A 60,948-nucleotide genomic window follows, 5' to 3' on the forward strand; every position below is an offset into this window, starting at 1 on the left:
ACCAGAATATCTAGAATGAAGGGGAATTATAGTAGTATGTGTTTATAAAGGATGTAAAGCCTCTGGAGTGCCCATACCCTAAGGAAGATGGTGTATAATCAATTTATAAATGGTTTTGCCATATAATAAGTACTAAACTTGACATTACACACACCATGCTCAACAGAAGTTAGATAAACTTGGATGTGGTCATTCAGGGAAGAGGGAAATAGCCTATGGAGGCTGGAGAAATGGTCCAGTGCTTGTGAGAATTTGCTGTGTGACTGAAGATCTGAGTCTGGATCCTAGAACCCTGAAAGCAATGAGTGGTCTCACAGGCACCTGTAACTCCAGCACTGCAGAGGTGAAAACAGGAGGATCACCAAAGCTTGCTGGCTGCCTGGCAAAAATGCATCAGCTCCAGGTTCCAGGAGAGACTCTGTTTGGAGAGTGATAGAGCAGGATAACCAGCATCCTCCCTTGGCCCCTGTTAGCATACACACATCTGCATGCAGAAGTGCACATATGCTATGCACACCTGAATCACACACACACACACACACACACACACACACACACACACACAACAACAACAACAACAACGATGAAAAATAAACAAATTACAGGTACACCAACAATAACAATGGATCTCACATTCACAATATTGAGTAAAAGAAGCCAGGCTTTATTTCAAACATCATAGTGCATACTATACTATATAACTCCATCTATATAAAGTTCAAAAGCAGGCAAAAGCAATTTAGGATGAGAGAAGTCAGGGTAATAATTACCTCTGAGGAGGAGGAAGTGAGTGGGATGGGGTAAGGGGTGGGGAGGCTCACAGTCACTGATAATGACCTATTTCCTGAACCATTTGTTGGTTAGGAAGGTATGCCTACTTGGCAGAAATTCCTTAGGCAATGAACTTATTATGTGTGTGTGTGTGTGTGTGTGTGTGTGTGTGTGTGTGTGTGTGTGTGTGTTATTCTTACATAAATTTCTTACTAAAAAATACAATGGAACTGGGATTTACCTCAGTGGTAGAACACTTTAAATGAAACATAATAGCATATCAACCTTAAATTCCCTCAATTCCATGGTCATAGTCTGTTGAGGTAGCAGAAAATATAATGTATTTAAATATAATATGTAATATGCATAGAATATATACATATAAAGGGATGAAAATATAATCAATACAAAACAAGAAATTTATAGAGTGAAAATATATTATAATATATGGAAATAAGCCAATGATGGAAAATATTGTTTAAAAAAAAAAGTAAAAATTGGGGAAGTTAGGTAAGAGATGTGAGAGTTCATTGTGATTTCTTCTCCTCCTCCTCCTCCTCCTCCTCCTCCTCCTCCTCCTCCTTCTTCTTCTAGTCCTGGTGATGGAACCCAGGGCCTTGTGCATACTAGACAAGTGTTCTACCACTGAGCTACATCCCCGGTATTCTTGTCATTTTTCTATAAAGTTGAGCCTATTTTGAAATAAAAGGTTAAACACATTTTTTAGTCTAACTGAACTGTTGTGGACAAATGGTGGACTTCTTTGTGTTTCCCCAGGCTCTTTCCTTAAGTGGTGATAGTAACACCTAGCATTTAAGGCTATTGTAATGATTTGAGAAAATCATAGACATATTGGGTGGTAGTCAGACAACGTGCCCTGGGTCACACGCCTTGAACTTTGATCTAGATTTTACACCCAGAAATCTGTACTCTAGAATATATGTTCTAGTGGAATGCACAAGTCAGTCAATCAAATGACACAATAAATATCATGTGATAGATGTCATTCGTGGTGCCTAATAGGACGGTGGCAATGTTGTAACAATATATCACCAACTGGGTGGCTTGAAACAACAGACTTTTATTTCTTCACAGTCCTGGAGGCTGGAAGCCTAAATTCCAGGTGCTGGCAGAGGTGTGCTTCCTCCCAGGCATCTAAGGGAGGATCAATTCTTCCTTGTCTCTTCTACCCTTGTAGTCTCAGGTAGTCCTTGGCTTGACGGCGGCAACTTAATTCTATTCTCTGCCTCCATGTCCACATGGCCACCTGTGTGCTACATACACCCTTGCACCCACACTGTATATACATCCTTGCAATTATGACTGTGTTTGTGTTTCTTCCCCTCTTCCCATAAAAGGACAGCACTCACGTTGGTATGGGGTCCTCCCTAATTCAGTATCACTTCATCGTACATTACATTTACTCTATATGTCCTTGTAAACTCACATCCACAACACTGGGAACTGGGATCCCAGTACATCTTTGTGCACAATTCAACTCATAATTCTCTACCATTGTCTTGCCAAATTCTCAGCAAACACAATATATGTTTAACTAGAAAAACTCCCTCTGCGTTTTCTGGGAGAAAAAAGAGCTGACACTTGAGAATAAAGAGAACAAATTCTTCAGTGAAGACTTCCTTCTGCGTAAAGCATGTGAAATCGGATCCTTCCCATTTGCTCTCAGAAGTGTGGTTATTTCCAAGTTTACTCAAGTCCTTCAATATCAAAGAGGTTGGAAAGGGGAGGATAGCTCAAGAGTATTTGAGAGAGGCATAATTTAGAAGGCTAGCAGAGGGGAAACAGTACAGATCAGGGAGTAAACATCCCACATACATGACAGCAGAAACCCAGAAAATATTTCGTATTTAGGTAAAAGCTTATCTTCCTCTACCCTTTGGAAAATATATGGCCTTTGACTGTTGGAGGGTCTTTTTTAATAGATTGGGGGTGAGAAATGGAATAACAAAAAAGTCTGTTTTATGAGTCCAGTGTTCATCACACAGTGTCAAGTTAATGCACCCCAATAGACAAACATGCGTAACTCAGAGTTTCAGAAATGTCATGACAGAGATTATTGGTCCCAGAGATTGAACAATAGAAAATGATCTTGTATCGCCTATGGTCAGGGAAGTGGTTTCCACAGAAGGCGATTACCAGTTCATCCAGGGCAGGCGTGAATGGGAGCAATGCTGAGACGTGGGAGTGAGGGCAGGAGATCAGAGAGGAAGCTGAGCTGTACCCACAAAGGTACAGCCTTCACCAAGTTTCCACCCTTTGGGGTCTCTTCTTAGGGGTGGTGGGAATAACGTTACAGGCAACATAAGTCTTCAACATTTTTCCTCTACATTGTAATTCTATTAACTTCCAAAATTACAAGTGAGTCAAAAACATTTGCACAGTGAGCATGGCTAAAAGATAGAATTAAATGAAGGCATAGCAAAAGGGAAACATAATCAGAACCCAGTCATGAGTGTGTGTGTGTGTGTGTGTGTGTGTGTGTGTGTGTGTGTGTGTCTGCTTGCAGATCTAGGTATCTTGCTCTATCACTCTCCACCTTAAATTTTGAGACTGCGTCCCTCACTGAATCTGGAGCTCACAGTTTCATCTAGACAGGGCTGTCCAGTATGCTACCAGGAACAACCTATCTGGGCCCCACCAGTGCTGGGGCTACAGGTTCACACCAACACCCCCACCTTTCACATAGGTGGGGATCCAAACAGATCCTCATAGCACCTGACTGAACAAGCCATCTCCTTGGCTCCAATTCTGTCATGTTCTAAGATCATGTAAACAAGTCTACTTCACGTCTAGCTGCAGTGAGTACTGGTGACCGTCACTTAGGGCCTGTGAAGTTAGCTATTTAAATTGTAAAGACTAGTGACTACAAATAATCTCTAACCGGAAGAGGAGCTAGCTCTGCAAGTCTGGGTCTATTGCCGCGTAGAGGCACTCACCAGATTTGCATATGATTTAGCAATCTAATTTCAGGTGTTATTTATTGTTTTACTTACCAGATATGTCAGTCTGATATTTTCACTTACATTGGCTCTGTTAACCTTCTGATTAGATAAAAACCTGATTCATGTTATCAACTTGTATGCAAGATATATATATATATATAAAATGCATTTGTACCTGCTGCAATAACTTGTAGACAATCATATCAAAAGACATAACACTTGCAATTTTGTGTCTGGTTGGCTAGAGATAGAAAAGGACAAAGGAAAAGGAAAAAAATACATCTCAGGAATTGTTTTTAAAGTTGGGGGGCGGGAAGCAACATTAACATCATGGTTTAAAATGAGACTACAGCAAATAAGCTTCATAAATTTATCTCAGCATATCCAAATATGCAGCTAATAGTAATAGTTTTCAGTAAGTGCATATACTAGTTAGTTTTATGTCAACTTGACACAAGCTAGAGTCATCTGAGAGCAGGGAGCCTCAATTGAGAAAATGGCTCCATAAGATTGGGCTGTAAGGCATTTTCTTAAAGAGTGATCAATGGGGGATGGCCCAGTCCATCGTGGGTGATGCCATCCCTGGGCTGGTGGTCCTAGATTCTATGAGAGAGAAGGCTGAGCAGGCCAGTAAGCAAGACCCCTCCATGGCCTCTGTATCAGCTCCCACCTCCAGGATCCTGCCCTGTTTGAGTACCTGTCCTGACTTCCTTTGGTGATGAACAGCAATATAGAAGTATAAGCAGAATAAATCCTTTCCTCCCCAAGTAGCTTTTGTTCATGGTGTTTCATCACAGCAATCGAAAGCCTAACTAAACAAGCGTCTTCCATATCCAGAGGGCCTAGTCCGGTCCCATGGGGGCTCCACAGCCACTAGTCTACAGTTCATGGGCTTCCACTAGTGTGGCTGGTCATCAGCCTGGCACCTAGCCGTGGATCTCTGCATCTGCCTCCATCAGTCACTGGACAAAGGCTCTATGATGACAGTTAGGGCATTCACCAGACCAGTCACCAGAGTAGACTAGTACAGGCACCCTCTCAACCTCTGAATATGGAAGACTGTTGTTTGGCTCAAACTGTTTGGGAGGCACCCAGGCAGGGGGATTGGGATCCGTCCCTGGTGCATGGGCAGGCTTTTGGGAGCCCAGTGCCTGTGCACAGCCTTGGTGCAGTGGGGAGGGGCTTGGACCTGCCTAGGCTCAGTGTGCCAGGCTCTGTTGACTCCCCATGGGAGACCTTGATTTGGGGGATCTGGAGATGTAGGATGGCTTGGGAGGGAGGACTGGTGGGTGAGAGGAGGGAGGAGATGGTATCTGTGGGTGTTATGTAGAGTGAGTAGAAAATTTCTTAATAAATAAAAATGAAAAAAAAAAAAAAAGATGAACTAAACCTCTGAACTGTAAGCAAGCACCAATCAAATGCTTTCTTTTGTAAGCTGCTATGGTCATAGTGTCTCTTCACAGCAATAGAACACCAAGTAAGACAAGGAGCATTGCATGATGATTATCAGAGCGTATCAAACATAACAGCTCTTCATATGTGAACCTAACATTGCAGAAGACTTGATAGAAAGATTATTGATACAAAAGCTTGACATCTGTCAATCTGTCAGCTTATTACTATTTTGTATTGGTTACTATTGTCCTTTTTCTCTGTTTTTAATCTTTTTATTTCTTTTATGGCTTTAATTAAACATTTTTTCATTTTATATTATCCTAGAAAGAAAGAAAGAAAGAAAGAAAGAAAGAAGGAAGGAAGGAAGGAAGGAAGGAAAGAAAGAAAGAAAGAAAGGCAAAAGCCTAAGACAGTATATGAGAATTATATGTTTATTTTAAAAGGCGTGGTATAGAAATTGTCAATTTGTCAATTGTCAGTTCAGAAATTGTGCAGGATGTAGATCTCACTCTTGGAATATGGTGGGCCTTTTCTTGTTTGTTTGTTTGTTTGTTTGTTTATTTCAGATAAACCAAAATTCATATTTGCTGGAAATATACTAAGGCTTTATCTTTGGGCGTGTCATAAATGGTAGCTATACAAATCATTGTGGGAATCAATTAATTCAGTTTGTGAGCTCCTGTGCAAGGCCAAGGCCTTGCCTCTGACTCTCTGATCAGTCCAGTCTTGTGGATTCATGTTGTGTCATTAGTCTCAGGAAACTAATGGGAATTTAGATAAAGCAGCACAAACCTGTCAGCACCATGACCTCAAATGACCCCAAATGACCTCCAATGACCTTAATTGCACACCCCAAAGTCCACGAGGTTGTTAGCTTCCATCATAACATGAGGCCTAAAGGAGCATCTTAAACCTAACACTAATTATAGACACTGAATGCTCTTTTGCATTTTTTAAACTAATGAAAGATAAGACTGTTCATCTTGAAACATCACTGAAAGCTTTAGTTTTAATAACCCATCCACCAAACTATTAAAAGATAGCTTCTTTTATACAATAAAAAGAAATGTTTTCTCTGTCCATCCATTATTATAAATTGGAGCTTCATCTGAACCCAGCCACTCAGGCTTCTGTTCATTCAGTATTACAGGGATTGTGGGGATGCCACCATCAAAACTGTCCTAAAGGATGCTAAAACCACTGAAGGAAGCCCTTATTCCTTTACTGTAGTTTTTATGGTCAGTAATTGAATTCCCCTCTCTTCCCCTCCCTTCCCCTCCCCCTCCTTCCCCTGCCTCCTCTTCCCCTACCTCCCCTCCCTTCCTCTCCCTAAAGACCCAATATCATCTTCCTTGGTATCTTTATGAGAAAGAAATGAGAATAAAATTCTTTCCTGAATATACGTTTTCCTTCTATCAATCATGTTTGTTTCTTAATTTCCAGAACTATATCCAACAGAACTCTATTCAGAAAGCAATAGGGTTTCTAACATTCACTTGGCTTTTTGTTACTTAGAAGTAAAATTAGAGGTAACATTATTTCTAACATCACTCTGGCTTCTTATCAAAGTCTGTCCTCAGTGAGGTGTGGGAGTTTTGTTGTGTTGGTGTTGTTTGGTGTTGCTTTTGTGTTTGTTTGTTTGTTTGGTTGGTTGGTTTGATTTGCATAGTGCCAGGGATTGAACCTGGGGCCTCATGCCTGCCAGGTAAGTACTCTGCTACTGAGCCACAGCCCATCTGGAGATAGTTTTTTAGACAACCTCTTACACATTCAGACAAAAAAGACTTTGCTAGTATATCAAGCTGTTTGCTCAGTCTCAGCCTGCACTTCTGTCTGGTATAGGAAACCAAATGCTGCTATTCCTTTTGTTTATTTCTTTCTTTGGCAATACTCCAGCAATTGCACTTATGAGGTCATTCTTGTTACATATTTTCATAGTTTGGATCCTCAAAAAGATTCTTTTTAGGCCTAAGTTCAGTAACTTTAGAAAAACAATAGGAATCCTGAACTTTTAAAATAATTTGTTAAATTTTCCACTTCCTACTCCCACAGTGATTATGGTCAACAACTCTCTGGGAGAATTATGCTTGCTCCTCGGAAGTTCAGTAAGGTTATGATGCAATGAAGTCACCCCAGGTGCAGGTTTCCCCGGTTTCCACAGAACAGGGCACCTCTCCTGACACTCCCTTCTTAATGCTGTAAAGGACACCTTGTACTCCAGGAGACCCACACAACACACTGCCCATGTCACTCATTTCCAAATACATACTTTTGGGGCTGGAGAGATGGCTCAGTGGTTAAGAGCACTGGCTGCTCTTCCAGAGGTCCTGAGTTCAATTCCCAGCACCCACATGGTGGCTCACAACCATCTGTAATGAGATCTGGTGCTCTCTTCTGGCATGCAAGGATACATGCAGCAGAACACTGTGTACATAATAAATAAATAAAATAAAATAAAGCCAGATACATACTTTCTAATCCCTTTGTGTTTAGTCAAAGCCAGGAAGCCCAAACCCTGACAGAAAAGACAAATGCAGGACCACACTGAGGGAACAGCTTTGGTGGTGAGTGTTGCCTGTTGGCCCCTGGGAACTATCCATCGATTGACCCAGATTTGGAAAGCAAGAGCTTCCACAGGAGGAGGGGCATCTGGAGATAGGTCCTATCTGAGGTGTCTCACCTGCATGATTTTCTTGTTTAAGTTTATGTCTGAGCTTAATTCCACTCTTTTTACTTCTTAAAAAAAAAAAAAAAAAAAAATTCATGATTGTAAGAGCTAGTGTTGAGGCCACGGGTCGAAGGCCCCTGCCAGGTCTCTCGCTGAAAGCGTGAAAGATGACTGAGGACAGGTTGTGTATGGAAGAACTTCACCACATGGGAGGTGGTGGCTAGAACTCAGCAACCTAGCTCTGCATGTCAAATACCACTCTTTATTTGGATGACTGGATTCTAGACTGGATAGAAACTCTAGTCCAACGGGGGTGTAGCTGAGTAAGAGCGGAAGAGCCTGGAGTTCTAGTGGAGTAGACTAACTATGGTTGACCATAAGTGGGGTAGGTGAAGATTGCTCTTTCAAAGGATGGTCAGTTTTCCCCACACAAAGCAATAATCAGTGTCTGCAATGATAGATGTCCTCATTGTCCTGGTCTGGTCATGGTGCACTGTACACAAACGGCAGAGCTACCCCCCACCCCACGGTATGCACAAGTGTCCATTAGAAATAGGAATACTGGGGCTGGAGAGATGGATCCATTGTTAAAAACAGTGGCTGCCCTTACAGAGGACCAAACTACATTCCCTTTGGAACTCAGAGTAGAGGTATATTTTAAGTAGATCCACTCTTTGAAAGGATCACTTCCTGGCTACTCTGTAGATTGCAGGATTCAAGAACAGAAAGAGAGAGTCCAGTCAGTTGAACAGGAATAAACATCCAAGAGAAAGGACAAGGACTCAGGCATGACTGGTGGTAATGCAAAGTCACTGGATTCTGTGCACATTTTGAATTTCTTTAATTTTCTTATTACTTTGTATATATTATTTTTATTTTTGATTGACAGGATTTGTTGGCATAGTAAGTGTGAGATACTAGGTTTGAGAGAAAGAAGATAAGGAGAACTTCAAGGTATTTGCCTTGAGCGTGGGGGTGAATACTGGGAAGCATTCTTGGAAGTTGGGAATAACATATTGGGATCAATAGTTCTCTCCAAATTCTCTCTCTCTCTCTCTCTCTCTCCCTCTCTCTCTCTCTCTCCCTCTCTCTCTCTCTCTCTCATACACAAACACCACACACACACACACACACACACACACACACACACACACACACCACATCAACTCTGAGCACTCTGCTCAGATCAGTACTAAATTTTAGACCCAGGTTAAGCCATCCTCTTGACTCTGTAACAGCCGTCTCTACAAATTTCTGCATGTCTCTTTGTCTCCCAAGGCTGGCACCATTAGTTGCTACAGTAAACCATGCTTAGGGCCCAAATGGCTCCTTGAAAATCCTTTTAAAAAGATGCCTCACAAAACTGGACTTCTATGTCCAATTACAGACACCATTTAGCTGGTGGAATTCCAGCACTCAGAAAACCGGGCAGAAGGATTGTGGGTTCAAAGTCTGCCCAGGCTACACAGAGAGACCTTATTTCAATTTGTTTTTTTTTTTAAAGTCATTGCCTGTAATAATACCATTGTTTTTATCAGTATTGAAAAGAAAACATAGTCACTTGACATACGAATAATGCTTCTTATGCTTATCCATGAATTACTCAGACATAATTACACACACATAAAAGGGGAAAGATAAATAAATAGTGAAGTATTCTTAAAATGTTTTTCTTTTACTAGGTTATTGCCTGCATAATTCATTACTGTAAAGCCCTCACTTACACAATTAAATAAAGTTTGGACATTACGCCCTAATTCGTATTAAGTTCATCAATATTATTTAAATAATAGGAAAAAAATTAGGATTAGAGAAATTAGAAAATAGACCAGTAGTTAAGGACAGAAAATAAGGGGCAGCTTCCCTTGCCCCACTACCAAGTTAGATTTATGCCCAACATCTATTGTGGATTAAACAAAACTCGTTAGACCAGACTCCACCCGTGTTGATTGTAAATAAACCATGCATAATTGTAAGCATGCCTGTGTGCCCCGCAACATCTATATGTTTCTAGTCTGACATCATTTCAAGCTCATACTAGCTGTGTGACAAGGAACTTCCTAATTTAGAGGCTTAAAACGACAAATGTTTATTACCTCAGTTTTTAGAAGTCCCAACTCCAAGAGACGGTTAACTATGGACCTTGTTCAAGACATTGCCTGAGGTTGTCATGAGAACTGTCCCCAGAGGCTGTGGTCACCTAAAGGACAGCTTATTAGACTGTGGCTCCTGTCCAGGTATAGGTTGTATAGTATAACCTACTGTGGAGGGGCAAGAAAGCTTCGGCAATAGTAAAGGTTTTCTGGGCATGCAACATCAAAACGTCGTTCAAGATCAAATGTGTAATGAATCCCAGGTGTTTCTGTCATTGCCCTCCTGTGTTGTATCATGTAACTTCACTCCAGCCTCATTTCTGAATATACAACATATGCACCTTGCACTGTGCATGCCAACATGCCATGTAGTGCGAAGGGATGTGACCTAGGCATGGGCCAGATCCAAGCCTATTGGGTGGTATGAGTTACGGTGCTCTTACTGTACACATACGGTTTTCTACCATCGCAGGGACATAGTGGTTTAATTATGGGAAACAAAGACTTGTAATCATTTCCTCCTGTCCTTCCTCAACATGCAAGAATCAAATTAGTCCATCTTTGGATTGTGTTGTATTAGAGTGTTCCACTTTTAAAACTGCTATTTGAGTTGCTGACTTGCATTTCACTTAAAAGTTTATTAAATTAATTTTGGCTGCAGATTAAAACAGAATTTCCAATGATTCCTCAAGTGACCTAAAATATACTTCTGACATTTTGTGCTATTTTTTTGTGTAAAATGAAATACTCAGCAATAGCAACTATAAAATCATACTGTTGACCAACTCTGAAAGACATTGAAGATGTTCTACATCCATTTTGTGTAATGTTGGGCTCTCTATTTTATATCTTTGAAAAGGATTTTCTTATTTGACTTGTAGAGTTCCACAGAGGCTTCCTAGTAAGACCTTACTCAAGGTCAGAGAATCTGAATTTGCTTTACCCAGCAGGGCTGCATAATGGGGTGATTTGGCCACAGGCATGGTTACCAGGTGTTTGGAAGGGTTTACACTTGCCTGTATGTTGCTTTGATCTTTTGCCACTCCCCTTGGCATTTATAAAAAGCCTTTTGGAATAAACCTTGAGGCGGCTGGGTATTGGACCCAGGGCCCTCCTGAAGTTATCCTGTGTCTCTGTCTCTCCATCTATGTCTGTATTTCTATCTAATACTTTCCTCATTCTTCTTTCCTCCCTCCCAAGAACCCTTCGACAGGTTGGAGCTGGACTCCAACAGACTCCCACATTTACCTTATTCTTTGCATATCCTGCAGTATCAAATATTCAGCCAAGATCTAATTTTTTGTGCAAAAACAAACAAGTGCATTCTTCTGACTGGTAAATTTTCTTTTACCTTTAACAAATTACTCATATACCAAATAATTGTTTTAATTAGTTGATTATTGGTAAATGTTTGCTATGTACAGTTACTTTCTATGCCTATATACCCAAGATTACAGAAGAATTTTTCAGGCAAAAAGAGATCACAAATGGAAAAAGTTTATGATATCCTCATCTAAGGGACTTAATAAGAAAGAGCTGTTGGCAGGAAACTGGTTCCTTGTCACTTAGACCTCCCTGTTCACACAGTGGTATCTGGTACTTCCTGAGCTATTGATCCAAGAGAGAGGGAAAGTAAGTGGGAGTACATCACTGGTTACATTGACCAACTTTATTACAATGTGAGACACAACTACACAAAGCTAGATACAACTACACAGTGACCACCACTTGGGACTATTTGGGGTTTCTGACCTCCACAAACCCAGGTTTATTGATTTCTGTGATTGTCTGAACAATAGTTTCATATCTATCAAGAGTCAGTAATGCAACATTTGTTTAAAAAAAAAAAAAAAGCCTCACCATGGTAACCTTATATAAGGAAGCCAGAAAAAAAAGGGTTTGGGCAAGCAACTGACATCCATTTCGCATAATGTTGACTCTGCCTTAATAGATATCTTTTGGAAGGGTTGTCTTATTTTGCTTTGCTTGGTTTCTGCCTGAATTCTATCCTCTTATCTTAATGCTTTCAGAAGCAATTTAAGGTAAGATACATAGTAGATGTCCTATACATGTTTGCTGAATGAATAAACCTTTTAGATCGAGTCCAGCTTCTTCATTTTAACAATAGTCTGTCGTTTCTCAGCCCTTCAGAAATGCTGGTCACAGCAGCCTTATTCCTGCTTGCTGTAAACTGGTCATCATTGGCAGTGGGAAATATACACAAGGCAGGAAAGAAAGAGCTGATTTATTAGGATGGAGCATGCACCCACCCCACAGTGTTACTGAGACAATCCAAAGGCCACCTCTACCAATCACCACTACTATTTGACCTAAAATTGAACTTGGCCCTCTTTCTAAAAGAAAAGAATATTCTAACACTTTTGAAGAAGAGAAACTTCTGAGTGCTGCTCTAGCTTTACTGATATATTGGAAACTACATGGTAAACTTTACTCTGAAATTTCAACTGAGTATTGACTGGCCTAAAGGAAATGCTCTATAAATACATTTTGGTATGGACAAAGAAGAGGAAAAATTAGGAAGACATAAGATCAAAGGTGTAAGCATGTAAATTCCCTGTCCACTGTACTACTTTCTCTATAAGATTGGACATGTCTGAGCATACACACACACACACACACACACACACACACACACCATGGCTGTTTGAATTATTTATATATACTATTTTATTAAATATTCAGAACACTTTTTTGCATTTTAATTTTCTAAAATTAGATGCAACTTAAAATTAGTGTTTTATTATACCTCTTCCCCACAGCAATAGCAACAAAATCATTTCTCAACAATAAAAAAAAATGGCTATAAAAATCAATGTTGCATACCAGAATTTAAGATGTCAACAGGTATTTCTTCATAGCAGTAAGCTCTGATCCCGTGTCTCATCACCATTAGCTCTCTGTTCCTAATTATCCAATCACAAATATTAGCACCAGGAAGAACACGGTGTCAGCCCTACCCCCCCAGAACTGTTACCTGGAGCTCCATCAGGACTCTTTCTGCATCTCAACAGCAGGCTAGGAGTAGAATGCCCCTCCTGGGGTTGTAATGAGAGCGTGAGAAAAGCACTTCAGCAGGCTGAAAGTGGAGTTGGCTCACCTTGAACTGTGAAATGCTAACCCGCTGATACCCGAAGGAACAACCTTTGCTGCACCCTAGTGGCGGTGCGTTCTGAGCTCACACCTCTCACAACTTAAGTCTTTCACTAACTAGTGTTTGAGGAGATGCTTGAGATTTTTTTTTTTGTAGAACAACTTCATGAGCTCATTCCATAAAGAATGCACAGAGAATAATCTTAAACTTCTTGAACTTCCTCTCTCTATCCTAGAAGCAGGCCTAATGGCCAGGAAGCCCACCTTTTCTCTATCCCCATTTTCTTCTCTTTCATAGCTTTGCAAGCATGAAATTTTGGTGAGGCATAACCAGCTCATAAATGAATCTGTGTCATAGGCATTTGCCAACTCATACCTACCTTCTGTTGACTGTGTGGGTCCTCTGACCCTTTCCTAGCTTGTACAGTTCTGAAAAAAGCAAGAAGAAAATATTATTTAAATATCACTCTCTCTGGGTTTCAAAGAGGTTTTTTCCTAAGGGGGAAAACATGCCAGTTGCTTGTTACTTTAGGGCCCTAGTAACATACTATGCATATCCAAACTGAGCCAGCACAAAGAGCAAATAAAGGAGATTGAATTGAAAGATTCTCACTTTGTTGTTGAGGCCAGCCTTGAACTCATGATCTTCCTTTCTCAGTCTTCTGAGTTCTGGGACTGCAGACCATGTCACCAAGTTGCATTCTTACATGCTGATTGAAAATGTAGCATTCCAGCTGTGTGTGGTAACACATGCCAGCAATTCCAGTACTTGGGGGGTAGAGGCAGGAGGATCAGGTCATCAGCAACACAGAGTTCAAAGTCAGCCAGAACTACAGTGGACTCAATTTCAGAAATCAAATAACAACAGAAAAAAAAAAAAAAATAGCCAAACTATGATGACACATGCCTTTAACCCTAGCATTTTGGAGGCTGAGGCAAGTTAACCTCTGTTTGCTCCAGGCCGTCTAGAGCTACACTGTAAAACTCTGTCTCATGGTTGTTTGGCTCGAACTGTTTGGGGGGCACCCAGGCAGGGGGATTGGGATCTGTCCCTGGTCTATGAGCAGGCTTCTGGGAATCCAGTGCCTGTGGTGTGACGCCTTGCACAGCCTTGGTGCAGTGGGAAGGAGCTTGGACCTACCTAGGCTCAGTGTGCTGGGCTCTGCTGACTCCCCATGGGAGACCTTGATTTGGGGGATCTGGGGATGTGGGGTGGCTTGGGAGAGAGGGCTGGGGGGAGTGGGATGAAGGAGGAGGGGGGAATCTGTGGGTGGTATGTGGAGTGAATAGAAAATTTCTTAATAAAGAAAAATGAAAAAAAATAAAGAAAAGTTCTCATCTGAGAGGAAAGGATTAGATTAAGTGACCTTACATGGGGAGGTAAATTGCAAATATTAAAATAGTCATTTTGTCATTATTTTTTTTTAGCTGTACTAACCCTCACCCCAATGTTGCCACTGCTGTTAATAAGAGGAAATAAATACATTAAAATCCAAAAAAAGAAAAATCTCTGTCTCAAAAAGTAAAGCAAAAAAGTCTAAGCAGATTATATTTATGTTTTAAAATTATATTTCTATGTTTCATGTCCCTCGATATTTTATAATGGAAATGTAATAATAAATTATAATGATGATATTCCCAAACTATAGTTTTGCTTGAACCATCTTTTGGCATCCAGGTTCAGTGATAAATATGTGCAGGGTATGATCTTTTGGGTCTTATAACATTCTAAATTTGAAATGCCCTCCCCTCTCCAAAGGGTTCTCCTGTTTGAAGGTGTGGTCTCAAGCTAGTATGAATATCGAGAGGTAACTGAATCATAAAAGTACTAACATCATCACAGGATGGATGGATGGTTGGTTAGTTGGTTGGTTGGTTAATTGGTTGGTTGGTTAGTTAGGTTGGTTGGTTAATTGGTTGGTTGGTTTGGTTTGATTTATTTCAGAGAGACTCCCTTCATCTCAAGAGTTACAGTTTAACAGCCTCTACATTGAAAAACAACCTGAGAATTATATGCTCTATCTTGGGACTAATCCATTATTGTAGTTTTCTTGGTGGAAACATGGAAAGCAGGAGTCTGAGCAAGGAATTCCAGATACCAATGATGAACGGTGGTGTTCAGCCCAGTGTGGGCTGTGACAGATGCTGGAGCTGAGCTGTAGTCTCTCAACTCCATCAGGTCAGATGGCTGGCACACTGGACAAGATAAGCTACAACAGTTGAGTATGGCTGGCCAGGGAAAAGCAGACATTAGAAAATACTTGAAAATCCAGGCAGTCTATGTCTGAGACCAGTAGGATAGAGAGGATGGCAAAGTAAAGGCTGATTACCAATCCCAGCTGAGGGTTTGTGTGATAAATGATGGATGGTTGAACAAGAAGTTCAGATTAGAAACTCAAACTAAAGACGTTAAAAAAAAAAAAATCTTTGCCAGTAATGTCCATTCTCCAAAGGAGCACAGCTCAACAGCTGGCATCTCAGGTACCAGAATCCTGGTAAATATGGAGATAATATGGTTTTGTTTTAAACTCTTTAAATACCTGAAGGAACCAAAGTGACAACCAAAATGAACAGGACACTCCAAAATCTTAAACATAAAACCATGGCAATTACCTTTGAGAAACTCCTGGCTCCTATGTTACTAGAACTGACGTTTCATGCTGTGTTGTATTATTCATGAAATTACTGTCAACAGAAGTTCCATTGGAACTATATAACTGTTGTTCAGTAGGGACTTTTGGAAAGTAGACGTCGATCCTATCAGCAAAGCACAAGAAACGAGCCCTGAAGCTGGCCACACAGAGTCTCCACACCCTCTCCTTGGCTTCCTATGGCTGTACTCCAGTGTCAACTGCTTTGCCCTAGAAACCTACTCCCTACAACCATGTTCCTACAGCCCACACTGTCCTTGCCCTCGCAGTTGATTGACATCTTCTCTCTTGTCTTCGCTTTCTCCCTGTCCTGCTTAGCTTCCATGATCCATCAAGTCCATAAGACTTGCCAAAATCCCTTGACTCCCTTTTTTCCTCCCACAGCCTGCTGGCAAAATCCCAGTCCTGGATGAATGGAGCCATCTGCCTTTTTTGTGTGTGCCTGGGCAAGGACTGTTGAGCTCCTAGAGTTAAATTGCACATCTCCATGGTCTATGAATTCACGGTCATCAACCTCAAATGGATCTGAATACTGTCTGGCACTCTTCCTCCCGACTGGCTTCTGCTGACACCACTCTACCAAAACGTCTCAGCCAGAGTCACCAGTGATTTGATGACATTGCTCATTATAAGTCACTCTGTGGTTTTCAAATGACCTTCCCAAAATATAAAAAATAATTGATTGTATTTTCAACACCCTGCCACTGGCTTTCACAATATCCAGCTACTTTCTCCTGGAACTTTGTCTTAAACCATCTTCTCACCCCACAGCTCCTCTTGTCAAATCATTGTAATCTGGGAGATGCTACTGTAACTGATGGGTTGAGCTGCCAAATTTACAACCCCAGGAAGATATATTGACTCTTTTTTAAACAAAGTCTCATTCTGTAGCCTACCTAGGTTGCCTTAAGTATCCCTAGTACTGGGATAGTAGGTGTGAGCCCCCAAGCCCAGACCCAGAACAGCGTTTCTGAGTATGTCCACTAACAAGTTCCACAGAGACCTATGAGACAGTGAGTCCTGAAGGAAAGTCTTTATTATCCTCCATCCCCTGCCCCTCCCCGGTGTTTCCAAGTCAGGAGAGGAACCTTCTCGAAAGAGAGAGTTGGGGCTATTGAGCCTTCTCCATGGTCCTGCGCTTACCACATCCTGTCACTCACTGGTGATGTTGGGTCTACCTTTTAAATATTTACCTGGCTCCTCACACTGTTTTTCATCCCCATTTTAATCTCCACTGGCATCATCCTCTGTATTCCTCTTTGCTGCCTTCCAAAGACAGAAAGTTTGCTGGTTGTTTGTTTGTTTGTTTTCCTTTTTGTTCTCTAGAACAAATCTGGTGAGTCAATCCCTAAACTAAAACTTTAGTGGTTTATCATGTGCTTAGTATTGTGACTAAAACCTACAGCAGCCTGTCTGAATAGACTCATGTCAATACACTAGCTAAGTGGTTTCTCTCACTCTTTAGAAACATACAAGGCTTCTTCTATAGATCTTAGTTCTAGTTTTTTTGGGCTTTGACACACACTGACTTCTCTTCCTCAATCTCTCCCTCCCACTTCTTTCTCTGTGAATATTTTTATTGTTGAGGTGCTAAAGATTAAACATAGGTCCTCAAACATACTACATTAGGCAACTGCACTATCCCTAAACTCTACCTGTGGTCTCTACTTATTTGTTTGTTTTTAATTTTTTGTCACATAGTTTTGAAAGATACTGGTTCAAAAATGTATTTCCATCACAAAGGTTCCCTACTCTGTCCATGCTATTGAGGAAAAGCCCCAGCCTCTGACTGCCTCAGCAAGCATCTAGGACCAACCCAGATGGTACACAGTCTGTCAGAGCAGAGTCGTGGTATTAGCAACCATGGGACTCAGGGCAGAGACATAGCTGCAGGCATCACCTGTGGCAGCCTGAGGACTTCTTTCCAGAGACTTCTGCTCAGATGGAGCCAGGATTCTTGACGTCACTAAAGAAAAGAGTTTCAGGGTGAGTTAGTATGCAACAGAATTGGAGGATTTTTTTTTTAATTGTTTAGAGACTTGTGGGTTTTTTTGTTTTGTTTTGTTTTGTTTTGTTTTTGTTTTTGTTTTTGTTTTGAGACAAGGTTTCTCCATGTAACAGGCCTGGCTGTCCTGGAACTCACTTTTTAGACCACATTGGCTTTAACTCACAGAGATCTGCCTGCCTCTTCATCCCAAGTGCTAGGATTAAAGACATGTGCCACCACTGCCCAGCGAGATTTATTATTAATTGTGTTATGACACAGATGGACCACTAGTACTAACTAATCTATTATGGTGTTTCCAGGCATAGGATAAGAAGCCTACTATATTTTTGTTTGATCTGTGTAAGCAGAAAAATTTCAAACAAATGAAAGAAAGGCTCCATTGGATAGATTATGGCAAAAGGAAATCTCAGCCCATGAACCAATTTCCAGACTTGAGCCAGTGTATAGACTCAGAACCCCTTGAATGAAGGGATGGCCAAATTCTCCTGAGCAAGGACCTTGACAAAATACCTAAAAGTTTTACTGTTAGCCTTTCTCCAGTCTTTCCCCCAGAGAGACCTCTGACCTTGTACAAGGGTAGCTATACACTGGAGGAGAGAAAATAATCAGACTTTCTGAGGTCTATTGGAGCCTGATTATGAGTTGACACTGCTTCAGGTAGACTCCAAGAAACAGTGTGGCCCTCCAGTTAAAGTAAGGACCTATGGAAGTCAGGTGCTAAATGGAATTTTATCGTAAGTCCAACTCACAGTAGGTCCAGTGGGTCTCCAAACTCATCCTGTGGTTACTTCCTCAGCCCTAGAATGAATAGATACACTTAGAAGTTGGCAGGATTCTCACACTGGTTCCCTGACCTGTAGATTAAGGGCTACTGTGGTTGGAAAGGCTAAAGAAAAGCCTTTAGAGTTGCCTCTGCCAGGGAAAATAACGAATCAAAAACAGCATGGTGCCAGGCAGTGTAGTGCACGCCTTTGATCCCAGCACTTGGGAGGCAGAGCCAGGCAGATCTCTGTAAATTCAAGGCCAGCCTGGTCTCCAAAGGGAGTTCCAGGAAAGGCGCAAAGCTACACAGAGAAACCCTGTCTCGGAAAAACAAAACAAAACAAAACAAAACAAAAAACAGCATGGCATCCTGGAGTAGCTGCAGAAGGCAGTACTACATCTCCCTTTCACTCTCCCCTCTGGCCAGCGCAGAAGACAGATGGATCATGGAAGATGATATGTGGTGATATTGTGTTCCCCAAAATATTGTGCACCCTAATAAATTTATCTGAGGTCAGAGAACAGACAGCCACTAGATACAGAGGCTAGAAAATGGTGGCACTCACACCTTCAATCCTAGCATTTCAGAGACAGAAATCCCTCTGGATCTCTGTGAGTTCAAGGCCACATTGCAAACAGCCAGGCCTGGTGACACGTGCCTTTAATCCCAAGAAGTGAGCCTTTAATCCCAGGGAGTGACGGCAGAAAGCAGAAAGATATATAAGGCGTGAAGACCAGAAACTAGAAGCATTTGGCTGGTTAAGCTTTTAGGCTTTGGAGCAGCACAGTTCAGGTGAGATTCATTCTGGATGAGGACTCAGAATCTTCCAGTCAGAGAAAACAGGATCAGCTGAGGAACTGGCGAGGTGAGGAAGCTGTGGCTTGTTCTGCTTCTCTGATCTTCCAGCATTCACCCCAATAACTGGCCTCAGGTTTGTTTTTATTAATAAGACATTTTAAGATTCATGCTACAATGATAGTTGACTGTTGAAAACTCAGTCAGGTAGCAACTCTGATTGCAGCTGCTGTACCAGATGTGGTGGTCATTATTTGAGCAGGTTGACACATCTGGTACATGGTATACAGCTATTAACCTAGCAAGTGCCTTTTTCTCAGTACCTGTCCCTACAGACCACCAGAGGCAATTTTCTTTCAGCTGGCTAGACCAACAGTACACCTTTACAGTTTATCTCAGGGATATATTCACTCTCTTGCCCAGTGTCATAACTTAGTTACAAGGATCTTGATCATATGTCTGTCTCCTCCACAAAATGTTACATCGGTGCACTATATTGATGACATTATGCTGATTGGACCAAGCAAGCAGGAGGTAGCAACCACTTTGGACTTATTGATAACACTTATGTAGATCAGAGGATAGCAAATAAATCCAACCAAAATTCAAGGGCCTTCTACCTCCTCAGTGAAATTCTTAGGAGTCCAGTGGTGTGGAGCATGTAGAGATATTTCTTTTAAGGTAAAAGATAAATTATTGTAGCTGGCCCCTCTCACCACCAAGAGAGAAGCACAATGTTTAGTGGGCCTGTTTGAATTCTGGAGACAGCGCATTCCTCACTTAGGTGTGTTACTCCTGCACATATACCAAGCGGCTCAGAAAGCTGCTAGCTTTAAGGGGGAGGGGCTGGAAAAGGAGAAGACTTTCAATAGGTCCAGGCTACTCTGCCACTTGGACCATATGATCCAGTAGACCAGATGGTACTTGAAATGTGTGGTGGTTTAAATAAGAATGGCCCCCATACTGCTCAAGTATTTGAATGTTTAGTCACCAGGGAGTGGAACTTTTGAAAGGATTAGGAGGTGTGGCTTTGTTGGAATAGGTGTGGCCTTGTTGGAAGAAGTGTTTCACTGGGGGTGGGCTTTGAGGTTGCGAAAGCTCATGTTAGGCCCAGTCTCTCCCTCACCTCTCTGCCTGCAGATCAGGATGTATCTCTCAACTCCTTTTCCATACACCATGTCTTCCCGCCATGATGATAATGGACTAAATTTCTGAAACTATAAGAAAGCCCCCAATTAAATGCTTTCTCATATAAGAGTTGCCTTGGTCATGGTGTCTCTTCCCATCAATAGAACAGTGACTAGAACAAGGTGTCAGTGACAGGGATGCTGTTTGAAGCCTTTGGCAGGCCACTATAGGTGAATCACAGAATCGACCTCTGGGATTTCAGAGCAAGGCTCTACCATCATCTGCAGACAACCATTCTCCCTTTGAAAGACAGCTCTTGGCTTGCTATCAGGCCTTAGTGGAAACTGAACATGATCAGGCCTAAACAGGTCCTGAAGTCACAAGTAAGTTATATGAAGAAGTCACCCAAATGTCAGGCATGGTGGCACATAGCTTTAATCACAGCACTTTGGCACAAAGGTAGGAAGATCTCTGAGGTTTGAATCCAGCCTGGTCTACAGAAAGAGTTCCATGGTAGCCAGGGCTACACAGAGAAACTTTGTTTTGGAAAACCAAAAAAGAAGAGGAAGAGGAGGAGGAGGAGGAGGAAAATGAAGAAGTAGAAGGAGGAGGAGGAGAAAGAAGTTGCCCAAATGTCTATGGTTTCTACTCCTATTACAATGCTGTCTGCTGCCAAGCATGTACCTGTAGCCTCATGGGGTGTACCCTATGATCGGTTGACTGAGGAAGAGAAGACTAGGGCCTGTTTTTCTGATGGTTCTGCATGTCATGCATACTACCTGGAAGTAGACAGTTGCAGCATTACAGCCCCCTTGTAGGACAACCCTGAAGATACCAGTGAAGGGAAATCTTCATAGTAGGCAGAAATTTGGGCAGTACACATGACCATGCATTTTGTTTGGAAGGGAAAATGGCCAAATGTGCAATCATTCAATGATTGGCTGGATGGTCAGGGACTTGGAAAGAGAAAGACATCTAGAGAAGAAGTATGTGGATAGATCTCTCCAAATGGGTGAAGGATGGGAAGATACTTGCCTCTCATGTAAATGCTCATCAAAAGGTGAATTCAGCAGAGGGAGAGTTCATTAATCAAGTGTATAGGATGACCTGTTCTGTGGACAGTCAGCCTCTTTCCCCTTCCTGTCATGGCCCAATGGACCCATGAACAAAGTGGCCTTGGTGGCAGATATGGAAGTTCTGCATGGGCTTGATAATATGAACTTCCACTCACCAAGGCTGACCTGGCTACAGCTGCTGCTAAGTGCCAGATCTGCCAACAGCAGAGACCAACACTGAGCTCTAAATATGGCATCATTACCCAGGGTGACCAGTCAGCAACCTGGTGGCAGGTTGACTACATTGCACTACTTCCTTGGCGGAAAAGGCAACACTTGGTCCTTACTGGAGTAGATACTTATTCGGGTTATGGATTTGCCTTTCCTGCATGTAATGCTTCTGTCAAAACCACCATCCATGGACTTACAGAATGCCTTCCACACAGTATTGCTACTGACCAAGGAACTCAATCCACAGCCAGAGAAGTGTGACAGTGAACCTGTAAACACGGAATCCACTGCTCTTAACATGTTCCCCACCATCACGAAGCCATTGGCCTGATAGAAAGATGGAATGGCCTTTTGAAGAAACCACTACACTGCCAATTAATTGGGTGGCAGCAGCTTAGAGAGCTGGGGCGGGAGTCCCCAGAAGGTGGTATGTGCTTTGAATCCAACATATGGTACAGTTTCCCCCACAGCCACTTCCAGGAAACAAGGGGCAGAAAATGGAATGGTTCCTTTCACTATCACCCCAAGGGACCCACTAGGAAAATGTTTGCTTCCTGACCCCACAACCTTAAGTTCTGCTGGCCTAGAAGTTCCAGAGTGAGTAGTGCTCCTGCCAAAAGACACAAACATTCCATTGAGCTGGAAGCTCAGACTTCACTTCGCCTTGGCTACTTTGGGCTTCTGATGCCCTTAACCCAACAGACTAAGAAAGGAATAGCAGGGGTGATTGATCCATATTACCAAGAGGAAGTCAGATTGCTTCTCCATGATGAAGAAAGGTTATGTCTGGAGAGCAGGAGATCTTTCAGGGTATCTCTTGGTGCTACCATGTCCTGTGATGTAAGTTAATGGGACACTACAATGGCCTAATCAGGCAGGATGACAAAGGGCACAGACCCTTCGGGAATGATCGAATGTGTCACTCCTCCAGGAAAAGAACCAAGACATGATGAAGTGCTTGCTAAGGAAGAGAAAACATGGAATGGGTCATAGAGGAAGGTGGTTAAAATAAATACCAGCTAAGGCCATGTGACCAGTTGCAGAAACAAGGATTATACTTGACGTGAGTTTTTCCATCATATTTTGTTAAGTATGTGTTTGAACAGATATTTATCATGTAATGTAACATCGATTAATAAAGTATCAGTGGTTATCATATTTAAGTTTTAAAATACCAAAAGAATGTCCCTCAAGGGACATTGTCACTTATTCTAAATATATAATGTGTTTGTAAATGTACATAGAATAGTTATATCATGTTAGACATAATTTTGACCTGGTTATTGTTTTTGTTTGTTTGTTTGTTTGTTTGATTTTGAGACATGGTTTCTCAGTGTAATCTCTCTGGCTGTCCTGGCACTCTCTTTGTATACCAGGCTACCCTGAACTCACAGAGATCCACCTGCCTCTGCTCCTGGAGTGCTAGGATTAAAGGTGTGTGCCACCATGCTTGGCTCTGGTTATTGTTTTCATTTGGAAATTAAGCATGACATAAGGATGTATGAATGTGTGTCAGGTTGACAAAGTGTGAACTTGTGATGGCTATTCTTTGATGGTCACATTGACTACCTCTAGAATTAACCATAACCCAAGCGGCTGGGTACACCTGGGAGGGCTTTTTCTCTACATTAAATCATTTGAAGTGGGAAGAGCCACTTTTAATCTGGAGCTTTTGAGATGAGAAAATCCACCTTTAATCTGGGGTCCACCTTCTGCTGGCAGCCGGTATAAGGACATGAAAGAAGGAAGCTCTTGCTCTGTGTCTGCTTGTTCTCCCTGTGCTGGTCAGTCCATTCTTTACTGGCATTAGATCATACTTCTTCAGGATTCTGGCAGGTACTGAAGACCAGCTGAGACATCCAGCCTTGTGGATTGATCAGATATTAAATTTTTGGACCTTCCATTAGTAGACAGCCATTGTTGGACTATCTGGACCACAGCCTGTAAGCCACTCTAATAAATTTGGAAATTAGGCATAACGTAAGGAGAAATATATATATTTCATTCTATCGGTTCTGTCTCTCCAGAGAACCCTCACCAATACATATGTATATGTGTGTCTGTGCACACAGGGCATTGGATCCCCTGGGGCTGGAGCTAGAGTTGTGAACCACCAAATGTAATTACCAGGAACTCAGGTCCTCTGGAAGAGCAGCAAATGCTCTTAATTGCTAAGCCATCCAGCCCAGAACTGGAGTTATTATAGGTGGTGTTTTCCTGTCCTACATCTACTCTCAAATAATCACTCAGAGGCTTAATATTAATTACAAACACTTGGCCAATAGCTTAGGCTTGTTACTAACTAGCTCTTACATTTTAAGTTAACCCATATTCCTTATTTACACTCTTCCATGTGGTGGTACCTTTATTATCACGGCACATTCATCTCTGCTCCCTCTGCATCTAGCTGGCAACTGCTCTAACACCAACCTTCTTTATCCCATCTTCAATTTGGCTTTCCTGCCTAACTTTATCCTATTCTGTCTATTGGCCAGTCAGCTTGTTTATTAAAACCAATCATAGCGACATATGTTTACACAGTGTACAGAAGGATTATTCCACAGCAAGTTATTAAGAGGAAGTCATGAAGATTTAAGCCTGGGGTTCATAGAAAGAAAAGTGGTTAAGGAAAGTGTAGTACATACCTGAGCACCAGTGTAGGCTTCCCAAGAGAGATGCCCTTGAATACCTCTGCAATAACAATAGACATCATTTTGGTAGCTTCTGCAGTTACATCTCAAATGGTTGCTAAGGAACTTAAATGTGGTTCCTCAGGTGCACTGGACAGAATTATAGCTGATCAGATAAAATCCTAGGTCACAGATGTTACACGAGGCAGTTAAGATATGTTTGAAGATTATGAATGAAGTTTATGAGAGGCCCAGAAGACAGCAGGGTTATTTTTGTTTTGTTTTGGTTTGGTTTGGTTTTTGTTTTTTTCGAGACAGGATTTCTCTGTGTAGCTTTGCTCCTTTCCTGGGTCTTGCTCAGCAGACTAGGCTGGCCTCGAACTCACAAAGATCTGCCTGCCTCTGCCTCCTGAATGCTGGGATTAAAGGCGTGTGCCACCACCTCCCGGCTGACAGCAGGGTTATATCTGGGAAAGAAGGAAGCTATTTGAAGAGCATGTACACCTACGCCTTGAGCATGGTGCATTGCTAACTTAACGTTCTTGTTTAAAATCTCTCTGTATAAAGAGAATATTATATTTTTGTGCCAAGTGCTGTTGGTTGTTCAGACGTTTTTTGACTCTCAGCTGAAGATATGTGTAGACCAGACCTGGCGGGAGGGATTCTTTTTCCTTTCTGTGTGCCCTCAGTTTTCCTTGTGTTTTTCACTTGCGTCACTAATCACTTTATAACACAGCTCTCTCCCTTCATGTTACTGAGGATTTAAAAAAAAAGTCTAAACATACCATCTAAGTTCACTAGCTTTCAGTTGACTAAAAAATGGCTAAATTTGAAGGTTACACAGCTGGGGTGATGCCTTATTAGTTTCCCACTGGCTTTGCCATAGATAATATTTCTGTCATGTAGGTTATGGCAATAGCTGTCCAGTTACATTTTAGGGGCATAAAGGCCACTTTTGATGAAAACACTGACTCTTCGGCTGGGCTTGCCGATGTCTAGTGAGTGACTGGCACAAGCTGAGAAGGTTTGACATCTCTTTACTCACATGGCTTCTATCCCCTTTGTTACCCTGACCTAGGGGGCAGAGTCTTCTACAGGCTCTGCATGTACACATGTTGACAATTTAAGAGACATTTTACCCAGAACTGTACTGTAGGGTTAGCTTGACCTAGACTTGCCTTGAGTCTGTTTTCTCACCAGCTTTCATGACCAGAAGTACCAGAACATAAAAGGAGGGAAGTGGGAAGCACATGACTTGTGAAGACCAGAGCATGCATGCATGCATGCATATATATCCTCCTCCTCATTAGTCCATCCACACTGCAGAAGCTCTGAGCCACACCACCTTGGTCTTGCCCTGGCCTGCACTGCAAGTCTCCCTTGGGATCTGCCTACTTCTTCACCTCTGATCTCCACAGCTAGAGTGATATAGCACAGATGGATTGAATGTCACTTCCGCCCCAAGTTTCCCAAAGCTTCCTTCTCATTAGACTAGAAGCCCAGTTCTTTCCAGTGGCTCATGGCGCCTTATTCCACCTGTCACTCAGCTTCCCCGCTTTGTTCTCTGTGTTGCAACCATTCTGTTCTTCCTGCTGTTCCCAAAACTCTACCAGCATACTCCCTTTGCAGGGCCTTGGCATTTGCTGGTTTCTCTCAGCCTGGAACACGCTCCCTCAAGTTTCCTGAAGCTTGCTATCCCCTCCACTCAGTATTCAGCTCTTTGCTGTGATCAGTGAAAAAGTTTCTCTGACAAGCCTGCTTAAAATTGCAATTCCTGTCTGCCCTTTCTGAAGGGAAATGGAGGCAGAGTAGACCTGGGGGAGAGGAGAAGAGCGGGGGACGGACTGGGAGGAGGAGAGGGGAGGGAACTGTAGTCCAGGATGTATTATATGAGAGAATGAAAAAAAATGCAGCTCCCTGTCCTGACCATGGTGAAGCAGGCCTGGAAACAATGGCAGCTCTCTTCTGGACCACTACTGTCTTCAATAATGGTGAGATATCTTCATCTAACATCCTGTAACATTTATTAATTCCTTTTGCTTATTAACATTTTTCTTCTCTGAGACTGCCAGTTCTTTTTTTTAATTCAAGATTCTTCAGAAAATATATTCTGATTACAGTTTCCCCTACCCCAACTCCTCCAAGACTTACCCACCCACCCAAATCCAAACCTTTCTCTCTCTCTTTAGAAGACAAACAGGCAAGGAGACACATACTCACACAGAAAACCCATAGAAACAAAATTAGAAGCCATAGCGTATAAGCAAAAGGTCTGTAAGGGAAAACAAAAACAAGAAAAACAGACAAAGTGCTATGACACCAAGAAAACCTCTAAAATTACCATTGAGTTCGTTTTGTGTTGGCCATCTGCTAGGCATGGGACTCCCTTAAGTGTGGTTTGTATACCCAGCAAGACTCCATTTGGGGAAAACTAACTTCCTTTGTGGGCAGTTATCAATTAGAGATAGCTTCTGGGTTACAGATGGGGACTTGTGTCCACCCACCCTCACTTACCTATAGTATAAGCCTGTGCAGGCCCTACACATGCTGCCATCCATCAGTTCATATGTGCTTCAGTCCTGTTATGTCTAGAAGGCCTTATTTCTTTGATGTCTTCCATCCTTACTGGCTCTTACACTCTTTCTGCCTCCTCTTCTTCCAGAGATCCCTGAACCCTGAGGATAAGATTTGATGGAGACATCTCACCTAGAACTGAATGTCCCAAGGTCTCTTGCTCTCTACACATTCTCCAGTTGTGGGTCTTTGTATTTGTTCCCATCTACTGCAGGAGGAAGCTTCTCTGATGATGGCTGAGCAAGATATTGTATGGCAAAATGTTGTTAGGAGTCATTTGCTACACTCATTTAGCAGAACAGTAGTTGATTTTCCCCTGGGTCTATGTCCTATCTACTCTCATGTTTGTGACCACCCAGGCATTGTCAGGCACGTGCTCCGTGGAGTGGGACTTAATTCCAATCCAATCGTGGTTGGTCACTCCCATAATGTTTGTGCCACTATTGGGCCAGCAGATCTTGCAGGTAGGTCATGATTGAAGATCAAGATGAACAACTCTTTGAGGACAAAATTCCCCCTTAATCATTGCATTTCACCACTGCCACAGAGTAGATCCTGGCATTAGTTACCTTTCTGTCACTGTGATAAAACAACATAGGCAAGGGAACTTAGAAAAAGAAAGAGTTTATTTGGGCTTATGGTTCCAGAGTGTAAGAGTCCACAGTGGGAGGAACAGGAGGCTAAGAGCTGACATCTTGAACTGTAAGCACAAAACAGAGAGAGTGAAGAAGAAATGGTGCTGGTTTTTTTACTCACAAAGCCCACTCCCAGTGACTTACTCCAACAAGGCCACACCTCCTAAGCCTCCCCAAACAGTGCCACCAACTGAAGACCAGGCATTCAAATGCCACAGACTGTGGGTGGCATTTCTCATGCAAATCATGAACAACTCTCAAAAGAGATTGTTTTTGTTTGGTGCTTGTTGTTGCTTATTTATTTATTTGTTTGTTTGTTTAGAGGTCTCATTATGTTGCCCAGACTGGCTTCAGGCTTCACAATCTTCCTCCCACTCTCCCTCCAAGTGCTAGGATTACAAATATGTGCCTAACACTTTGTATATATACATATATGAATCCAGAAATAAATGTACAACATCTTCAATACACATTGATAAGAAAATCACTTGTTTTAATATCATCATGAACCTATGGCTTGAATTCTACTGGTTACATCCTCATGTACTCCTAGAATATTAAATACTTGTTTGAATACATTTTCTGCTTTTGGACTGACTTCTTGCTCACACTGTTTGCAAAACCTAATGAAACACTCTTATCTTCTTCTAGGTTTATCAACTTCTAGGCCTTCAATGTCATTAACTTTCCAAATTTGTTTACCTTTGGCTGTCTCTTCCATTGCTAATTTGCATTCATAATTTCAATACCCTCTGTGCTGGCTAGATTTATGTCAACTTGATACAAACTATCATCCTCTGAAAGGAGGGAACCTCAATTGAGAAAATGCCTCCATAACATAGGGCTGCAGGGCAGCCTGTAGAGCATTTTCTAAATTAGTGGTCAATGGGAGAGGGTCCAGCCCATTGTGGGTGGCCCCACCCCTGGATTGGTGGTCCTGGGTTCTATAAGAAAGCAGGCTGAGTAAGCCATATGGAGCAAGCCAGTAAATAGCACTCCCCCATGGTCTCTGTATCGGCTCCTGCCTCCAGGTTCCTGTCTGTTTGAGTTCCTGTCTTGGCTTCCTTCAGTGATGGACTACAATGTGGAAATGTAAGCCAAAGAAACCCTTTCCTCCTCCCCAATTTGCTTTTTGGTCACAGTGTTGTGTTGCACCAACAGAAACCCCCAAACACCCTCTGATATGATTTTAAACTGTCTATCAGTTATCTGTACTTCAAAATCAACATTTAGAAACTCAAATGATTTGCACAACTATTCACACTGACTTTGCACAAAATATACATATACTGAGACTATACTTCCTTGTTTGCATAGGTATATAATAATGTACAGGTTACCTGCCTCATTATATAGTTGTATAACCAAGGGAGAAATGATAGATCTCTCATACCCCATAGATCTCTGTGTCTTCCTGTTCTTTACCTGATTTTTTTTCATAGACCATTTTCTTCTTTCCTCACTCACTCATTAATTCTTTCATTTCTGCAGTCTTGTGGATTGAGCCTAGTGCTTTGCACATGCTAAGAAGCACTCTACCACTTAGCCACCTCCCATGTACACACACACACAGAGATTCCTTCTTTTTTGTGGTTTCAAATCTTTTGTTAAGAGTAGGTATGACAGGAAGATAAAATAATGACTCTGCATTAAAGGAATGAGACATTGTTTATTCTAAACCTAACGTGAGTGATGGTGACTTGGAAACTCAGATTCAAGACACCTTGAATGACCTGCTGCTCTAAAGCAAAGAGACAAGGAAGGTCGTCTATTGATGCAGTTAAGAAAAGCCTTTTTTTGTGGACATTGTGTAGGCTGGCTGCAGAAAAGGAAGGTGGTTTTGGATGTTATCTTGTTATTCTTAGCCTTGGGGTTACTCAAGGCTACAGGTCTATGAAAGTGACAGTAAAAGGGGTAACAAGAAAGTTAGGTCAGATATAAGATCCAGAACTGGCCGTTTTTATAAAGGGTCTAAGATAACTCTAGAGATGTGTGGTGGAATTGTGTTCCCTAAAATATTGTGCACCCTAATACATTTATCTGCGGTCAGAGAACAGACAGCCACTAGATACAGAGGCTAGAAAATGGTGGCACTCACGCCTTCAATCCTAGCATTTCAGAGATCTCTGGATCTCTGTGAATTCAAGGCCACATTGGAAACAGCCAGACATGGTGACACACGCCTTTAATCCCCAGGGAGTGATAGCAGAAAGCAGAAAGATATATGAGGCTTGAAGACCAGAAACTAGAAGCATTTGGCTGGTTAAGCTTTTAGGCTTTGAGCAGCAGTTCAGCTGAGATTCATTCTGGATGAGGACACAGAGGCTTCCAGTCTGAGGAACACAGAATCAGCTGAGGAACTGGCGAGGTGAGGAAGCTGTGGCTTGTTCTGCTTCTCTGATCTTCCAGCGTTCACCAATACCTGGCTCTGAGTTTGTTTTTATTAATAAGAACTTTTAAGATTCATGCTACAGAGATGTAACATCCTATCTCTCCATAATTGTGAATGCTTGCAGGATCTTTAATGAGGACGCAACTTCTTCTGGTTTACAGTGGACTAGTTCCAGAACCTTCCAAACTGCTTTCTCCATCTTACTCAATTTCATATTATTGCCAACTTTCTGTTTCCAAACAGTTGGAGTGAGTCCAACCTGAATCAGCTTCCAGAGTCCTCAGTGGCCATCAGAAAAGCCTACATATGGGAATGGGACAGAGACTTACTTGTAGTAGTAAAATGCACAAGGAACAAATACCATGAAGGAAAATCAAACTGTAGTACATTCAAGATTGGAAAAACATATACACAAGACTTTTCAGATGTGTTAATGTGACTTTAGGGTCCTCAAGCTCCCTTGGGGAGGGGTATGAAATAAAAAGATATGCAAGTGTAATCGTTATAGAATTTACCTATTCATTGTCAGTCAGTCTGCAATAGCAGCACCAGTGGTTGATTAGCGCTTCATGAATGATGGATCTCTCGCTTCCAATATGCTAGCTTGCTTTTGACTGGCATTGTCAAGGACGTAATCAGAAGCTCTGAAACATATCCAGACAGTCAACCATGTCAAGAGAAGGAATGGAGGAGGCATACTTGTATGTTACCACATCTGCCAGTCACAATATTTGTTCATTCAGTATTGTAGGAAAGGCAGTGAAGATCTCCCAAAGAAGAGACTTTGTCCAGGGTGATGGAACTAAGAAGAAAACTCACTTTTTTTCTTCCTGCTACTAACATGTGAAACAACAAGCAAGTCTGTATTCTAAAACTATGAGAGAATTAAATTAATCAGAATTAATTTCCATGGCTTTAAATTAAAGGAATGTGTCTCACTGTTATCAGGGGCCTGAGTTAATTCAATTTAATACCTTGTTTTCTTTTCTTCACTACTCCAGGGTATGCATCTGTACTTTCTTCCCGTCTTGAGTACCTGGGCAGGCAATCAGGTCATAGTTTTCTGTCTTTGTGTCAAGCAGAAGGGGTTCAATAACTATTTACCAAATATATATATATATATATATATATATATATATATATATATATATATATATATAATTTACGAGAAAAATGTCTAATATCCAAGCATTGTTTATTTCCTTTCATTGTATACTGTATTCTTTGCTTTCTAGTTTCTACAGAAATCTTTTTTGTTGGTTTTTTTGTTTGTTTGTTTTTGTTTTTTGAGACAGGGTTTCTCTGTGTTTTGGTGCCTGTCCTGGATCTCCTCTGTAGACCAGGCTGGCCTTGAACTCACAGAGATCTGGCTCTGCCTCCCTAGAGTGCGTTCACCACCACAGCCCGGCTCCTGTAGAAATCTAATGTGATTGGCCAGGGTAGTTCCCTGTACCGCTAACCATGAACCTCATCTCTGTATATTTAAAGTTGTAAACACATTCTGAAGACACTATGATGAATGATCCTAATATATCTTTCTTAGAAATGTGAAAGGTGTTTAGAGGTAAGAAGGAAAAGTGAAACTCTTGATTCTGGTCAATAGGTATTGAGGGAGTAAAAAGAGATCGAACTATTAGAGAGGGAAAGGCGAGAAGCAGAAACAGCATCCAGGCAACAGAAAAATAGATCTTGCACAGATTGGGAGCCTAGACTGGAAATAGAAAGGTAGGTTTTTAATAGAATTGTAGCATTTTGGGTTCTTCTATAGAATTGTGAGTTCTTTTGTTGAATTGTATTAAAGAAGATTAAAAATGAAAACATAATTAAAAACAAAAATTAATAATATTAAAAACACTAATGTTAAAAATAGAGCTGTGTTCACAGCAAGGTGTGTTTATTTTGTGCCAAAGGTGTCACTTTTATTAAAAAGCTTTAGGTGTTCAACTTTGCTATTCCGTTTTTAGTAAAGAAGTCTTGTTGCAATCTTTAATTATTATCACTCTTCTCACCTGGGCTTGAAGGAAAAAGAACATTTTACCTATTTGCAAGACGGTGATCTTGATGTAAATTCTAGGCCGTTTTATAATATGGTATGAAAACCTCAAGTGATGGTCAATTTCACTTCGTTTGGGCTCTCAAATGGACTGTGGAGTCAATGACTTCATCTGTAGGTCTCAGGCTTGCTTCCCAAACCTGTTTTAAAAAGGGGGGGTCAATCATGGTAGAAAGCTGCACAAATTCTTTCTGACTTCGCCCTCCACTGGGGACAGTTTATTTCCCTGGTTATCCCCACCCCCCCCCCCCCCCACCCCGCCAATCGCCCGAATCGGTGCTTGGCCTCGACCGCCCCGCCTCCCGGGACCTCGGCTGCACCCCCAAAAAACCCGCGAACCCCGGGCGTCCACGCCCAGATCTGGTTTCTGAATCCGGAAGCCCGCGGGTGCAAATTCCCACCCCGCTCCGCAGCAGCTGCTGCCCCGCCCAGCCGCGCCTCCCGCTCTAGGCTGCAGCTTCACGGGGCCGGGGGCGGGGCGGGGCCTCGGGTCACGTGGGAGGTCATCACGCCCCGCCCACCGCTTCCTGAACCGCGGGGTCCCGCCTGCCCGCCTGCGTACGCACGTGGCCTGTCCATCTTCTTCCTCCGCGACCCCGCGCTGCAGCCATGGCTCCGGGACAGCTTGGTGAGGCCCTTGCGGAGCATGGCCCGGTTCTGCCTACTCCGGCCCCGCCACCCGCCCGTGCAGCGAGCACGCCGCTGGCCGAGCTGGGCAAGCCCCGAGGCCGGGCCTGCTGACTGTGTGTGCCCCAGTGCTGGGCCTGGGCTTGTAATCGCTTGTCCCCTCCCCAGACCCGGGAGGACGGCGTGCAAAAAGCCCGCGAATAATGAGCCATGCCTTCTGTTTCAGCTCTGTTCAGTGTGTCTGACAAAACTGGCCTAGTGGAATTTGCCAGAAACCTCGCATCTCTTGGTTTGAGTCTAGTCGCTTCCGGAGGCACGGCCAAAGCGCTCAGGGATGCTGGCCTGGCAGTCAGGTAAGGCAGTAGGGTAGTGTTAAAGGTAAGTCCAGGGAGAAAAACGTTGTGACCATATTAACCCGGAAAAGATGTAATCCAGGCACTGTGAGGAAAATAACCATCTCCTAGTAACGCCGCGAGGCCCATAGATCCTACTTGTTTGTGGAAGAGGAAACTCCCAGGTACCAGCCTAACAAACATTAAGGGGTGGAAGGTGCGTTAGAATTAGAGAGATTTGATTTTTTACCACCCTAGCACTCAGCCACGGTTTGCAAGCAAATTTATTTGGGCAGGCCATTTGTTATGCAGAACAGACACAAATTCTCAGGGTCCAAGGAAGGCCTGGCTCTAACTAACATCATGATTTACGGCTGCCTCTTCCATTAGCATCCCGTAACCCTACGAAAGCACAAGTCCTTGGCTCTCTCACAAGCTGCCCATCACCTGACGACTAAGCAGTGGGAAGGGATTGATTGACAAGAGAAGAGATGATAGAAAAGGAAAAAGACCTCAGGGACAGGAAGTTCAGAGGAAAGACACACTTACCACTGGGATAATATTCAGATAGAAAATGAAAGACCTGTCTGTCTTTGTTGCCATAACAATTCTTGGTGTATGGATAATTCTTGTAGAGGTATATTATCCATCTCTTCATACTCTTGTCTGTGTGAGCAATACATATCCCCTCTAGATTCGACACTTCAGACTACAAGAATGCCACTGCTTCTTAAATGAGTGTTCCTCAATAGAATCAATCGTTTTGCATCTTATCAGGAGCATCAGGAACAGCAGACAGTTAGGCTCTTGTGAGGTGCATTCTCTGAGTTCTGTGGCCAAGTTGGTGTCCACCATTGTTGCTATTGCGTTTCAAACGAATTGAAATGGTGAAGTATAAGGAGTCCTTACATGGTGCATCACCTGGTTTAAATGTTTATCTGATGGTCACTCATATTCCCATGCCACTGCCCAATCCCTGCTTGCCCCCATTCTGCCAGGAGCTTTTTGATTCTTATTCTTTTAGTTTTTCAAGACAGGGTTTCTCTGTGTAGCTTTGCGCCTTTTCCTGGAACTCACTTGGTAGCCCAGGCTGGCCTCAAACTCACAGAGATCCGTCTGCCTCTGCCTCCCAAGTGCTGGGATCAAAGGCGTGCACCACCACAGCCTGGCATTATTCTTTTGGTGGTATTGAGCATTGACCCCAGTGTCCTGCCTAGTCAGCTACTGTCCAACCTTATCCCTAGCTCATCTTTTCGTTCTTTTACTTTAGAAACTCTTTAAATTTAGAACCAAGGTCTCTTGAGTTGCCCAGGCTGGCCTTAAACTTGTGACCCCTCCCGCTTCAGCCTCCTTGAGTGAGTGTTGGATGGTGGATCTCTTTTAAAAATTGAGAGCATAAGTATATTTCCTGCAGAGAGAGAGAGAGAGGGAGAGAGAGAGGAGAGAGGGTGGGTGTGGGTGTGGCCTAAATGGTTTATTTACAGCCTGGCTCAGTCAAGTTCACTTAGTGGAATGTGGACAAGTGGGAGACGTGTTCCATGATTACTTCTTAAAGTTGTTGTAACATCTTTTCTTGATTGTCCGAGTTGGACAAGTGCATATTTGAAACGGGCACAAAGAAGAAACTTGTCCAAGGTCATGCAGTGAGCTAAGAAAGAGGTCGAGATTTTCTCCCCGGAAGTTGACCAATGCTTTGTGCAGAAAACGGATGAGATTATCATTAGTGAGGGACAGTAGTGAGCAGATTGCAAGCTTTACATGCAGATTCTAAAACAAGATTTTTAAGATGTATTTTATGGCAATTTTTGTTGCTATTCATGCATGCAGGAAGGGGAAGGACAACTTGCAGGAGTTGGTTCTCTCCCACTGTGTGGAGCCGAGGGATCGAACCCAGGCTCCAAGGCAGGTTCATGTCCCGTCCCCCCGCCACCCCCACACACACACTTTTTTTTTTTTGAGCTGAGTCTCTCAATGCACCAGAAACCCTTTACTTTAGACTGTCTCACAATGTTTCCCCCACTGACCTTTAAGTCCAGATCCTGTGACCTCAGTCTCCTAAGGGCTAGGAATTCAGGTGTGTGTGGCCACTCCCACTGAAGACCTTCCATCCATTAACCATTAGACTACATTCCCCCACCCTCTGTGCATAGTACTGAGACTTGAACCCAGGCCCCCACATAGCCAAGACAAATGCTACACAACCAGGTAATATTCCCAGCTCTTGTAAAATTAAATTAGTTTTTCTCCTTTTTGGTGTCTGGGTGATTTTGTTTGTTTTATACAGGTCCTTGTGCATTCGAGGCAAACTTTGTACACTGAGTTATACTTCTCGTCCAAAGATATGTTTAATGTTTGTTGTTGTTAATTCTCTATAAATTGAATTTATTTCTTGATTAAAGATATTGACTTATGTCTCTGGAAATTGTAAAGCCAATGAATGCTTCCATACCTAATTGATTCTCTAAAAAACATATCATTCAGAAAACAACCTTTTTTTCTAAAATAAATAAAATTTTGGAAATCCAACATAGTGAAAAAAATAAAAAGGTTTAAAAAATTTAAAAATAGGGGTTGGAGATTTAGCTCAGTGGTAGAGCGCTTGCTAGGCAAGGCCCTGGGTTCAGTCCTCAGCTCTGAAGAAAAAAAAAATTTTAAATATACTTGTTTAAGTTGGACTTGGAAAAAAATCTCTCGGACTGAGTTTAGTAAACTTACCTGAGAGTGGTAAATGATAATTTCATAACTGTTTTCATTACTGTTTTCAGACATGTGTCTGAGCTGACGGGTTTTCCTGAAATGTTGGGGGGCCGTGTGAAAACCCTGCATCCTGCTGTCCATGCTGGTAAGTGGTTGACACCTTCGGTTTATAACAGATATTGTAGTTAAGGGCCTCGAAGCACATAGGAAGAAGAAATGAGTCATAAGCTCCAAAACAGTGTTTTTAAAAAGTTGCGTTGGTTTTATCAGCTTCGCCTTCTGATTTCATAATCTCTTGGAATCCCTTTTGAAGATGACGGGCCTCACCACAGGACGAGTCCGGATCGCTTTCCTCCATTGCTGTTGATCTTGCTCTCGTGCTAATCTGGGTTGCAGCGGTTCCTTGTTAGCTATCTGGGTTGCAGCGGTTCCTTGTTAGCGTCTGCAGGCAGACTTCTGCAGGAGTTCAGACTTGGACTACGGTGTTACATTGTAACTGACTCTCAAACAATGTGACTTTTGTCATGGCAGCGGGAAGTGTATTTCTGCCTTGTGAGCTGCAGGAAACCTTGAGAAGGAAGGCCAGAAAGCCTGGCTCGGCCTTAGCAGTTGAGAGCACCGGCAGCCCTGGCAGAAGACCCAGGTTCAGTTCCTGGTACCTACGTAACAGCTCAAACCCCCTGTAACTCAGTGTCAGGGGGTCCAGTTCTTTGTTTTGACCTCCCTGGGTACCAGATGTGAGTGGTGCACATAGAGATAGATAATACAGGCCAACCAATCATGCACATGAAATAAATAAGTCTAAAAGAAAAAACAGGAAAAAGAAAAAGGCTGAAAGCTAAGGGTTACCAGAGAAGCCATGAGCTATTGCTTATGAAAATGTAGATGGAAAGATTGGTAGAGGTTACGTAAAAATTCCTTTTACAGTATTTTGGGTTTGGGGTTTTGTTTGTTGTACCTAAGAAAAAGGAATTCGATTTGTTTCAGTTTTTGAGACAGTCCCACTCTGAGGCAAGACTAACTCAGACTCCACTCTGTATTCCACGCTAGTCTGGATCTCTGATCAGCCTCCTAAGTGCTGGGATCCCAGGAGTGAGGCACCAGGCCCAGTGACATTTCCGTGTTGAGGGAAAGGGTGTTCTGTTCTTGGTTGGTTTTGTTACTGTTTTAATGAAATAGGGCCTTGCTAGGTAGCCCAGGCTTGCTCTCAAACCTGCTATCCTCCTGCCTTAACCTGGGTGTTTAGAGTGCAGGCCTGCACCACTGTATCTGTTGTTAAATTCTTTAATTTTTTTTTGTTTCAGAACTCTTCAACTGTGTATAATGTTCTGTGAGAATATTAGGCGCTTGGTGCATTTGCACAGGCCTGTTATCCTAACACTTAGAAGGCTGAGACTGGAGGATCATTTGAACCCAGGGGTTTAAGATGTAGCGGTGCACGCCTTTCTTCCCGGCACTTGGGAGGCAGAGGCAGGTAGATCTCTAAGTTTGAGGCCAGCCTGGTCTCTACATAGTGATCTCTGCCTCAGAAATAAAAAGAATACTAGATGGTTTTTATCTTGTGACTGATGGGACTGCATAGCATAAACTAATTCTGTACCTCCACTTTGTTACATTAGGAATCCTGGCCCGAAATATTCCAGAGGATAATGCTGACATGGCCAGACTTGATTTCAACCTTATAAGGTAAAAAGTTTGAAGCTGAATTTTGCGTGAGTTAAAGACCAGAGATAAGTCTCACTGTATAAATGGTCTGCTGTCCTCATGATATAATGCTTTTTTTGCATCTTCTGTGTGATATGTGACAGGTATGAGCGTTTTCATCTTGCCAAATTCATGTTTCTAAACTAAGGAACTTAAGTTAGAACAACCTTTGCTTTGTTGTTACTGTGCATTTGGAGCAAACATCCCACCATTAGACCCTTAGCCCCAAACTTTGTTTTTCAAAAGTTAAGATTTAAATTTCACTGCATAAAACCAACAAAGACACTATTTTCTTTAAACATCTGTGGTAGCTTTCTTGAGGTGTGCTTTGTGTATTATGTAATTCAGCCTACTAAAATGATGCTGTTTGATGGTCTTACTAAGTATATTCAAAAGAAGTTGTGAAACCATCACCGTATTGACTGTTAGAACGCTCTTGTCTCCCATCTGTACCTCCCGCCAAAGCCCTCTGAACTTGGTAGTGTTCCTTCTCACTTGGTTACTGACCCCTCACATTTCCCCCCTTCTGTGGGTTGTCTGGCTCAGTGGTCTCATTCCGACCATCACAAGTTTTGATTACTCCGATGGTGGCCGGGTTCTTTCTTGTGGATCTTGTGCTCTTCTTGTCGTACCAAAGACGCCTCATTATTGTAATGACTTTTTTTTTTTTTTAATATTGATTTTGTGGTTAAGTTTGTGATTCTAGGGTTTTGCCTGTTTGTATTTAGACAGAACCTCAATTGTGTGGCTAAGACTAGCCTCTGATTCCCCACCTTCCTGCCTTCACCAACCAAGTGCTGGGATTACAGGGGTGTGCCATTTTACACCCAGCGCTGTTGATGGAGTTAATTTTTGTATCTGGAGAGGTGTGAGGCAGACATCTCATTTGACGCATTGGGGACTGTCCCGATGTCCCGGCGTCACTTGTTGAAGGCTGTTCTTTCCTCCACGTGGTCCAGGCATCCTTGGTCTCTGTCTGTGGCTCCACCAGTGCCCACTGCTGCGGTAGATCTGCAGTAGGATTTGAAGTAAAGAGCCATGGGTCCTCCCCCTCCGGTTGAGCCATTCAGGGACCCTCGCATTCTCACGTGACTTCCGGACTGCTCTGCAACACTTGCAGGAAAGGCAACGGGACTTTCATAGGGTCTGTGGATGAATGTGAGGATTACTGCCATCTCAGCAACAAAATGTCTTCTAACTCGCGGATGGGAGCTTTCTTCCCTGTTGAGAGACGTCGATTTTCTTCAGTTCTTTTCAGCATTGTTTGGTGTTTTCAGTGTGTCAGTTGGACACCTTTGTGATTTTATTCTTCCATATTCGATTCCCCTCAGCACTGTCATTACTGCATTGCTTTCTTGATTTCCTGTCCTGATTGTTGTTTGCTAATGTGTATTATTACAATCGACTTTTGCATATTGATCGTAAGACCTGCAGCCTTGCCTGGACTCATTGATTAAGGCAGAAAGGTTTTCTTCGTATGTGAACATCATCTCACTTGTGTCCAACTCCGATGTCTTACCTATAGTTTTCTTTGGCTAAAACATGGCAAAATACTGAATAGAAATGGTTCAGAGTGAATATTCCTATTTCTGAATCTTAGGAGGAAAATAGTGGTTCTAAGATATCAATAACCATGATGTTAGATTTTTATTACATTTTATCATGTTGAGAAACTTCTACAGTCCTAAATTTATTGATGTCTTTTTTTTTTTTAAATTACGAATAGATAGTGAATTTTTCCTACTTTTTGTGCATTGCAGTAAGCTATGGCTTTTGTCTCCTGTGAACCTTACATTAATTTATTTTTGAAGATGTTTATTTGCGGGACACGCATGCTGTAGCGGCTGTGGTAGTCTGAGGACAACCCACAGGAGTTGGTTCTCTCCTTCCACTGTGTGGCTTCTAAGTATCAAACTCGGGTCATCAGTCTTGGCAGCAAGCACCCTAACTTCCTAAGCCATCTTACCAGCCCCTAATGGATTTTTAGGTGCTAAGCCAACCCTGCCTTACTGGGGCAATGTCCTGCTTGGCCGTGGTTCTTCTCATTTTGGGGGTTGGGCTGAGAAGTTAGCTTTTGTGTCAGCTTCCATTAGAAGCAGTGGCCTAATAGTTTTCTTGTAATGTGCTTGTCTTGTTTGGGATTGGATAACAGGCCTGATCTGGTGAACCAGGAAGTCCTCCTCCTGGTTTCCACCAGCCGGGCTCGTACTGCAGTCCTGGGGTGGATATTCCTTGACCTTCATGTTATACCATACTTAGGACTTCTCTGAAGGCAAAACAAGTATTCTGCCCTTACATCATGTGCATAATCTGTTAGGAAAGCAGTGTAGATGTCAATGTACTAGGTAAACATCACAGTCCAAAATGAGATTTTTTTCACCGGGTGGTGGTGGTGCACGCCTTTAATCCCAGCACTCGGGAGGCAGAGCCAGGTGGATTTCTGTGAGTTCGGGGCCAGCTTGGTCTACAGAGCAAGATCCAGGAAACAGAGAAACCCTGTCTTGAAAAAAAAAGAAAAGAAAGAAAGAAAAAGAAAATGAGATTTTTCTGTACTTTTTTTTTTTTTTTACACCGAAACACATTTGTGTTTTTGTTTGTTTGTTGTTTTTAAACAACATAGACCCAGATTTCTACACTCTTATAATTTTGATTTCTTAAAATATTTTGTTTTGAGATAGGAGTTTAACTGTACAGCCCAGGTTGACCTCAAACTCTTATTATCTCCTGACTGTTGGGATTACTATCACTCCCAGCCACAAAAAACAATTTTGAAATTTGAATGGTTTAATAGTAATAGTTAGCTGAAGCCAGTGGAGCCCCAAGCTTGCACGATGGTCTGGGGAGCACGATGTGTCCCGCGTCCAGAGTGTGTGCTGATTCTATGCTCCGCAAGTGGAGAACCTCCAGACCTCTTTTATTTCTAAGATTTTCAAAACGTTGGGGCTGGACAGGTGGGCTCAGTGGTTAAGAGCACTTGCTGTTTTTGTAGAGGACCCAGGTTTGGGTTCCAGCACCCACAACAATTTGTGACTAGTTCTTGAGGGTCTGATGTCCTCTTTTGGCCTCCATGGGCACTGAACTCGAGAGTACATACATATATCTGCAGGCAAACCCTTGTGAACAGAAATTCAACCTTTAAGAAAAGAATTTGAAAATGTCAGGCTTGCAGTGTATGTCTTAGGTATTCATGGGTTTTAATCACATCTCTAAAAAGCTGTCCTCAACAGAGCTTGAGTTTTCCAGTGACAGCTAGTTCTCCTTGGTTGACAGAGTTGTCGCCTGTAACCTGTACCCCTTCGTGAAGACTGTGGCTTCTCCAGATGTAACTGTTGACGCAGCTGTTGAGCAAATTGATATTGGTAAGTCGGGATAAACACTTCAGAACCTACAGGGGTGGAGATAAAATCTTTTGGAGATTTTGTTTTTGTTTATTATTATTAGTGGTTTTGTTGCATGTTGAGACAGGGATTTGCTACATTGCCCAGGCTGGCCTCCAACTGGTTATCTCCTGCCTTGGTCTCCAAAGTACACAAATTCTGATGGTGTGTCCCACATCCGGTTTAGAAAATATTTTATAAACTCTTTAGGAAACATTAAACTATAAATATTTTGTGTATTTTGGAGGTTCATGTGGGCTATTCCCCTTATTTTTTTAAGTCAGAAATTAAGGTAGAAGTATTGTGCACGGTGACTAGAGAGCTCATCAACTGATAGCAAAATGGCAAGAAAAATAATAAATTTTGTTCTTCAAAGGTGGAGTGACCTTACTTAGAGCTGCAGCCAAAAACCACGCTCGAGTGACAGTCGTGTGTGAGCCAGAGGACTATGTGGCCGTGGCCGCAGAGATGCAGAGCTCTGATCATAAGGACACCTCCCTGGAGACCAGGCGCCACTTGGCCTTGAAGGTGGGGTGCACTTCTGTAATCCTGTAAAACAATGTCCATGTAGTCCGTGTGCCTGTCCAAGCAGTCTGCAACGCTGTTAAATAGGTCAGCTTTCCACACTCTGCTTGGGGCTTCTGTCCTTTTGTTAAACACGGAGAGATCAAATATTGGGACTATTCTGTCAGATTCAAAGGCAGAATAGGTGCTATTTAGGGTTAATTGGGGGTGGGAGGCATGGGGCAGGGGCAGTGGGTAAGGCTATGTACGTAAAAGCATTCCCAATGTCTCACAAAATGCACCTTTTTGTAGGCATTTACTCACACTGCACAATATGATGAAGCGATTTCCGATTACTTCAGAAAGCAGTACAGTAAAGGAATTTCCCAGATGCCCTTGCGGTATGGGATGAACCCCCATCAGACTCCTGCCCAGCTATATACGCTGAAGCCCAAGCTTCCCATCACAGGTAAATATAAGGAGTGCATGCTGTGTCTGGACACCTGGCTTTCTCTGTAGGTCTGGTTACTCCCGTTCAGAATGTAAACGACATTACTTGATACCTCTTCTAACCATCCAAAATCGAGTGCCAGTTGGACACTCTGCATGAAGTGTCAGAGTGGTACAGCGTCTCGTGCAGCCTGGCAAACCACGGGTCCTGGCTGGTAAACAAGGCTCAAGTTGGAGGTACAGGTCTTTGGACATTGGTGTTTTGGAAGACTTGGCAGGTGGGACTGCTGGGATTTCCCAAAAGAGGACCCCGACCAGTCCTGTGGTGCTCCTGTGATGTCACTGAGGCAGTGGAGAAAGCAGAGAGGAACCTATATACTTCTGTGGGTCAAGAGCCACTGTTTGACAAATATTACCAGACCTGATTTCCAGGATGGCCTGACAGGCCAGTTGTAGTGGGCCGGATAGAAGTCTGACGTTAAATAACGTAGAGGACCAGTGTGATTGGTCAGGGGCAAAGGCACTTGCTATGTTTAGCCTGGCAACTAGAGTACAGTCCCGGGTCAGAATGTCCCCTGAACACTACATTCACACCTCTACTTCCCCACACACCTGCACAGACAATATAATACATAATTTTTAATTTAAAAGAAAAATGACAAATGACGATGGATAATTCTGTGAGCTGGGAATTAGAGCTATGGGTTTGTAGTTGAAATGTGAACGTGTGTCTACTCACTCCAGATAGGGGACCAGTCACAGACCAGCTTGGTGCACTAGTGGTTTTTATTGTGATTACTTATAAGAACATTGGAGAGAGGTTATTTATAGGAGCAGAAATGACTCAAACAGCCACGTCACCAAAGCCCACCCTGGCATTAGTGACAGCTCACAAAAGCTAGAAACCTGGAGCACACTGCACACACAGCTCAGCAGGTTGGAGAGCATCCTTTCCAGGCAGCTCAGCTGGTCTGTCTCCCAGTAGTCCCTTCAGCTTCCATAGGTGCCTGGTAAATCTGCTCAGTTTCAGGGACTTCCTGTGCTTAACCACCTTTGCTGTAGGATGGACTGTTTCACCTCCTTTTTAAAGTTCTGTGTCTAAAACAAGAGTTTTACCTAGGAGGAAATTGCTGCGTGACCTATTGTAGAGTTAACAGAGGGATTTTTCAGTGTTTTGCCCTGTCTTGTTCCCCCTGAAAGGAGGGAGGGTGGGGAAGGGCAGAGGAGAGCTCCCGGTGTGGAGCCTTAGCACCATCAGGAGGGTTAGCACGAGCTGAGAGCCAGGGCAGCTTCATCACACTCCAGGCAAGCCACACTGGCCTGCATTTTCCTGTTGGGATGCACCATTCTTCTGTCACAGCCCAGGGAAGGGTGAAGAGAGCTGGGTGGGAGGTTTGAGGGTTTCGGGTGCTCGCCTCTTATCCCTCCCATCCAGGGAGCTAAGGGTTTGTCACTGCTCTGCCACGGCCACGTCTTGTACCTAATGATACCTAAGTCCCTCAGTCACCCCAGTCTCCCAGACTCTGCTAACTACTTCTGCCTACAGTGTGCATCAGGTGATGCCGCCCTGCTTAGAACCCTTCCTTGGCCTCCCGTGCTCCATAAAGTACACCCCCCTGCCTCAGATCTGCTTCCCCAGTCACTCTACCACCCCTCAGGTCTGCTCCTAGCGCAGCACAGCCTCTACCCTAGGGTCTTGATGTTGACAGACCTCTTCACTCAGGCCTGCTCCCCTCGGCTCTTCATGGTCCTGGCTTCCTGTTTTCAGATCTGAGCACCCCAGACCAGAGTAGCCGACCCTTCCCCAGCTTTGCTGGTTCCCCCATTAGGGTGGCAACCCCTGCAGCAGAAACCTTGATTGCATGTAGAGTCTGTGTACTTGGCGTTTTTATAAGAATTTCCAGGGCCGGAGTGCCACCTGCACTCTAAGAGGCTGTGTGTCCACCTTGGCACTGAAGAATGGTTTCCATGTCTGTGTGTGTGTGTATGTCGTCTTTGTTCCTGTGTTTGTACGGTGCTTCATTCTTCTAAAGTGTAAAAGTATTTGTACTCATGGCAGAGGAGGCCCTGGGCATGGAAACAGCAGCTTCTTGCAAGAGATTCATTCACAGGATTACTCCCAAGCACATACTTATTTTTACAGCAGAAAAAAAGGATTTTGCCTTTTACGCGTGGTTTGAATATTTGGCAGTGCTATAATTACAGTGTCCATGCATGTTTGTCTGGAACAAAGCTGAAGCAGAGAATAAAGAAGGAATTGTATGTCTGTGTGATTTTTGTCTTTTGTTTTTCTTTGCTTTTGAGACACCTCATTATGCAGTCCTGGCTAGCCTGGAACTCACCCGGCTAGTCTCAGGCTTGTGACGCCCCTGCCTCTGCCTCCTGAGTACTGCGGTTGGAGGCATGCAGTCCAGTGGCCGGATTTGGTGTGACTGACTGCTTTCTTCCGGCCGGAAGTGAGATGGTGCCTGTCTGTCTAATAGATGAAGCAGCGTGAAACATTTCTCTGTAGCACGCTCTGTTATGTCTAACCAGTTATTAGCACCTCTGAGGATGTGATGTGTGAAGGGGAACCAGTGTTCTGTGAAGCGTTTAGACACAAGCTTTCCCACGCACCTCCCCGTTCACATTCACTAGGCTCCCCACAGAGGTGGGATCTGAGCTCACAGTCTCTTCTCTGCTTGCTGGGTGCCTCGTAAGGTAGCGCGTGTGTATTGCTTATCGCTGACTTTGTTTCTTCTGTGCCTGTCTTCCGAGTTCCATGAGGATATGGTGTGGTTTTCTTTTGGTTGGGGAAACTTGTTTTGAGAAGGTCTCATCCCAGAGAGTGCTGGGATTGCAAGCATGCACCATTCTGCTTGCTGCACTTACAGTCTGTTGTGGAACTTTCTGTGTAGACCAGGCCGGCCTCGAACTCACAGAGATCCGCCTGCCTCTGCCTCCTGAGTGCTGGGGTTACAGGCGTGCGCCACCATGCCCAGCTGTAGCTTCTGTTGTGTCCGCTCTAAAAGGTGCAAACACTGCTTCTGTCACTCTTCTGCCGTCCACAGCACTTGGACTTGTACCGTGGTTGTTGTTGTTGTTGTTTAGGTGAAAAGGTTTATGACTTGGGGTGTATACTGCCACTGTAATGTCCCTCAGTGTTTCATCTTAGTCACAGGGATGTAGGAAGTAGCTGGTTTTGTCATTGTTGCTGAGTCTCTTAACTCCTGTGTCTCTCGTCTGCAGTCACAGGGTGGGGAGGTGGAAGGGGTGCATGTCTTTGAAGACAACCCAAGTGCAGTTGCTCTGCTCCTTTTGAAATTGGGGTACTGCTATGTTTCTAGATCTCCATTTGCCTCTTGTTCAGTTTTTCTTTTTGTGGGGCTGGGGGTGGTTCTTGAGACAGGGTCTCACTATGTAGCCCTGGCTGTCCTGGAACTCACTATCTAAACCAGCCTGGCCTCAAACTCAAAGAGAGATCCGCCTTCCTCTGTCTACACCCCCAGCATGTGGTTACTTTTTGTAGATCTTTTGGCTGAAATCACATACAAGTTGGGTAGTCTAGACATGTCATTTTTTTTTAAGGAATGTACATATATGTGACCTTATTCAATGTATATGCTTATTAATGTGTGTGTGTTTCTGTGTGTAGTTCTCAATGGAGCCCCTGGATTCATAAACTTATGTGATGCTTTGAACGCCTGGCAGCTGGTGAAGGAACTCAGGCAGGCAGTAGACATCCCCGCTGCGGCTTCTTTCAAGCATGTCAGCCCAGCAGGTAAGGCTCTGTGCTCCAGAACACTCTAGAGCACTTGGGCTCTTTTGTTTCTTCTCTCCAGTTTTTCTTGATTATCGGGAAGTTCTGATGCCAGTTGTAGAATCTGAACATCATAGGCCACTTTTGGCAAGTCTGGTGGTAATAGTGTCAATATCGTTATGTACAACTGGGTAACGAATGAGTACACACCCGTTATATGACATCAGGAGATGGAGAGATTGTACTATTGCTCTTGCAGTGTCATTCTGAAAGTTTAGAGATGAAAATGAAGTGACGTCATGAAACAGAGGCAGCTAACTGCTCTTCTGTGTTGCAAGTGTGCCTCAGTAAAGATGAAGAGACGATTGTAACATTCTGCTCCTGTTCTTACTGAATGAGCTTTTCCTTAATTCCACGATTGGGGTGTCCATAATGTCACAAGGTCTGCTTGCGGTCAAGCATGTCGTTGTTCCTGATATTTATTAGCTGCTAAAGGGAGATGAGTGAGGAAGGAGTCAGTGGTCTGTGACGCCAAGCAGAGTCCAGAATGCTGTGGTCTAGCTTCCTGCACAAGCCAGTGTGGTCAGGCTTCGGGCTCCGCTTTCAGAGGCCAAGGGGAAAGTGCCCCCGCCCCCGCACTATACGTGTGCTGTTTAATTACCTCACGGAGTAGTCTTTGTTTAATTTGGTATAAGTAGTAGAAGATATACTGCCTGGGTGTTTGAAAAATACAGGCTAAGTCTTTGAAAAATGTAAATTTTTTAAATGTATTTTGTGGCGCCGAGAATTGAATCCCTGTCCTTGGGCACAGATACACCTCTAGCCCTTTAAAAAAAAGACTTTGGTGTCAATTTTGAAAAGTAGCAATTTGAGTTTTTGGGTTATTATTTTATGGCTTTTTAGAAAATTGTGTGCATGTAGGCAAGGAGGGGCCTCAGCTAGTGCACAGCTGTGCACTACGTCTCCCCCTTTTGTCTAAATAAGAAAGTCCTAACCTAATACAAACTGTATGCAATAGAAACGATGATTAAGTTTTGTCCCGAAGAGGGGAAAGGTAATAACATAAACAAAAACAGAAATGCAACCAGCAAGAACACCACCAAACAGGAGACACAGCCTAAAATCCAGAAATGTAAGTGGCATGTTACAGAGATTACTCCAATAGCCATCCTATCCTGAAGATTCTGACTTTAGTGTCTAAAGTGTTCTTAGCTAAGATATGAGAAGAGAATGATAACTATCCAGTCTTCAACCCCGTCAAAGACCTGAGAAGGAAAATAGTGTCCTGAGAAAGCAGGAAGTACAGACAAGCAATTTCCAAACACTCACAGGAATTGACAGAGACAGCTGGCAGCCTGGACAGTTGTCTGCAAGCCTAGAACATTGACAGACCATTTTCAGAAGCAGGAATTTGGAAAGACCATCTTGCCCTGTCTTGGCAAGGTTCAGTAGTTGCTGTCATGCTTGTCCATGTCCGCAGTCAAGGCAAGGGCAGTTCTTTGCCCAGCAGGCCATTTGGTGCCAAGAAGAAGACAAACATCCAAACGCAGTGTCTTAGAAACCCAACATTCTCTCGGGAGTAGATCGGTGCTGCCAGGAGCAATTGTGTCTCACGACAGCAGAATTCTCAGTTACCAAAACATTTAAGTGCCATATTCTCTAGGTCTATGAAGTGTTTGAAGATTACCTGTCCGTCTGACCTATGTTTCTGTAAATCTGTAATTCTGTAAAACCTCTAACTAACATAACTATAGATATGACAAGCATGGGTGATTGTTATTCTGTAAGTCTTATCTACCTAAATAACCTAAGGACTAAGGCTTCACCTTAATGAGGTAAACAGTCTGTAAACATATGTACATTATAAAGACAATGACCTCAAAATTGTGAAAATACACAAAATATCTTAAATGGAGGTAGAAATGTATAGTGCATTATGATAATAGTATCCTTAATTGTATCAATATATAAAGTATCCTAAACAGGTAGAACATACATACAGTATGGCAAATATTACATTTGTATCAGTATACAAAATATTTCAAATAGGAGTAGGAACATGTGTACAATATGATGATTATAGTTTTGAATTTGTATCTATACAAATTATCTTAAATAGCAATATAAAAATAGTTTACATTTGTATCGCTATAGAAGACTCCATGTCAGTGCAAATCATTTAAGGCCGATAGTTTGCTATCCACTACACTTGGTCAGTGCTTTACCTTGGTGGGATGGGGTGCTCGGTGAGTGTTTTACCTTGGCAGGGTGGGAGTGCTTGGTCGGTGCCTTTCCTACCCGTCACCATTGCCGGCCCAACTTTCTGTTTCCTTTGCCAGGTGCTGCTGTTGGGGTTCCCCTCAGTGAAGACGAGGCCAGAGTGTGCATGGTCTATGACCTCTATCCGACCCTCACGCCTGTGGCCACTGCATATGCAAGAGCAAGAGGTCAGAAGAGAGCTTGTCATTTAAAGGAAAAAGCAATGTTTTATCCTTAATAGAATAAGAGTATAGGATTTAAATTTGTCTTTTATTGTTTTTTTAGTTAATACTTAAGATGAACACATTTATACAAAAGTGATGTCAGTATTCTAATGTAATAAACGATGAGATTGGTACAATTTATTTTAGATTAGGTCTTTGAATACATTTTCATTATGAAAAAACTTGTGTGGTTATTCTAACTACTTAGTTTGGTTTGACTTGCATTTTACATACTCAGAAATACCAGAATCTTGGATGTAATGACCAGCAGACACTAGTCCCTGAGGGATTTTGAGACACCAGAGGCAGCACCTGTAGCCTTGTGCTATTTGTATACACACACATTTGTGTACAGTGGATGGTGGCCACTGGCCTCCTTTAGTAGCTGCTGCTGGCGTACTGCTAAGTACTAATTTAGAAAGGAAAATGAATGAATGCTTTCTTACTGGTTATTTGGCTGATATATTAACTCTGAGTAATAAAGGAAGCTTTCGAGAATATTCTTTTGTTTCCACATTACATGTATAGTATGCCCACATCTTAGTAGCAGAGTTTGGGGAGACGCATGTCACACCCCACCATGTTTATGGACCAGAAAGGGATCAGAGGAAAAACTGGATTTGATCATATAGATTCTTCTATGCAAGGATACTTTATGGAAAATCTCTTAACTTTCACTTACAGGGGCTGATAGGATGTCTTCATTTGGTGATTTTGTTGCATTATCTGATGTTTGTGATGTCCCAACTGCAAAAATTATCTCCAGAGAAGTGAGTAGAGGTTCGGGTATCCTGATCCAGTGTAACTGAATAACTTGTTCCTAGGCTTCATTGAATCTGTAGCCGACAGTGGTTGTTTGTACTAGCTCTTTACCATGTAGGATACTGAGATTATATGTCAAACACAAATCCTTGACTTTTTGTTAATTTTGAGATTGAAGTTTTCAGGTGGATATTTGTCTTGATGGGGGTTTTTATTATATGTTTAATTCTTTTAAATTCTCTGCTGGGTGGTTTTTCTGTTTTGTTTTATTGTTCTCCACCCCCCACCCCTAGATCAAGACAAGGTTTCTCTATGTAACAATCCTGGCTGTCCTGGGACTTGCTTTGTAGACCAGGCTGGCCTTGAACTCACAGAGATCCCAAGTGCTGGGATTAAAGGTGTGCACCACCCCAGTCCAACTGCTTGATTGATGCATCTTCATGCCAGAGTCACTGTTCTGAAAGGCAAAGCCATCTTGCAGGATGAGGAAATAGTTTATAGACTAGGGCAGAGGAACTTAGAAGAACTTTGATGAACTGGCCCTCATCAGTTAGCACCAGGCTCGCGTCCCACCATTAGCACTGAGTAGCAAAACCAGAAGAGGTAGCTCAGAGAGGAAATCAGAGGGGCTGGGGAGGCCTGTGAGGTAGCAGGCAGTGTTTAGTTACTTTAGAGAATCTTCCTGTGGTCTTGAGCCATCCCAACCATGCTGGCATGCCCCTCATAGGTCCTGGCGACACTGGGACGTCTGTGTCTCTAGTTGCAAGATGACAACCCTGGGATCTCATCCCCTTGCCAGGCATGATGGAGCCAGGCAGGATGGAGCGTGCTCTCCAGTGCAGGCCTCAAGCCCACTTCACGAAGAGACTAGCAAGAGAACGAGTTTTTCTTCCCTGAGGCTTGTGCATTCAAGTCAGTCATCCGTTTGTTCTTAGTTAAAACTAAAATTAACCACAGAAAACAGGACAGGATAGCTTGCAAAACAGCCCCAAAGAATAATCCTGTTGATAGTAACAGTGCATTACTTACGACAGCAAATTGTTGCTATTAGAGCTGTTCTCTGATTTCTAAAAGTAAGAGTTAGATCTAACGTATTTACAGGTGTCGGATGGTATTGTTGCCCCAGGATATGAAGAAGAAGCCTTGAAAATACTGTCTAAGAAGAAGAACGGAAACTACTGTGTTCTTCAGGTCAGAGCAGTTCCTAAATTGGGCGGTAATGCGGTCTTCATTTCACATTGCGCTCTTTTCCCGTGACTCTTTCCTGTAGACAGCTTTCAGATTTACCCCTCGGTAGTGAACCTGTTTTCCCCGGTCTTTCTGAGATAGGGTGGTACTTGGTAGCTCGAGGCGGCCTCAAGTGCACAGCTTTCCCTGTGCTGGCTTAGCCACTTAGAGCAGCACCTCAGCCTCCTCCGTTCTTACTGTTTGTCATGAAACAGGGACTCGCTTTGGCTGGCTGAGAACTCGGAGATCCGCCTGCCTCTGCCTCCCGAGTGCTGGGATTAGAGGCGTGCGCCACCACGCCTGGCTTCTTTGGTTTCTCACTCATGTCCCCTGCTTCCCACCCTTGCAGGTTGTCTCATGTCTTTATATAATTTAAGTCCCAAGAGAAATAGAGCTGGGTCCAGGCTGTGTGTATGGGAGACTCTATGCTGCCCCTGTAGAAAGTGGGCAGCAACCTAGTGTCCTCGTGGGCATGGTGACGAAAGTGGCATCTCACATTCACAGAGTGATCCTCTTCGTGTGTGTGGGGGTGGTATTTTTTCAGGTGCAAGTTATAATTGTTGGTTTTTTCCAATTTTGTGTAATTTGTTTTGGTTTTTGGTTTTTGTTTGTTTTTTCATTTAGTTCTGCTGTGCTGGGGATTGAACTGGGGATCCTTGTGCATGTTAGACAGAAACTCAACTACTGAGCTACGTCCCCAGCCCTTCTTCTGTTACTTATCACAAGACAAAGTCTCACCGAGTTGCCCAGGCTAGCCTTGAGCTGACTCGCTTTGTAGCTGAGGCAGGCCTTGGACTTGCAGTTCTCCAAAGCCCTCCCAGGAACCTAGAGTGACCCACATGTTGTGCCACTAGGCCAGAACCCGTTTTTTTATTTGTAAGTCAAATATTAACTAAATTTCTGTAACAGATTTTTAGGAAGAAAGGAAAAATAGAATGTAAATTTTGTGCCTCAACCTGTTCTGGCGAGTCTGTGTTATATGCACTTCCAAGAAAGGACCTGAAGGGGTGGTAACCTATGGCTAACATAACAGTGTGTCAGTGGTGATCAGTGATTTTGGTACCCATATTAAATGATGCCATCACACATCTTCATGTTAGGAGGATGAGTGTAACTCCAGAGTGAAGTCTTTCTTTTGCTAGTGTTTGGTCCTATTTTCTGAGACATGTTTTGGCTGTGTAGCTCAGGCTGGCCTGGAACTCACTGTGACCCAGGCTGGTCTCTAACCTGAAGTCCCCCTGCCACGTCCTCCCAGGTACACTGGGATTACAGGCATATACCACCATGCCCAACAGGAAGGAACATTTTTGTTTGGAAAATTTAAGGCTAGAGATGTAATACCTGCAACTTAAAATTTGTGTCCTAGATGGACCAGACCTACCAACCGGATGAAAATGAAGTCCGAACACTCTTTGGTCTTCGTTTAAGCCAGAAGAGAAATAATGGTGTCATCGACAAGTCCTTATTTAGCAATATTGTCACCAAGAACAAAGATGTAAGTTTGAAAATGTCTAAACCAAATGCTAATAACATGTCTGTCTTCAGTGTATATAAGCTTATCATGTTTGTAATTGGTAGACAGGCAAGCAGCTAGCTCATCTCTGAGACGTCAGGTAAGCCGGACACATTAGAAGCGAATCTGTATATGTACATACATAGAAATATGTCTTCAATCATACCTAAGTGGATTGTGTCTTCTGTAGCTGCATACATTAGGTTACAGATGTTTCTCTCTACTAATGAGTGTTGCTTCGAATCAGTGAAAAGCCACGTGACAACCCAAGTGTAGAGATCTGTGCCAAGATGGATATTCAGGTTGCTTCCTCTTTCAGGGCTTTCTAATTGTTTCACATGGGCACAAGTTCTGTGTTGTTTTTTGTCAGCCTGTAGAAGAGGTCTGTTCTTGGGATAGTGGTGACTGGGGAGAAGTGCTCACATGCTGTATTCCATTCAGTCCCAGTGATTATGGTAGAGCACTATCCTCTGTCTTGTAAAAATTACAGGATTGGGACAGAAAATAGCTAAATCTGTCTAAAGTTACAAAATAGGTGTGTGTGTGTGTGTGTGTGTGTGTGTGTGTGTGTGTGTGTGTGACTTTCTCTGGATCTTTGCCCATCAGCGTTAGCTGTGGGCCTGCTTCTCTCTGCTCTGCTTCTGGAGGAGAGATGCTTCTGGAGGGGACTGGTCTCTTCACAGACAGGTCATTGTAGCAAGAGCGGAAGGAAGATAGAGGAGGTCTGAGACTGCTCTGTTCTTGATTGCTGGGCAGGGGAAGCTGAACACACGAAGTCTTACCCTTTTTACAAATAGTGCTTCAGTTGGTTGAGTTCACACACACACACACACACACAGGCCTTTCTCATATCCTTTGATCTAACTCGGAATGCCAGGGCTATATTTGAAGATGACTTCTAAGGGATTAGCTTTCTGTGGAGTCAGATTGTACTTGTTGGCTCAAACAAAGATGAAGGACATATTAATGTGTTAGAATAATAAATTCTTTTAAAGAACTATGAATTTTGAGATTTAGAAGGTGTAGGTTCACTGCAGTTGCTGGGTTCTCCTGTGCTCCTTACTCCGTTCCTCTTTGATAAAGTGGAAGCTTAATTTGGATGATGTAGTAGTGTTTGCTCTACCCATGACCTTGGGCTTTGGGGCCTGAAGGAGATGGTGCTTCTCCATTGTATGTGACCTCTTAAAAGGAAAGGGAGAGGGGTCACATGGTTCCTTCTTCCATTTATTTATTTGCTTACTTACTTGTTTGTTTATTAGCCTGGCATGATCAGACTCCAGAAGACCTGGGAATTGAACCCAGTTCCTCTGGAACATCAGTCAGTGCTCTTAACCGCTGAGCCGCCTCGCTCCTTCTGGCAGTGGTTACAAGACCTAGCCTATAGGCTCCCCACACAGCCACTGTGGTCACCTGAGCAGGGGTCAGGCATTTCCTCTGGGATTTGGGCTGCATGCGTGTATGCGGGTTCTGCAGGGCAGAGAAACTCACCAGCAGCCGCCTGAGAGCATTAGGGTTTGGTCAAACAACTGGGGGTGTGGTGCTCAGATCCACATGGTTGGGTGCCAGATAATGCTGTAAATCCCTGGGAGTCTGCTTAAGGAATATTAGGGAAATTTATTAGGGTAAATTGAAGGAATACACTCAGGAATACAGAACAGAGTAGACAGCTGAAGTTGTCCTTGGATCTGACCTCTGACTGGGAGGGAGTCCACCTGGCAGTTCAGTCAGACCAGGCAGCAGGGAGAAGGGGCTGGTGACCCTTTTAAGAGGTCACGTACAGTGGAGAAGCACAGCCTCCTTCAGGCCCTATCGCCCAAGGCCATGGACAGAGCAAACACCACTACAGGATGAAGCCAAGCTTACCTTTTCGTTTATTTTTCAATTTTAAAATTTTCACTGTATGTATTCATTCCATATGATACATTGTAACATAAGGACTTTTAACACGGTATGTATTGTACGTTGACCATATCCCCCCACGCCCATACATACTCTTTTTGCAGAATGTTTGTTTGTTTGTTTGTTTGTTTGTTTGTTTTTCGAGACAGGGTTTCTCTGTGTAGCTTTGCGCCTTTCCTGGAACTCGCTTTGGTGACTAGGCTGGCCTCGAACTCACAGAGATCCGCCTGGCTCTGCCTCCCGAGTGCTGGGATTAAAGGCCTGTGCCACCATTGCCCAGGCAAGAATATTTTAAAATAGATTCTTACAGTGTTTTCAGCAAAGCATAAAATGGAATAATTTGACTTGTCCAGAACAGCATTGGTTGGGTGTGCATCACAGTAGTGTATAACACATGAAATTTAACCTCAGTATTAGTTCTGATCCTGTCTTACATCCTCAGTTATAAAGACTCTCTGGAGAAAAGGTAATCATTTTCAAATAAGTACACTAGTCCCATCCTGTTGAACAGTTGCCGTTAGTTTGAGGGTGACACACGGGACCCTGCCCTACGGCAGTCGCAGATCTGCTAACGTGCTTCAGACTTTCCGTGAAGCACAGCAGCGTGCAGTATGACTCGTCATCTGGCTGTCAGTGAGGGACCTGCGTGTTACGCTGGTGTCGCCGTAGCTTAAAGCTACTGAGGGTTCAGAAGCCTGGTGAGACTTAAGTGTCCTGTGTGTTTCAGCTGCCGGAGTCTGCCCTCAGAGACCTCATTGTGGCCACTGTGGCCGTCAAGTACACCCAGTCCAACTCCGTGTGCTACGCCAAGGACGGACAGGTAACTGCGCTGTCAGCCCCTCACAGGCACTGTTGTTGTTTATAGTATTCAGAAGCCGCTCTGTCTCGGGTACTAGGTGCTTGAAAGAGAAGACTTGACATGTTTCTCTTCCTGCCCAGTGGACTTAAGACTAATGAGAACTAAGTCAGCAGCCCCAGAGCCAAGCCCTGTTGATTCTTGGCTTGGAGTGAGCTGGCTGATTTTGGTTTAGCAGAACTGCTTTCTCCATCCCCAACCCCTCGCCGGTGGTATCCCATTGACAGGGAATGAGGGAGGAAAAAAGGGTTCAGTGTGTGTGCAGCCTGCAGGGGTTTTGACACGTTTCTAACGTTGTCCTTGGGAGTCAAAGCCAATGCACATGTGTACCAGGCAGTTGCTGTGCCCTCGCCTCTTGTGCTGTGTTTCCAAGACTTTGTTGAAAGGGCAGCAAGGCTAGGCGTCAACCTGAACTTGTTGAGATGGTCCTTGGACTCCCAGAGTTCCTTCTGACTCTGCCCCTTGGACTTCTGCCTCGGAGTTCCTTCTGCCTCTGCCCCTGCCTCGTTAATGCTTGGGTTATTAAAGAATAATTTGAACACAGTGAAATTTACCATGTTTATATATATTACAAGTTACGTGGTTGTGTGGCCACTGTTGTGGACAAGATAGATCACTCCCGACTTTTTCTTAATTATTTTTCTTTAATTGCATTGGCATTTTGCCTACATGTATGTCTGTGTGTGGGGTGTTGGGTCCCCTGGAACTGGAGTTACAGGTTACAGACAGTTGTGAGCTGCCATGTCGGTGCTGGGAATTGAATCCAGTCCTCTGGAAGAGCAGTCAGTGTTCTTGACCGCTGAGCCATCTATCCAGTCCTAGATCATTCCAAATTAAAATAACTGAAACTGGGGCATTTCAACTTAAGGACCAAAGAATATTCATATTAACCGTTTATTTTTGCTTTCAGTACAGTGTGAATTTGCGTGAAGCTATTTACCATTTGGTTATCTTGTTTGATTTTTGTTTTTGCTTTTTTGAGACAGGGTCTCACTTTGTAGCCTTGGCTGGCCTGCAACTCACTCTGTCGACCAGGATGGCCTTGAATTCATAAAGATGTGCCTGCCTCTACCTCCCAAGTGCTGGGATTGAAGTCATGCACCACCACTCCCAGCTACCATATGGTTCTAAAGTAGACGTAGACTGGATGATCTTGCTTAACTAAAGTCCATATTCTGGGCCTGCAAAGTAGACTGTGCTAACCTGTATTGTTGGGTGTGTGAGAGAATTTAGTACATTTTCTTACTTAAGACATCTTCAGCCTGCCATGGATTCATTGGGACATAAAACCTTAACAATGGTTAAGGTTAAGCAGTATCTGTATTGAGCATTTATTTTTAATGAAATTTTTAACCCTTTTTTGTTGGGGAAGAGGGAGGATATGGGGGGGATAGGGTATGAGGCTGTGAACATACCATGACACACATGTTAGAGCTCAGGACAAGAGCAGGAGTTCTGTACTCTGCTCTGTGGGTTACAGGACTCACACTGGGTTGCCAAGTGTGCGGTGCAGGAGCATTGACCTGCCCAGCCAGCTCCTGTAGTAAACATCTCTCAACCATGTGTCCCAGCCCTGGGATGCAGCACTGAGCCAGCTCATCACGAGGGTCTTTCCTGACTTGTGAGCTTGGTTTTTCCACAGCTTCGGCAGCACGCTCCAGTTGATCTTCTGGTCTGCTGGCATTTTTCACATGTTTAGCCCACAGGTGACACTTGTGTTGGCTGTCGGGGCCAAAGAGATGCTAGAGTGTCATTCAGAAGGTTTTTGGGGATTTTCATGGACGCCAACTATTAAGATTGTTGGTTTGGGCTGGAGAGATGGCTCAGCGGTTAAGAGCATTCATTGGCTGTCCTTCCAGGGGTCCTGAGTTCAGTTCCCAGCACCCACATGCACCCACCCACATGGTGGCTCACAACCATCTGTAATGAGATCTGGCACCCTCTTCTGGCTTGCAGGTATACATGCAGACAGAGTACTGTATACATAATAAATAAATCAATTTAAAAAAATTGTTGGTTCTCGTCACAAAATCCTGACTGGTTGTAGACACTGGTCCTTGGACAGGGTCTCTGAGGAGCCAGCAAAGCCGCTCAGAATAGACGCTTTACTACCGGCGTCTTTTAAAAGGAAATGTCTGTGTTGTCAGGTTATTGGCATCGGAGCAGGACAGCAGTCCCGGATCCACTGCACACGCCTTGCAGGGGATAAGGCAAACTCGTGGTGGCTCCGACACCATCCACGAGTGCTTTCCATGAAGTTTAAAACCGGGGTGAAGAGAGCGGAAATTTCCAATGCCATCGATCAGTATGTGACGGGCACCATTGGTGAGGTACGGGCTGCTTGAGGTCCAGGGGGGCTGTGTTGATCATTCAGTATTTGGGACAGACTTTCACAGTATTACTTCAGAGAGACCGTCTTGAAATACTCCATTGTCTGAAATTATTATCTTGTAATCCCTGTCACCTTCACTGCTGCCCCTTTCTGAAGCCATAAGCCTCTGCTTCCTGGGTTATGAATATTGGATTAATTTTGTAGGCCCACGCTTCCCTGCGGGTTACAATATTGTCATTGCAAGGACTGTTTTCCAGCCATCTCCGGCTGTCAGCAGAGGTTTGCTGCCTGGTAGTATGTATCGACTTGAACTGTAATGACTGATAGCTGGGCACCGGGGCTTTCTCCTACCGTATCACAAAGGCCATCAGCAAGCTAGTGTGGTTTGTACCTTCTCTGGTTTTTAACGAGAATGTTCTTGAGGCACAGTCTCCTTACGATGAGTGCTTTTTTTTTTTTTTTTTCTTAAGGCCTTGCTTCTTAATACCTTTGTACTAGGAGTTACATTTCAGTATAAACTTTAGGGGTAATACAAACATCCAGGTAGTCGTAACTACCGTGAATTGTTTTGATTTGCCTACAACTGACTTTGTACCTGAGATAGATGTATATGTGTACTTCATCTACAAAAACACCAGTATCATCTTCTTCCTAGATTGCAGTGAAGAACTGTCTTAAATGTTTGGGTGAAGGTGTATAGCCATAGAGATTTAACTTAGAGATTTGCGAACACGGTAGGTTTGAGATAAACTGAGTTACAAAAGTAAGACATAATCTCTTTGGTGATCTAAGTAAGAATGACCTTTCCTTCATGAAAATGGTTTTGAGCATCAAAGAGCTTCTGCAGACAGGACTTGGGTGTGGCGTTGTTCAGTGAGCAGTGCTAGGAAAATGCCCGGGTGGTTTCTGCATTGTGCTCTCCACTGGATAAAGCTGACGGTGATGCTCAGCTCCCCTGGCTCCCTAGGGAGAAGACCTGGTGAAGTGGAAGGCACTGTTCGAGGAAGTCCCCGAGTTACTCACCGAGGCGGAGAAGAAGGAATGGGTGGACAAGCTGAGTGGTGTTTCTGTCAGCTCCGATGCCTTCTTTCCTTTCAGGGATAATGTAGACCGAGCTAAAAGGGTAAGTGAGAATCAGTGTGTGTTGGGGACACAGAATCGGAGAAACAATTTCAGGGATCTGCCTTTGAGGCTGGGGATGTAGCATAGAGCACCTGGCCTCAGGTTCAATCCCAGCACCACAAAAAAGTTGTACCAGGCAGTGGTGGTGCATGCCTTTAACTTAACCCAGCACTCAGGAGGCAGAGATGGGCGGATTTCTGTGAGTTTGAGGCCAGCCTGGTCTACAGAGCAAGTTCCAGGACAGCCAGAGCTACACAGAGAGAACCTGTCTCAAAAAACCAAAAAAATAAAAATTTGTGCTTCTGATGTTTTAAGCTACTTAGAGTAGCATATTAAAGCTGTGTTGATTTGATACAAGTGAAGAATTATTTCACTTTTCTGTGTGATATAGACATAACCCAAATTCTGTTGCTTTGCCTTAATATGTCATTGTTAGCTTATGCTTTTTTAAAAAGATGTTTTACTTTTATTTATCATCAAATTTTATCATACATAATTCTGATTGTTTGGACTGCCTCTGTATGTGTGTGTGTGTGTGTGTACCTGCCTGGTGCCCAGGGAGGCCAGAAGAGGCCACCAGAAGCCCTAGAACTGGAGGCACCAATGATTGTGAGCTGCTATGTGGGTGCTGGGAACCAAACTCATTTTTTTGTTTTGGGGGGGTTGTTGTGTTGTTTTTTTTGTTTGTTTTTTTGGGGTTTTTTTTTTTGCGTGTGTGTGTGTGTGTGTGTGTGTGTGTGTGTGTGTGTGTGTGTGTATGTGTTTTGTTTTTGTAAAAATAGCTAGTGCTCTGAACCACTGAGCAAGCCATCTCTTCTACCCCTGGCTTTGGCTTTTTGGAGGAGAATTTTGTTTTTTCCTGTGTATGCAGGTCATTGCATTTTGAAAGTCAACACAGGTTTTGGGGCTTTCCTCTGCAGAGTGGTGTGGCCTACATTGTCGCTCCGTCTGGATCCGCTGCAGACAAGGTTGTGATCGAGGCGTGCGATGAACTGGGGATCGTCTTGGCTCACACAGACCTCCGGCTCTTCCACCACTGATCTCAGTTGCTGTTCTTTCCTGCCTTACTTATGTGCAGTGGATAATCATGTGTGGGATTTTTAAAGTACCTTTTAGAAAATGAGTCGTTTGCATCTTAATAACTGGGTCTGCAGTTTTAGGTAGTTGGGTCTTACTTATCTGAAGGGTTTAGACTCCTGGAGGTTTGTGTGTGCAGAACCTAAAAGCATCCCTCTCTCCTGGAGCTCAGCTTCCGAGACAGTCCTGTGTAACACCTAAAAGTGCAGAGAAGCCGGAGAAGCCAAGCTGCCTTACGATGGCACGTCCCCACTGGGGATTGCTCTCCACGGGGCTGTTTTCAACATCTGATTGTTTACCTCCTTGACAAACAGCCAGTTATTCCCTGGGAACTGGATCCTTAGCAGGATCTGGATAATGCTGATACCGCTCTTCCTTCCTTAGGTGAAGTGTTGGTCATATTTCGGCACCCGTGATCTTCCCTCCAGAACTGCTTAAAACTCATGGCTATTTAGTAACTTGTTTGGTACCTACAAGTGGACCCAGTGTTCTACTTAGAGCTTTTACCCAAAGTGAGCATGGGTGTGGGGGGGGTGGGGGTCAGTGGCTCCCTGTGCCCTGCCTTTGTGGTCCTGACTGTTCACAGGGATGGTGCCTGTGGGCAGCTGTAACCTTCAGTCAGCCAGGCTCAGTCCTGTCTTCATCCCAACTCCTTCCCTAAATAAACGATGCAGAAGGGTTCGGTGGGTTTTGCTTGTTTCTTTTGTGTTTCAAGACAAGGTTTCTCTGTAGCTCTAGCTGTCCTGGAACTTGCCCTGTAGATGAGTCTGGTCTCAAAACCAGAAACTGCCTGCCTCTGCCTCCAAGCTCCGGATTAAAGGTGTGTGCCACCGCTCCCATCACAGAAATTTTTAGAAGCAGTCATCTTTGTGAGTCATTATCTGCTGACTGATCTTCCCGCTCTAGGAACAGCCCATTGAAACAAATCAGACTTAAGTAATCAGTAAAATCCTGTGGCTTCTCTGTTAGGTCACAGGGCAGGAGTCCCTCAGAGGAAACAAACCATCTTGTGTGTGCTCACTGCCAGCCCTGCGCTGAGACATCTTAGACAGGGATCTTTCTGCTCCAGTCTCTGCCGACAGTTGGCTTTTACCTCTTGAGAGGCATCTGAGTCAGCTTTGTGCTGATGATCTGTTACCTTACTGGGGACCAGAACCAGGGGCCTTCATGCTAAGCAAGCGTTCTACCACTAAGCTGTAACCTCCGCCTCAGTGGAACGCCTTAATTCCCAGCCCACAGACACATACTGTTGGCCACAGCATTTTCTAACTCATTTTTTTGTAGCAATAAATAGCGAGTAGATGTTAGCTCATAAATTATTAAATGTGCTGTCTCCCTCGAGTTATTTAGCTTGACTGAAAGTGAACGTTAAGATGTAATTGGAACCATTTTTCTACTTAACCCTATACTGCCTCATTAGGCTTACACATGTAATGCAACCACAACCCTTTTGAGTGTTTAAACTATTGTGCCCACACACCTGGGGAGGTAATCTTACTGCAGATAAAAATAGTGATAGGGAATGGATTAGTTTAATAATTTTTACAACTAGATGTTACGTCAAATCATTTTTTAACAGGATATAAGCATGGCTGGTCAATAGGAAACCTGCCTGCATGACATCATAGGCCACAAATCCCAGCACTTGGAAGCCAGGACAGGATATGGGGAGATTGGTGTCTATCTGCACCATGTTGTCACACGTCAAAAAAGATTAAAAAGAGGATCCCCAATTTCATAGTTGATTCCACAGAGTCCTTTGACTTGAGAGTGTTGTGATTTTTTTTTCCTTGCCAGTGATGTTCAGTACATCACTCAGGGTGTGGACAGTGAGCACCCTGAAGTGTACTGTTGGTAAGCCATGAGGTCAAAAAGGTCACCTTTCATGTAGGCCATTTCCAACTGAAGATGGAATTATCAGAGCTCAGCTCTGCCATATCTTAAAGAGCTTGTGCATTCTGAGCAGGTGATCATCCCACATCACCTCTGTTGTACTTCTGTCCTGTCTGTGGATACCGTCACATCAGGAGTTCCATGTTTAATGCTCAACATTGCTGCTTTTGTTGGAGTTTGTATTCTAGCATATTTTCAAATTCTGTTCTGAAATAGGTTGCAGTGTTGTTCCTGCACGCCCTTGCCCACGACCAGGCAGAGCTTGGGGCAGGGTAGTTGATGCGTCCTCCCTTCGGGAACAAGAGTTTCACGTGAACCCATGGAAATTGCCCTGTGCAACAACGTCTGTTGATCGGTTCTTCACAAAAAACCTTAAGTTGAGGCCTGTCAGCAGGCCAAAGCATCTCTCCTCTCAAGCCCATGTCCCTGATGCCTCCT

At 43.4% G+C, this 60,948-nt stretch overlaps 1 protein-coding gene and 1 long non-coding RNA gene across 2 annotated transcripts; one reads left to right on the forward strand and one right to left on the reverse strand.

Annotated features, from left to right (window-relative positions):
- Positions 1 to 29,905: 29,905 nt before the first annotated feature.
- LOC118573182 lies at positions 29,906 to 32,090 on the reverse strand. The gene is made up of 4 exons (XR_004943596.1): positions 31,902 to 32,090; positions 30,838 to 30,899; positions 30,379 to 30,507; positions 29,906 to 30,163 (listed from the first exon to the last, which is right to left on the reverse strand). It is a non-coding gene; the product is annotated as an uncharacterized LOC118573182 (long non-coding RNA).
- A 311-nt stretch (positions 32,091 to 32,401) lies between these two features.
- Positions 32,402 to 59,303, forward strand: Atic (5-aminoimidazole-4-carboxamide ribonucleotide formyltransferase/IMP cyclohydrolase). Its single transcript, XM_036173356.1, has 16 exons — positions 32,402 to 32,544; positions 32,770 to 32,896; positions 35,641 to 35,717; positions 37,192 to 37,258; positions 40,547 to 40,635; positions 41,030 to 41,181; positions 41,470 to 41,626; positions 45,242 to 45,367; positions 47,686 to 47,793; positions 48,514 to 48,599; positions 49,693 to 49,782; positions 51,185 to 51,313; positions 53,958 to 54,050; positions 56,234 to 56,416; positions 57,386 to 57,541; positions 58,461 to 59,303. Exons 1-16 carry the CDS (start codon positions 32,526 to 32,528, stop codon positions 58,578 to 58,580), a joined length of 1,779 nt encoding a protein of 592 aa, XP_036029249.1. The 5' UTR covers positions 32,402 to 32,525; the 3' UTR covers positions 58,581 to 59,303.
- The last annotated feature ends 1,645 nt before the right edge of the window (positions 59,304 to 60,948 follow it).

The sequence above is a fragment of the Onychomys torridus genome, chromosome 23, assembly GCF_903995425.1.
Source record: "Onychomys torridus chromosome 23, mOncTor1.1, whole genome shotgun sequence".
Classification (NCBI taxonomy): domain Eukaryota; kingdom Metazoa; phylum Chordata; class Mammalia; order Rodentia; family Cricetidae; genus Onychomys; species Onychomys torridus.

Bases quoted from the DNA above. Each gene is read 5' to 3' on its own strand.
- Atic (XM_036173356.1), top strand. The intron at 40,636-41,029 runs GTAAGTCGGGAT...TGTTCTTCAAAG, and splicing joins TGTTGAGCAAATTGATATTG to GTGGAGTGACCTTACTTAGA. The intron at 41,182-41,469 runs GTGGGGTGCACT...ACCTTTTTGTAG, and splicing joins GGCGCCACTTGGCCTTGAAG to GCATTTACTCACACTGCACA.